Source organism: Centruroides sculpturatus, unplaced genomic scaffold (genome assembly GCF_000671375.1).
Source record: "Centruroides sculpturatus isolate CEXI.00-Female unplaced genomic scaffold, Cexi_2.0 scaffold15, whole genome shotgun sequence".
In the NCBI taxonomy this organism is placed as follows: Eukaryota; Metazoa; Arthropoda; class Arachnida; order Scorpiones; family Buthidae; genus Centruroides; species Centruroides sculpturatus.
In genome coordinates this window covers 1,400,021-1,472,109 of record NW_019384585.1, presented here as the reverse complement: position 1 = coordinate 1,472,109, position 72,089 = coordinate 1,400,021, and the positions used below count along the sequence as shown (strand labels likewise).

The following is a 72,089-nucleotide window of genomic DNA, read 5'->3' as shown; positions in this document are numbered from 1 at the left end:
AAAAAAATTATGAATAAGCCGATTCTATGAAAATGGTCTAGCCACGTTTAAGTATGTTACTATTTTTATGAATAATTGACTGCCACGGGAAATGTATTATAACACTATGATTCTTTTTGCAATGATTGAATGATTGATAGGTTAAATAAGTCAATTAAATATAAAGAAAGTGAACAAAGAGATAGAAAAAAATCTGAAGTGAATAAACCACATTTTTTTCTATCACGCTCATTGCCACTGATATTTTTTAAATTTACCTATTTAATCTATATAAAAAAAACTGTACATAGAATTTGATAATGATTATAATTAAATACAGCCAATTTTAATTAATGATTTTCTGATTATTCCCTATAAAGAAAAAAAAAATGCTAATAAATATAACATGCAATTATTTCATTTAAAATGCTCTAAATAGGCTCTATATCCTGTGGTGCAATTACTTTACACGTAAAACAATTTTCTAAGAAAAATTTATAGAAAAAAAATCAGGGGTAATTAAAATTTTTAATTTAAAAAAAATAAATCTTCATTATTAAATTAAAATTTTCACATATGACGAGAAAAAAACATCAATATTCAATTTGCATAAGTATATTATTGCTATTAATTACATTTAACTATAAATCAATATGAATAAAAGAAGAAGAATTATCCAATTAATTCATTATTAACTTATAGAAGAGGCACATTATTTATTTTTGCTATTCCTTTTATAAAATATTAGTTTAGTCAATTTTGACCTTAATAACACGTCAATAACATTAAAATACAACGTATATTTCCTGATCGTTGAATAATCGAATATTGATATATCAATAATATATTATGAAGTAATCGAAGTTTATAGTTAAAGCAAAAGTTAAAAATAGAAATGAAAAAGTATCCCAGATATTTCGATCTGTTTTAATTAATCTGCAAGTTAGGAGAAGGAAAGGTTTTTCTGATAATTTGAATCGTCACATAAATTAATTTAGATTTAATTATTAAAATTAATGATGTTATTCGCGTTAATATGAAAGTCAAGGCTATTAGTGGGTAGATATTGGACCCTTTGAACACAGTTTTTCCAGTCAAAGGTTAGCAACTGTGTATCAAACATGAAACGAAATCAACACGATACGTTTTTATTTTTCATTTAACGTCAAAATAGTTTTCTAAGATTTCTGTTTAATTTAATTACTGATTTAACTCTTTACTCATTGCGTAACGTAAAGGAAAACTTTTTTTCTTTTTCAATTTCATGCTTAGAGTCTATCACATTTTAAATTTGGAAATTAATTACACAAAATTTTCAAGCTGCTAAAAATACAAGAAAAATTACTTGGATAATTTAAATAAATACGTTTATAATATAATATTATTTAAAAGAAAATGATAAACTATAATAGAAAGAAAGCATTAATATTTTGGATTAAAATATTAATTGCTGTTTCGTCCAACAGATGGCAATATGTTACTTTAATACTTAAGATCGATGTTATTTTAATATAGGATCATCTTTAAACTAATTTTTTATTCGTGTTAGAAATATTTAAACTCATTCAAAAATCATGTAACAATTCTTTGCATTGTTATTTCTAATTTAAATATGAGGAAAAATAACTAGGAAGCATCCGTAAATATTTAAGTATAGCATTTCAACAATGCTTATTTCTTTTTATAAAGTATTTACATATAAAACTATTAGAACTTTAAAATACATTTCCTTTATATATTAACATATAGGAATAGGATTTATAAAAGTGTTAAAGTGTTAAATAAATTTTAAAACCAATATTCTATGCATTATGCACTAGCTCACTATTTGATATATATAATGCTTATTATAATTGTATATTAATATGATAATGTTATAATTTCATTATAGCATTATATTATTAGTATACATTTATAATTATACAATTATAAATCCATTATAATTCATTCAAAATTGAATTATAACTTCATGTTTAATGTCATCTAGGTTAACATTATTTAAAGCATTACTCAATTTGTTATATTTATTTAATGTGCCACTAAAAGATATATTGAAAAGAATTATAATTATAATTACAACCAATTTTTAAAATTCTACTTGTTGAACATGCAAAACTTATCTAAAATTATATTTATGTATAAATTGATGATTAAATATTGAAAGTTGTAATAGTTTGTTCAGAATTTACATCAAAAGTATTTAATATATGTCAAATTAATAGTAAAAATATGTTTTTGTAATAAATGTATTAAAAATTATACATATGTGTGTATTTCATATACATGTAAATACTGTATATGCATATATTAATTAATATTATAATATGTATATAGAACTATATTTTATGTATATCTATTTATATATTGTATACATAAATTTCAAAATTTATTATTAATAATATTTTTTTAAAATAATGGCAAGTTATACATAAATTTTACAGTATACAAAATATATTCAGTTTTAATTTTTTTTTTTCTTTTTAAATATTAAGTGCATAGAAAACAATAGATAACTGAATTTTATAGGATTAAATATATCAGTTTCATACATTAACCGGATAATTATATAATAAATAAGTTATCAAACGTATTAATAAATTTAATAAATGCAAAATTTTAATACTGAAATTGATCTACAGATGGCAGCAACGACAGATATCCTTATTTTATATTATTGGCTAGCTCATGCGTTAAACTCTTTTGTTTAATTTCCATCACATCCGTTTCGAGAGGATAATAATTAATGATATTTTTCCTTTGGTTAATTAATAATGCATCAGATGTTTGGAGGCAGAGAATTGTGGCAAACACCTGGCAGATACAGTCAGGTAAAGAGAATAGGAACATCTGGAAAAGCGTTAGAAAGCCTTACATAAATAGTAAAATGGTAAACAAAGGAAAAAAAATCTCAAAAGACACTTTGTCAGTTGTTTTATTTCTCACTAAACATTACATGTATCTCAAGCACAATTATGAATATCCTTAGGATAAAGTTTTGATTAATGCGGGTACTGCAGATGCATTAAAAATGTATTTTTATCTTTAGAAATTTAGAAATGAAAAACCTCATAGGTTCAATTAGAAAAGAGAAAAGATTCTGGGATTTATGTATCACCAACAAATATCATGTGGTTGTGCGTTCATATATAAATATATATATATATATTTTATTTATTTATTTATTTATTATATATATATATATATATTGTTATCTCACACTCTCTCTAATCGCATTCATCAGAATTATGATATACATTACTTACATATATACGTTAAACGCATACATACACATACATACATACATACATACTCTCACATAAACATACATTTCTTGGAATAATGGCTGCTGGCAGTGTACAAGTCTAAATCAATACATTTACTCGATGTATTAACAACAATTCTATTGTTTAGAACAATCGACTTCTAAAATTACATGATTGGTGAATAAATTTCTGGTGTAGCAAAATGTTTTCTTAAAGCTACTTAAAACGTGATATACACTGCTTTACAAAAGTACAAAACTCGAGTCTTTTTAACACGACTTTAGCTAAATATAATAATCAAGATACAGTTAAAATTATCACAGTCGTCCATCATTCTCCATGACAGTTTACAAACTGAACATTTGTATAATTTTAAATGAAGCAATATGAGATCATACCTTTCCACTGCATTTTGTGATTTTAAATAAATCACAAAAAAATATTCACTAACCAAGATATCATACGAAAGTCTATCTTGTTTTCATTTGTTTGTTTAAAAAATATACAGACCGAACCGTTTCTCTGTTGGAATACAAACACGCCATATAACTAAACGTGCAATAAGTTACATTCTACAACTACAGTCCCGTGCATTCTTTGGTGGTAATCCACTTGTACAGTTCCTTTCTGGGAACCGTACAATTGCGGAAATAGTCAGCTAACACAGCTTTTAATGTAAAATCGAGACGAAATAGTCTTTTATAGGTCTACGGCATAAAGCCGAATCTCTTTCGTATAATGAGATGGTGATTTGCGTTTTCAGTTCCAGTGGCACTTCCTATATAGAAGATAAAATCTAATCAATCTTTATCAGAAATAAATTAGTCAACTTTGATCGACGATGGTAACACAGATTGTTGACAATCTTTCCGTCGATCGATCCTTAAGGTAAGAGCAATTTCATTGCTATTGGCCATTACTTTACGAACATCCACACCTATCAACTACCATTCCAGGTAGCATGCCATAAATTATGTTATACTCTTCGTCGAAATAAAGCATAGAAATAGGTGACATTTTTCGGGGGGCACAACACGGTCCCGCCGAACCTTGAGGGTTAGCTTGTTGCACCAGGTGAGTATGTGGATACTTTTGTAAAAACACGTAAGGACATTCTCCACTGCAATAGTTAGCTTCGTAACGTTTGGGAGCTATAATCCAATCCCATCCGAATTCTTCGAAGTCTACTGTCAGCGGATAACGACAGCATCGCACTTCGTTCGAATTCTCTTCACAATTCAACCCTATCATACGTTTTGTGCGGCGACGGCGCTGCTTGTCTATTTTCATTTCGATAAATGGTCTCTGCAAGGAAATACGTAAACTTATTATTCAAACCACTTTAATATATGTTCTGTTTATTCTAAATCTTAGTCAAAAAGTAACAGAACAAATTTAGGAATATTTCATTTTGCTGAAAATCATCATTAATTAAAGATAAACTTTTTCAAGATCAACCAAAACTGTTCCTAGAATAAACTAATTATCACTTAAGATAATGTTCTTACCCATGCTTCTTCACCTTCTTTCGGTTCCGTAACAGCTAATTCACGTCCTTCACTGTCGTACGAACGAATAGCAAAACCTAAATTGTCCTTCGGATGTCTCAGCCATCTAGATACAATTTTTCTCACGTCGATTGTTGCCCAGCCTCCATGTGTCAACTTTGTGTCCACTTTCTTTGCTTTAACCTACAAAAAATAAAAAAACTAATTAAATTAAGTTATTTTAATCATTTTGTAATTGAGCAATTCCTTATAAATTTTATAAAAGAGAACGATATTTTGTCAAATTTATAAAGTCAACCTTACTACTGTTTATATAATTATTGAATTTATATCTTTTAACTCATCACCTTCTGATATAAAAAGCCAATCATTATTGGAACGAAATCTTATCTTTAAAACATTTTTTAAGTTTTAGAAAACCATTCAATAACTTCACAACACAAACATAATTCAATATTACAATTTATATATAGAAAATAATAAGATAAAAATTCTTAAAACAATCATTTTTATTATAATTTTAAAAATTTGTATCCGTAAATAAATTGGCGATAAGAAAATTAGGATTTCTAATAATATTGTGGACTCATGTCTGGCAATTACGAATGCAGACACGCAATACGTGACAAAAGTTAATATCGAGTAAAGTAGTACAAGGCATGCTTCAGACGGGCGGGCACCACTTCGTGATTATGTAATTGTGGATCGTTACAGATACACACGCATTGAATGCTATCATCAATTGGATTATTTAAAGACCTGTGTTTCTGTCGAAAGTAAATTGATATTCTAGCCAGTTAATATTTTAAACGCGATTTCAGATACGACAGGGCCAAAGTTAAATGTACATAATATTTATTTATAAAAATACGTTCTTTTAAATTGTAGTTAATATTACTTTGTACTAAATCCGTTAAATGCATACTTAATTACTGAATTAATAGAAAATATTCTTTCTAAATGTCTACAATTTAATAATAATAAAATGTTTTACAAATATGTTTAGTATAAACAATTTATCAATATGGATTATCTGTGTATATCTTGGGTGCAAAGTAAGGGCAAAGACTACATCGATAAATGCGACTTGTATGAAGTAGGAAAAGCTATATATATATATATATAGGAAAATTGAATGTGTGATAATTTTGTCAAAAGCCTGGGATTAAATGATATCCGTAGGGCCAGTGAACTTACATGTAATAAAGATGGTGAAGTCTCGCCTCTCATCACCTGATAAACCACTATCCAGGCAATAGAATCGAGCGAGGACGGGGTCGGACGTATATACAACCATAAGTGGGCTCCTGTCACGTGCGAGTTGATCACGTTAGCCGAGAACTTAAAGTACTGATAGCGATAGTCGGCCGGAAAATTCCATTTAATCGAAGCTGAAAAATAAAGCAACAATTTATATTAGGTTCATAAATATTCATATTTATATTAACAGATATGAAATTTATTGGCTTCCCAACAGCTAAGTATTTATTATTAGCTTTCGCACAATAATTTTTATCGTTGAAGGTTACTGATAAACAATCTGGTTTTCGACCGCGAGATGACCCTAATTCATTTCGTTGGCTTTTCGTGTTCTTGATATAGGCTATGTCGGTTGATGCCCTTCTCCAAAATATCTGTCCAAATTAAATATATGTTTATAGAAGAATATCTAATCATTTATTTTAGCACAGTAGCCGTAAAATTGTAAATTAACACATATTATTCCCACATTTTGACACAGTCTTAGGTGCAGGAAGTTTACTACCTGATTTGTCTATCTGACGATCAAAAAGTGAAAGGTACTTGGAGACAACAATACGTGTACAAAACATAGTGACTGTGATCAAAGAAACCCTTCTACTAAAGTGACCTTTCCCACACCCTCTACACGCAGTAGGCAAGAAAGTGCTCCACTTTCAGGGGTAAACATCTATACAGAATAAGAGTAAGTCTTTCTTTCCCCAATGGCATTCGGCTTTTGTCTGCTGACCGTAGGGTGCGCAACCTATGCCGGGAGAGCGGGGTCAACCAGCCACAAGTGCGTCCTACTACCGGATGGAGTAAGGTTTTTCCGTACACCAAGGTTTATAGTATGTACACCACCCATCAGTTAACTACTGACAGACGTTTTGTTCAGCTATGAGAAAAGTGTGGCGGGAACAGCATTCGTTCTTTACCCTTTCATACCATTTCCTCCGCTCAAAGAATCACTTTTCCTCTCTATCGTTTCATTGAGTTATATCAGCTTATACTAGAAAGGACTCATAAAAAACGCCAATGACGTCGAGGAAGTTCTTTTCTTATGCGAATAAGTTCTACTAAATAAAATTCGTGATAACGATCAAAATTACTCTCACTAATTAAACATAATTTTAAAAAATTGTAAAAATCATATCTTGCAATGCTGTAAGCTTGTTATAATCACAATACTTTCTTTCAATTTTAGTGATTGAATATTACTCTGAAAGAAAATCTCTCCCTATGCATTAATAACTAATGTCCCAGAAAAAAAAATATTGATTGACGCTGTATCCAAAGACCGCATATTATTACTGATTTTATATGGTGTAATCCCCAGGGTGCAAAAGTGGCCCCCCATCCCTCACAACTTACTCATATGGTATAAATAAAAAAAAAAAGGAAAGTGGCCATTTAACAATCGAGAAAAATGCACAGTTGAATCTGTTTTTAAAAAATAAAAGGGATGGCAATTTTTATTGTTCTAAACACTGGGTTTATAGTTGTTTGCGAAATCATATTTTTGATTTAATTTCCATTCATCAAGATCCATGTGTCATCTTCTCGCGAGTTTGTCACACAAAGACCACTTTCCGCTTTATGGCTGGCAGAGTAAAGCAGCAGCTGGGAGATGTGAGGCCTCTGCGTACGGGAAACGTTGCCAACCATCTAGGGAATTTGCGGAATGGATGGGGGTGGGATAGATACTATTCGTGTGAATGATCTACGGTGAATGTGACATCGAAAGTTGCATCAACCTGTCCGTTTTTAAAATGCTTTAAAATGTTTGTCATTTTTTTCTCCAATATTACGAATTTTCCTCATCACGTAAAACATACGAAAAAGTATAATATTGCTTTTAATGATTTATAAATCTATTTATTAACGTAGTACTACGTATTCAATAATTTTCATTTAATAAAAACATATTATTATTAATTTTCATAATCTGAAAAGCTTTAATTGTAAAAATGATTACTCTAATAACTTATAGAAGAGAATAAAATCAATTAACACTTACGACTTTGACCGAAACTAATAAGTTTTTCAGCAGTGACATGATAATCATCTACTTCCTCCTCAAACTGAGGTCCAGGCATGAAAGGTTCTCCGGGAGCATCTTTTTGCATATCGTACTGATCGAGTAATTGGTGAAGAGGTGGAATTTTCGGCACTGCCTTTCCGGAGATGTTGGGAGGATGACGAAGACCGAGTTTACTAAGGATCTCAGATTTAATTGCGTCTATCCTTAGTGCTTTCATGTCATCGTGCATTAAACAACGTGAACAATTGCGTGTCATTTGTACTTCCTGGTCTTCTGTTCTGTTGTCGTGTTCTTCCGATTTGAAAGTATTAACCACGTCGTCTAATTTCCAAGAACCATTGTTATGTCTGTCCCATTCGTCAACAAAGTCTTTGATGGCATCTTCTAATCGTTCCCCATATAATGCTCCATCAACAGTAATTCGTCCGCTGGTGTGCATGCACGCTAACATTGAAACCAAAGTAATTAAGCAAACATAAGTTGTCCAAGTAGGGGCCATGCTGGCTGCGGTTATGCAGCTGACGGATGGCGGGGTACTGCTGGGTGAAAGCGACAAGTGTAGCACTGCTACTCTTCCCCGTTTTTATAACGGTGTTCGCTGCATTTTTGGAAAAGGCACGCCTTTCGTCGATTGGCATAGAACACTCGACCTACCAGGGACTTGGATGTCGTCCCAGCTGGCCAGCAGACCAATGAGTGAGTTGCTGGGTGCAGGAAACCCTAGCAAACGGTTCGCTGGTCGGCAATGCATCGAGTTGGGTCCTAATATGACACGAGCATTTTAAGTGTACAGTTATTTTATCAGTTTGATTATATGTGTAATAAGGATTGATCGTTCCCGCCTTACAATCTCTTCAAAAATCACCCTTTAATAAACGAATGATGAAAACAATTCTAAATTCTCCCTTTTAAAAGATAAATTAGTTAATCGTGTCTCGAAGCGAAGGCCGTTTCTATTGGGTTAATTTTTCTATTCAATATAAACTTTGACCAATTATTCTTACGTTTAAAAGTGAATCAAATATGGTTAATAAAGGGTTAAGGAAAGACGTCAAAGGTGCTGTAATATATTAAGACTTTAATATCAAGTTCACAAAGTTTAATAATAAGGAAGTGTATTTCACTCAAAAACCGATTTAAAATTCTAACATTTCTTTAGTTGAATACGCAGGGCAAAATTCATTAACTCAATTTCATGTAAATCGGTTAAAACGCAAATATCTATGCTAATTTATTATATTTATAAATAATGAGATTACTTTTTACCGTACTCATAGTAAATCTCTCAAGATCGGTGCACAAATAACTTCAGTAGAAGATAATAGCTATTATAGGTCTTATGTAAGTGGAACAATCTGTCACTACAGTCATCGCGCACCGATTTGAATTCATTAAGAAAGCTTATATTTAAAAAAAACTGCATTAAAAGTTAGTTGCACAAAATTTAAAAAACATCACCCGAAAAATGTTCTATTCTGTATTTCACATAAAACAATGAGAATGAGATTACGAAATAAACTGTAATCACCAATTACTGAGCATAGGTATGATTATCATATGATTGTCGTGTATTGTATTTTGACAGAATTTAATAATCTCGGAGGCTTCGATACAGATTGAAAAGAGAGACTATGAGTGTTTATAGATAGAGAAAGATCCAAGAGTGACGGCATACCTTACTACTGAGCAGATACTCGATGAATTAATAATGTTATGAGAAGTTCATAGCAACATTTGTTATTCATCCTATACTTTGTAGCCCTGACCCAAAACACTGTTGCTAGGCGGTGCTGACTGTTACATTCCGGTCGCCTCACCCTTACTTGACCTACCATCCGGATGGAGTCCAATGACGAAGAAACGATATTTTGGAAATATATTTTGATTCGGATAGGAACTCTGATAATGGAAAAATAAAGCCCCAGAAAGAGTAAGTAAACTATACTTTTGTCATATCTAACCGTAGTAACGACGCAGGCTAAGTTGCGGAAGTGACTTGGAAGTTGATAGAGGTATTTATTGATAAAAATTTTTCTGAAACGCGCCTCCTTTTTTCTCAAAAGTACAAACATTATCCTAAAGGATGGAGTGCATATTTTCATCAAAATGTATTTGACATGGAATTCCACCTGCGTAACACATACTTCCCGTTTAGAGGAACTTATAACGCCTACCTGAATACTTCTCTTGAGATGCATCCAAATTCGCTGCCTAATTTTGGTTATGGTGATTCAAAGACGATCTATACATAGTATCTACTTTGGTCTAAGCGTTCTATCAACAACATAAACAATGTCAACGTGACTTTAATATATGAAGACGCACATTTTAGAGAGTACTGACCGGCGTCCTGCTCCAGCGTTTATTGACATTGCTCCATCGCTTTGTGCAGTCGTAACACATCCAGTACTTGTTGCTATCGAAATCTTAATAAAATTAATTAATAGAGTATTTAAAGAGCGTTTTTCTTTCTTCAACAACGACTACTTTTAAAACTACGCAAATATAATACACTTATCTAAATATATTCAATTCGTAATTATTATTATTTCGTTGGAGATTGTAATACTTTAAGAAGTTCCCAATAAAACTTCACCTTTGTTACTACACAAATAATTTGATATATAAATCATAATTCAACCAATTCTTGTTAGATTTACTAATAAAGCTGGCCTATAGTTTAAATTTGCTGCATTCTTTAGTTTTACGTCATCTAATATCGCAATATAATCGAACCGATTCTTTCTAGAAAGTTTTCTTAAAGTTATCATCAACTATATGAAGGACTTTGCCAGGTCAAATGAATATTAATGCTTCGTTATCAAAAATTTCCGTTTATTTATGAAAAATATAATCATAAGCTAATAAAACAAAATGAACCTTCGACACTAAATTCGAACCAACGTTTTAAATTAAGCTTACAACCAATTGTTCTTTTATACTTATAAGAAACTGCCATTAGAACAGGAAAATGATTGTATTTATTATCGCGTAAATATAAAAAATAAATAGACTTCATAAGGTATATTTGATTAGCCCGTTGCGTCATTCTATTCATTGTTTAAAAATAGCAAGATTAATATATATTACAGAAACAATGAATCTGCAACGTAGACTACTATTTAGTATTTAATTTCATTTTCTGAACAATGAAAACAACAATTGAAAGATAAGAAAGTACAGAAAAAGTTTCTTTCGAGATCCAATCATTATTTAATCATCTGAATAACTTAGCTTTAATCAAATCAAAAATTAACTACTTTTAATAACTTACAGTACGTTTTCAATATAACTCAATATGATGTAAAATACTTAAATAAAATGAAGAATTTGAACAATAATTCATTATTATTGTTCAAATTCTTCATTATATTTAAGTATTTTACATCATAAATGTTGATTTCAAAGTAATTAAATTAATAAAAGTAATTCTAGTCTTCATGATTAACAATATTCAATAACAGTTTTTATTACAATATATATATATAATTGAAATAATACCATTTAACTATCTTATAAAACTATATAAATAAAAACAAAACTTTCTTTTCCGAGTTTAGATATTTTCAATGATTCAGCGAGAAATGAAATAAAGCAAAATAATTAAGAAAAATTTTTAGATTTCTCTTCTGGAATTGCTTTCTTGGATTATAGGTATCTATTTTTAGTAGCTCATTACCAAATTTAGTCACTAGTTAAACAAAATTTAATATTATGGCTATTAAAATTTTTGAAAGTATTGCTAAGGTTTTAAAAATATCTACTTCAAATTTATATTCTCTAAATTAGAAGTGAATATCTTATAATTGTTATCCTTATTGAAAGTTTAGCAGTATAAATTTGCGTCTCATTATTATTTCTATTCATTTTAGCTATGAAAAAACTTCTGTAATTAAAAACAATTTTATAACAATTATACAATTGACATTACGACCTTCCAAAATAAATAGACTCGGATACAAAGAATAAGCGAAAAGATATATAACACAAGCATAACTTACATTAATATATATATATTAATGTAAGTTATATTACTGATTCAATAGCAACACAAAAATTAATAATGATATTAACAAGATAATCAATACCTGTAGCATTCTTACTAACTTATGAAATTATAATATGAATTTCGGAAATACATTCATTTTTCATTTTATTCTCAATTTTTTTACTAGTGATGTTTAATATTATTAAATTAATTGGTTGTAGTTTTATTATATTTATAAATTTTTATTATTTTCTTTGTTAATTTTATAACTTCATAGTTAAACCTACAAAAAAATGATATTATCGAAACAAATTCTACAAAAAAGTAACATTTAAACGAAATAAAAAAAATTACAATAGTGAAATTAAAATAATCATTATATATGAAGATTAAAAATGATGTATTTTACAATTAAAGATTGAAAAATAAAGTAAAAAATAAACTTTATAAAAAAAATTAGATTTAAAAAATTTAATGAATAAACCTGGCGAAAAATATAACTAAATAAAATCAATTTTATTTTAGATATTAAAAAATAAATTAGAAAAATAGAATGAGTACTTTTATAAAATATATTTGTACATAACTTTAGGGTGATCAATTTATTATAACATAAATGTTGATATAATTTTGTCTTTTAGCGAAACTTTTTATTTAAAACATAATGTAATATAATTATTTAATTCTTTAGTTTTATTTTTATTAACCGAACACTAACAATTTCTAAACCTTTCAACTACTACATATTTTCCTTTTGAATTTTGTCATTTTATAGGCCTAAATTTATTAAAAAGATACAACATATAAAACCGTAAGTGTACAAAAAAATTTTAAATGCCAATTTTAATTTTTTTAATTAATAATTATTAATAATTTTTAAAGAAAACGACGTAGGAGTCATAAAAATATTCAAGTGATAAGTGATAAAAAATTATTTTACACACAAACTTGTTATTTAAAAATAATAAAGCTTAGTATAGCTAATTAAAAGACAAATCATTTTGTAAATTGCACCTTTTAGTAATCTTTTAACTTCGATTTTTATTTAAAAAAAACTAATAATATAGGGCCTATACTATTAGTTTGATGAAATAGCTATTAATATTAATATTAATTTTACTACTATTTTCTTATGTACTAATATACCAGATTATAAATTGGCCGTAAAAAAGCATTAATGAAATTAAAGTTTTTAAAATATTAAATGAAACATAATCCAATTTAGAGTAAATCTCATTTGAATTATTAGAAAAATTTCTCTAATTTAAGAAAAAATTCTATTAAACAATTATTAATTTTAATTCAAAAGTTAAGCACAAAAAATATAGGCCTAGATACAAGAATATTGTGTCATGTTATTTCTTTATCAATAAAAGTTAATTGTTACTTGCAGGTCATATTCAAACAATATTGATTTACATGGAATCTTTAATTCATTTATTCATTTCTTTACTTCATTAATAATAAAATATTAATCTTCTTTTAAAATCATAATTTAGCCATCAAAAGGTAATATTCAGCTGTACATATAATTTATAATTTTGACATATTTATATTTTTTAAAATAATAAAAGTTTTAACAGTATATATATGATATCGAAAACGAGTCATGACTTTATATTCTATAATAATTAGGCCTAAACGCAAAATTAGAAAACACTTAGTTTAATATTTATATTAATACTTTCGAAAATTTATAAAGTGTATGAAAGTATTAATACAGTAAAAGTAAAATTTATTGCTTTAACGCATGTAGATTTTACTTTAATAATGTTAATTCCATATGTTCAAGTAGTTTATCTTTAATCTAAATAAATTTTTTACTACAGAATATGAGAAAAAGGTATTAAAAAATCTTTGACCTATATAATTAAACTATATCATATAAATAATGAAAAACGAATTAAATAATATTAAACCTATATATCTAAATATTGATCAGTTAAATATCTAAATTCGTTACAATTTTCCTAAATTTTTAAATAACTTTTATAATATAATAATAGTTGTATAGCTTAAATATATTTTCAATTAACCTTTGAGTAAGGACATTATATTATCTTCATAATGAAATTAAAGATAGTGTCGAGACATTCTAGAATAGTGTTTTTCATTGAGTTTATCCTAATGTTTCGTGGAAAATATTAGAAAAAATATATATATAATATCTATACATATACTGTACTTTAATGCAAAATATAAAAAAAAACGTATAAAAAATTAATAATAAATTATAAATTCAACATAAGGAATTTAAAAATTAGGTTGACATTATGATATGAAAGTATTTTATCGTAATTTACGTAGAAACAATTGGTTATTAGTTCATCTCTGTTGTCTGTTTCGATAGATTACTTTAGAGAATAATTAATTTTTTAAAAAATGGAAATACTTAGTAGAATAGCGTTGATGAGTTTGCAACATTCCGTAAATTGGACAGTTACATATTGTATTTCAGTGTCAGAAATTTCTCTCCAACGGTGAGTCTGTTTTGGGACATTTACAGTGTTTATTTCAATGACTAATTTTTATAAAGTTTTGGCGAATATCGACATATATGCTAGAAAGTATTTCACCTGTTTTTCGCACATTTAGTCTTCTGTAATCTGTAACTTGTAATCTGTTTTAAATTTTATATAGTACAATCAGAAAATTATACCAAGGAAAACAATCGATGAGGTATTTATATAAATTTTTTTTTTGTTCAAAAACTATATTTATAAAGTCAGTAATAACTCCTTTACGACAATATCAATACAAACATAAATTTTGAAACATTCAGATACATCAATACAGATGAATCAAATAAGTTAAAATAAGATAATATGAGGCAATATAATTTTAAACTTTTAGAATATTATTACTGAACTTGTAATATAAAACAGAAAGATATCAGAAATATTATAGCATCATATTCGATGGAAAATCTAAATTCATTTCATATTAACATGCAAAAAAATAAATATATAAAATCAAATAAATAACAAAATCATATAAAATATAAAACAATCACTAAATCGATGCTGAACCCGACATTACACTTAATTTAATTTTCAGATATTAAGCAATTAGTATTTTTTTAAACCGTTAAGGTAAAAAAAAACTTTCAAATTAGAAATAGAGAGTAAGGCAAATTCTCTACGACTGTAGAAGCAATGCTAGTTTTGAACTTATAGACGAAAATTGCCGATAACTTTTCATATTCTGCGGCAAAAACAACGTTGATGCAGTTTAAGCATCCTAACAAGTTGTTTCCAAGCATTAAGATTGTCACCCTCTTTTATGTCAGATGTGATTGTAAATAATAATTGTTCTTTTAGGATTAGGTTTAATTTCATATATGCCAAATAAAGACCAGAAAGTGAAACACGGTTTGTCGAAGTGCATCAGTTGCACTTGCGTTTTATCGAAGAATATAAAAGTAAACCATGGATAATTTCCATTCCTAAGTTTGAAACGAGAACTGTGCTTAAATTAGTCTCCCTTTATAATTTTATACTTTGTATTATTCTCTCTTCAAGAGTTAAACATTTAATAATTTTTCGACTCTCGAAAATTAGGCCAAGGTCATTGCAGGATTCGGTACCATCGATAAAGTTCAATGTGCGCCTCAATATGAAAAGAAATTGATTGTATTTAAATATATATATGGGAATGCTTGTATATATCTAGCATATAAAACACAATATATTCTTAAACATAATATATAAAAAGATTACAAAAATTACAATTATACAAAAATTTGTTATGACATTTCATAACTTTAGAAATAGATGCAGTAAGCTAATTCTACAGTATATATAAATAACGTTGTTTTAAGAATTATTTATTAATAATAGCAAACTGAGTGATCTTTTAAATGAAAACTCATTTAAAAGATCATTCAAGAACAATATTTAAAAAATAATATAATAAACCAAATAAGAATATNTGTAAGTTATTTATATATAACTTATGTATGTTGTACATGTAAGGCTTATTTAAACTTATTAAAAACAATATTTATGACTTTCAATTTGAAAAGCTTTCCGAAAATTATTTTATTCTTACCAAATCGTGCAAATAAAAAAAAACAGTAAATAAATAAGCTTATACTAAAAGCTAACTTTAATAGAGGAACAGATATTTTCTTTTTGATAACGTGATATATAAGTTATAAATTTTATTGAAATATTATAGAAAAATACGATTTATGTCGTCACGATTTGTAGATACGTTATGTCTACGAATTTAAAAAAAGAAAAAAAAAATTATGAATAAGCCGATTCTATGAAAATGGTCTAGCCACGTTTAAGTATGTTACTATTTTTATGAATAATTGACTGCCACGGGAAATGTATTATAACACTATGATTCTTTTTGCAATGATTGAATGATTGATAGGTTAAATAAGTCAATTAAATATAAAGAAAGTGAACAAAGAGATAGAAAAAAATCTGAAGTGAATAAACCACATTTTTTTCTATCACGCTCATTGCCACTGATATTTTTTAAATTTACCTATTTAATCTATATAAAAAAAACTGTACATAGAATTTGATAATGATTATAATTAAATACAGCCAATTTTAATTAATGATTTTCTGATTATTCCCTATAAAGAAAAAAAAAATGCTAATAAATATAACATGCAATTATTTCATTTAAAATGCTCTAAATAGGCTCTATATCCTGTGGTGCAATTACTTTACACGTAAAACAATTTTCTAAGAAAAATTTATAGAAAAAAAATCAGGGGTAATTAAAATTTTTAATTTAAAAAAAATAAATCTTCATTATTAAATTAAAATTTTCACATATGACGAGAAAAAAACATCAATATTCAATTTGCATAAGTATATTATTGCTATTAATTACATTTAACTATAAATCAATATGAATAAAAGAAGAAGAATTATCCAATTAATTCATTATTAACTTATAGAAGAGGCACATTATTTATTTTTGCTATTCCTTTTATAAAATATTAGTTTAGTCAATTTTGACCTTAATAACACGTCAATAACATTAAAATACAACGTATATTTCCTGATCGTTGAATAATCGAATATTGATATATCAATAATATATTATGAAGTAATCGAAGTTTATAGTTAAAGCAAAAGTTAAAAATAGAAATGAAAAAGTATCCCAGATATTTCGATCTGTTTTAATTAATCTGCAAGTTAGGAGAAGGAAAGGTTTTTCTGATAATTTGAATCGTCACATAAATTAATTTAGATTTAATTATTAAAATTAATGATGTTATTCGCGTTAATATGAAAGTCAAGGCTATTAGTGGGTAGATATTGGACCCTTTGAACACAGTTTTTCCAGTCAAAGGTTAGCAACTGTGTATCAAACATGAAACGAAATCAACACGATACGTTTTTATTTTTCATTTAACGTCAAAATAGTTTTCTAAGATTTCTGTTTAATTTAATTACTGATTTAACTCTTTACTCATTGCGTAACGTAAAGGAAAACTTTTTTTCTTTTTCAATTTCATGCTTAGAGTCTATCACATTTTAAATTTGGAAATTAATTACACAAAATTTTCAAGCTGCTAAAAATACAAGAAAAATTACTTGGATAATTTAAATAAATACGTTTATAATATAATATTATTTAAAAGAAAATGATAAACTATAATAGAAAGAAAGCATTAATATTTTGGATTAAAATATTAATTGCTGTTTCGTCCAACAGATGGCAATATGTTACTTTAATACTTAAGATCGATGTTATTTTAATATAGGATCATCTTTAAACTAATTTTTTATTCGTGTTAGAAATATTTAAACTCATTCAAAAATCATGTAACAATTCTTTGCATTGTTATTTCTAATTTAAATATGAGGAAAAATAACTAGGAAGCATCCGTAAATATTTAAGTATAGCATTTCAACAATGCTTATTTCTTTTTATAAAGTATTTACATATAAAACTATTAGAACTTTAAAATACATTTCCTTTATATATTAACATATAGGAATAGGATTTATAAAAGTGTTAAAGTGTTAAATAAATTTTAAAACCAATATTCTATGCATTATGCACTAGCTCACTATTTGATATATATAATGCTTATTATAATTGTATATTAATATGATAATGTTATAATTTCATTATAGCATTATATTATTAGTATACATTTATAATTATACAATTATAAATCCATTATAATTCATTCAAAATTGAATTATAACTTCATGTTTAATGTCATCTAGGTTAACATTATTTAAAGCATTACTCAATTTGTTATATTTATTTAATGTGCCACTAAAAGATATATTGAAAAGAATTATAATTATAATTACAACCAATTTTTAAAATTCTACTTGTTGAACATGCAAAACTTATCTAAAATTATATTTATGTATAAATTGATGATTAAATATTGAAAGTTGTAATAGTTTGTTCAGAATTTACATCAAAAGTATTTAATATATGTCAAATTAATAGTAAAAATATGTTTTTGTAATAAATGTATTAAAAATTATACATATGTGTGTATTTCATATACATGTAAATACTGTATATGCATATATTAATTAATATTATAATATGTATATAGAACTATATTTTATGTATATCTATTTATATATTGTATACATAAATTTCAAAATTTATTATTAATAATATTTTTTTAAAATAATGGCAAGTTATACATAAATTTTACAGTATACAAAATATATTCAGTTTTAATTTTTTTTTTTCTTTTTAAATATTAAGTGCATAGAAAACAATAGATAACTGAATTTTATAGGATTAAATATATCAGTTTCATACATTAACCGGATAATTATATAATAAATAAGTTATCAAACGTATTAATAAATTTAATAAATGCAAAATTTTAATACTGAAATTGATCTACAGATGGCAGCAACGACAGATATCCTTATTTTATATTATTGGCTAGCTCATGCGTTAAACTCTTTTGTTTAATTTCCATCACATCCGTTTCGAGAGGATAATAATTAATGATATTTTTCCTTTGGTTAATTAATAATGCATCAGATGTTTGGAGGCAGAGAATTGTGGCAAACACCTGGCAGATACAGTCAGGTAAAGAGAATAGGAACATCTGGAAAAGCGTTAGAAAGCCTTACATAAATAGTAAAATGGTAAACAAAGGAAAAAAAATCTCAAAAGACACTTTGTCAGTTGTTTTATTTCTCACTAAACATTACATGTATCTCAAGCACAATTATGAATATCCTTAGGATAAAGTTTTGATTAATGCGGGTACTGCAGATGCATTAAAAATGTATTTTTATCTTTAGAAATTTAGAAATGAAAAACCTCATAGGTTCAATTAGAAAAGAGAAAAGATTCTGGGATTTATGTATCACCAACAAATATCATGTGGTTGTGCGTTCATATATAAATATATATATATATATTTTATTTATTTATTTATTTATTATATATATATATATATATTGTTAGCCAATGAATCATTACCACAATTTTAAAATTTTCACCGTTGATAATATTACTGTCCTTACCTTCTACTAATATTTTGCCTTTATTCAAAAGACATGGGTCATCATAGACATACCAAAGTGTACAATATCTTTTAAATCTATGATTTTATTAAATGCAGTAACNCTCTCACATAAACATACATTTCTTGGAATAATGGCTGCTGGCAGTGTACAAGTCTAAATCAATACATTTACTCGATGTATTAACAACAATTCTATTGTTTAGAACAATCGACTTCTAAAATTACATGATTGGTGAATAAATTTCTGGTGTAGCAAAATGTTTTCTTAAAGCTACTTAAAACGTGATATACACTGCTTTACAAAAGTACAAAACTCGAGTCTTTTTAACACGACTTTAGCTAAATATAATAATCAAGATACAGTTAAAATTATCACAGTCGTCCATCATTCTCCATGACAGTTTACAAACTGAACATTTGTATAATTTTAAATGAAGCAATATGAGATCATACCTTTCCACTGCATTTTGTGATTTTAAATAAATCACAAAAAAATATTCACTAACCAAGATATCATACGAAAGTCTATCTTGTTTTCATTTGTTTGTTTAAAAAATATACAGACCGAACCGTTTCTCTGTTGGAATACAAACACGCCATATAACTAAACGTGCAATAAGTTACATTCTACAACTACAGTCCCGTGCATTCTTTGGTGGTAATCCACTTGTACAGTTCCTTTCTGGGAACCGTACAATTGCGGAAATAGTCAGCTAACACAGCTTTTAATGTAAAATCGAGACGAAATAGTCTTTTATAGGTCTACGGCATAAAGCCGAATCTCTTTCGTATAATGAGATGGTGATTTGCGTTTTCAGTTCCAGTGGCACTTCCTATATAGAAGATAAAATCTAATCAATCTTTATCAGAAATAAATTAGTCAACTTTGATCGACGATGGTAACACAGATTGTTGACAATCTTTCCGTCGATCGATCCTTAAGGTAAGAGCAATTTCATTGCTATTGGCCATTACTTTACGAACATCCACACCTATCAACTACCATTCCAGGTAGCATGCCATAAATTATGTTATACTCTTCGTCGAAATAAAGCATAGAAATAGGTGACATTTTTCGGGGGGCACAACACGGTCCCGCCGAACCTTGAGGGTTAGCTTGTTGCACCAGGTGAGTATGTGGATACTTTTGTAAAAACACGTAAGGACATTCTCCACTGCAATAGTTAGCTTCGTAACGTTTGGGAGCTATAATCCAATCCCATCCGAATTCTTCGAAGTCTACTGTCAGCGGATAACGACAGCATCGCACTTCGTTCGAATTCTCTTCACAATTCAACCCTATCATACGTTTTGTGCGGCGACGGCGCTGCTTGTCTATTTTCATTTCGATAAATGGTCTCTGCAAGGAAATACGTAAACTTATTATTCAAACCACTTTAATATATGTTCTGTTTATTCTAAATCTTAGTCAAAAAGTAACAGAACAAATTTAGGAATATTTCATTTTGCTGAAAATCATCATTAATTAAAGATAAACTTTTTCAAGATCAACCAAAACTGTTCCTAGAATAAACTAATTATCACTTAAGATAATGTTCTTACCCATGCTTCTTCACCTTCTTTCGGTTCCGTAACAGCTAATTCACGTCCTTCACTGTCGTACGAACGAATAGCAAAACCTAAATTGTCCTTCGGATGTCTCAGCCATCTAGATACAATTTTTCTCACGTCGATTGTTGCCCAGCCTCCATGTGTCAACTTTGTGTCCACTTTCTTTGCTTTAACCTACAAAAAATAAAAAAACTAATTAAATTAAGTTATTTTAATCATTTTGTAATTGAGCAATTCCTTATAAATTTTATAAAAGAGAACGATATTTTGTCAAATTTATAAAGTCAACCTTACTACTGTTTATATAATTATTGAATTTATATCTTTTAACTCATCACCTTCTGATATAAAAAGCCAATCATTATTGGAACGAAATCTTATCTTTAAAACATTTTTTAAGTTTTAGAAAACCATTCAATAACTTCACAACACAAACATAATTCAATATTACAATTTATATATAGAAAATAATAAGATAAAAATTCTTAAAACAATCATTTTTATTATAATTTTAAAAATTTGTATCCGTAAATAAATTGGCGATAAGAAAATTAGGATTTCTAATAATATTGTGGACTCATGTCTGGCAATTACGAATGCAGACACGCAATACGTGACAAAAGTTAATATCGAGTAAAGTAGTACAAGGCATGCTTCAGACGGGCGGGCACCACTTCGTGATTATGTAATTGTGGATCGTTACAGATACACACGCATTGAATGCTATCATCAATTGGATTATTTAAAGACCTGTGTTTCTGTCGAAAGTAAATTGATATTCTAGCCAGTTAATATTTTAAACGCGATTTCAGATACGACAGGGCCAAAGTTAAATGTACATAATATTTATTTATAAAAATACGTTCTTTTAAATTGTAGTTAATATTACTTTGTACTAAATCCGTTAAATGCATACTTAATTACTGAATTAATAGAAAATATTCTTTCTAAATGTCTACAATTTAATAATAATAAAATGTTTTACAAATATGTTTAGTATAAACAATTTATCAATATGGATTATCTGTGTATATCTTGGGTGCAAAGTAAGGGCAAAGACTACATCGATAAATGCGACTTGTATGAAGTAGGAAAAGCTATATATATATATATATAGGAAAATTGAATGTGTGATAATTTTGTCAAAAGCCTGGGATTAAATGATATCCGTAGGGCCAGTGAACTTACATGTAATAAAGATGGTGAAGTCTCGCCTCTCATCACCTGATAAACCACTATCCAGGCAATAGAATCGAGCGAGGACGGGGTCGGACGTATATACAACCATAAGTGGGCTCCTGTCACGTGCGAGTTGATCACGTTAGCCGAGAACTTAAAGTACTGATAGCGATAGTCGGCCGGAAAATTCCATTTAATCGAAGCTGAAAAATAAAGCAACAATTTATATTAGGTTCATAAATATTCATATTTATATTAACAGATATGAAATTTATTGGCTTCCCAACAGCTAAGTATTTATTATTAGCTTTCGCACAATAATTTTTATCGTTGAAGGTTACTGATAAACAATCTGGTTTTCGACCGCGAGATGACCCTAATTCATTTCGTTGGCTTTTCGTGTTCTTGATATAGGCTATGTCGGTTGATGCCCTTCTCCAAAATATCTGTCCAAATTAAATATATGTTTATAGAAGAATATCTAATCATTTATTTTAGCACAGTAGCCGTAAAATTGTAAATTAACACATATTATTCCCACATTTTGACACAGTCTTAGGTGCAGGAAGTTTACTACCTGATTTGTCTATCTGACGATCAAAAAGTGAAAGGTACTTGGAGACAACAATACGTGTACAAAACATAGTGACTGTGATCAAAGAAACCCTTCTACTAAAGTGACCTTTCCCACACCCTCTACACGCAGTAGGCAAGAAAGTGCTCCACTTTCAGGGGTAAACATCTATACAGAATAAGAGTAAGTCTTTCTTTCCCCAATGGCATTCGGCTTTTGTCTGCTGACCGTAGGGTGCGCAACCTATGCCGGGAGAGCGGGGTCAACCAGCCACAAGTGCGTCCTACTACCGGATGGAGTAAGGTTTTTCCGTACACCAAGGTTTATAGTATGTACACCACCCATCAGTTAACTACTGACAGACGTTTTGTTCAGCTATGAGAAAAGTGTGGCGGGAACAGCATTCGTTCTTTACCCTTTCATACCATTTCCTCCGCTCAAAGAATCACTTTTCCTCTCTATCGTTTCATTGAGTTATATCAGCTTATACTAGAAAGGACTCATAAAAAACGCCAATGACGTCGAGGAAGTTCTTTTCTTATGCGAATAAGTTCTACTAAATAAAATTCGTGATAACGATCAAAATTACTCTCACTAATTAAACATAATTTTAAAAAATTGTAAAAATCATATCTTGCAATGCTGTAAGCTTGTTATAATCACAATACTTTCTTTCAATTTTAGTGATTGAATATTACTCTGAAAGAAAATCTCTCCCTATGCATTAATAACTAATGTCCCAGAAAAAAAAATATTGATTGACGCTGTATCCAAAGACCGCATATTATTACTGATTTTATATGGTGTAATCCCCAGGGTGCAAAAGTGGCCCCCCATCCCTCACAACTTACTCATATGGTATAAATAAAAAAAAAGGAAAGTGGCCATTTAACAATCGAGAAAAATGCACAGTTGAATCTGTTTTTAAAAAATAAAAGGGATGGCAATTTTTATTGTTCTAAACACTGGGTTTATAGTTGTTTGCGAAATCATATTTTTGATTTAATTTCCATTCATCAAGATCCATGTGTCATCTTCTCGCGAGTTTGTCACACAAAGACCACTTTCCGCTTTATGGCTGGCAGAGTAAAGCAGCAGCTGGGAGATGTGAGGCCTCTGCGTACGGGAAACGTTGCCAACCATCTAGGGAATTTGCGGAATGGATGGGGGTGGGATAGATACTATTCGTGTGAATGATCTACGGTGAATGTGACATCGAAAGTTGCATCAACCTGTCCGTTTTTAAAATGCTTTAAAATGTTTGTCATTTTTTTCTCCAATATTACGAATTTTCCTCATCACGTAAAACATACGAAAAAGTATAATATTGCTTTTAATGATTTATAAATCTATTTATTAACGTAGTACTACGTATTCAATAATTTTCATTTAATAAAAACATATTATTATTAATTTTCATAATCTGAAAAGCTTTAATTGTAAAAATGATTACTCTAATAACTTATAGAAGAGAATAAAATCAATTAACACTTACGACTTTGACCGAAACTAATAAGTTTTTCAGCAGTGACATGATAATCATCTACTTCCTCCTCAAACTGAGGTCCAGGCATGAAAGGTTCTCCGGGAGCATCTTTTTGCATATCGTACTGATCGAGTAATTGGTGAAGAGGTGGAATTTTCGGCACTGCCTTTCCGGAGATGTTGGGAGGATGACGAAGACCGAGTTTACTAAGGATCTCAGATTTAATTGCGTCTATCCTTAGTGCTTTCATGTCATCGTGCATTAAACAACGTGAACAATTGCGTGTCATTTGTACTTCCTGGTCTTCTGTTCTGTTGTCGTGTTCTTCCGATTTGAAAGTATTAACCACGTCGTCTAATTTCCAAGAACCATTGTTATGTCTGTCCCATTCGTCAACAAAGTCTTTGATGGCATCTTCTAATCGTTCCCCATATAATGCTCCATCAACAGTAATTCGTCCGCTGGTGTGCATGCACGCTAACATTGAAACCAAAGTAATTAAGCAAACATAAGTTGTCCAAGTAGGGGCCATGCTGGCTGCGGTTATGCAGCTGACGGATGGCGGGGTACTGCTGGGTGAAAGCGACAAGTGTAGCACTGCTACTCTTCCCCGTTTTTATAACGGTGTTCGCTGCATTTTTGGAAAAGGCACGCCTTTCGTCGATTGGCATAGAACACTCGACCTACCAGGGACTTGGATGTCGTCCCAGCTGGCCAGCAGACCAATGAGTGAGTTGCTGGGTGCAGGAAACCCTAGCAAACGGTTCGCTGGTCGGCAATGCATCGAGTTGGGTCCTAATATGACACGAGCATTTTAAGTGTACAGTTATTTTATCAGTTTGATTATATGTGTAATAAGGATTGATCGTTCCCGCCTTACAATCTCTTCAAAAATCACCCTTTAATAAACGAATGATGAAAACAATTCTAAATTCTCCCTTTTAAAAGATAAATTAGTTAATCGTGTCTCGAAGCGAAGGCCGTTTCTATTGGGTTAATTTTTCTATTCAATATAAACTTTGACCAATTATTCTTACGTTTAAAAGTGAATCAAATATGGTTAATAAAGGGTTAAGGAAAGACGTCAAAGGTGCTGTAATATATTAAGACTTTAATATCAAGTTCACAAAGTTTAATAATAAGGAAGTGTATTTCACTCAAAAACCGATTTAAAATTCTAACATTTCTTTAGTTGAATACGCAGGGCAAAATTCATTAACTCAATTTCATGTAAATCGGTTAAAACGCAAATATCTATGCTAATTTATTATATTTATAAATAATGAGATTACTTTTTACCGTACTCATAGTAAATCTCTCAAGATTGGTGCACAAATAACTTCAGTAGAAGATAATAGCTATTATAGGTCTTATGTAAGTGGAACAATCTGTCACTACAGTCATCGCGCACCGATTTGAATTCATTAAGAAAGCTTATATTTAAAAAAAACTGCATTAAAAGTTAGTTGCACAAAATTTAAAAAACATCACCCGAAAAATGTTCTATTCTGTATTTCACATAAAACAATGAGAATGAGATTACGAAATAAACTGTAATCACCAATTACTGAGCATAGGTATGATTATCATATGATTGTCGTGTATTGTATTTTGACAGAATTTAATAATCTCGGAGGCTTCGATACAGATTGAAAAGAGAGACTATGAGTGTTTATAGATAGAGAAAGATCCAAGAGTGACGGCATACCTTACTACTGAGCAGATACTCGATGAATTAATAATGTTATGAGAAGTTCATAGCAACATTTGTTATTCATCCTATACTTTGTAGCCCTGACCCAAAACACTGTTGCTAGGCGGTGCTGACTGTTACATTCCGGTCGCCTCACCCTTACTTGACCTACCATCCGGATGGAGTCCAATGACGAAGAAACGATATTTTGGAAATATATTTTGATTCGGATAGGAACTCTGATAATGGAAAAATAAAGCCCCAGAAAGAGTAAGTAAACTATACTTTTGTCATATCTAACCGTAGTAACGACGCAGGCTAAGTTGCGGAAGTGACTTGGAAGTTGATAGAGGTATTTATTGATAAAAATTTTTCTGAAACGCGCCTCCTTTTTTCTCAAAAGTACAAACATTATCCTAAAGGATGGAGTGCATATTTTCATCAAAATGTATTTGACATGGAATTCCACCTGCGTAACACATACTTCCCGTTTAGAGGAACTTATAACGCCTACCTGAATACTTCTCTTGAGATGCATCCAAATTCGCTGCCTAATTTTGGTTATGGTGATTCAAAGACGATCTATACATAGTATCTACTTTGGTCTAAGCGTTCTATCAACAACATAAACAATGTCAACGTGACTTTAATATATGAAGACGCACATTTTAGAGAGTACTGACCGGCGTCCTGCTCCAGCGTTTATTGACATTGCTCCATCGCTTTGTGCAGTCGTAACACATCCAGTACTTGTTGCTATCGAAATCTTAATAAAATTAATTAATAGAGTATTTAAAGAGCGTTTTTCTTTCTTCAACAACGACTACTTTTAAAACTACGCAAATATAATACACTTATCTAAATATATTCAATTCGTAATTATTATTATTTCGTTGGAGATTGTAATACTTTAAGAAGTTCCCAATAAAACTTCACCTTTGTTACTACACAAATAATTTGATATATAAATCATAATTCAACCAATTCTTGTTAGATTTACTAATAAAGCTGGCCTATAGTTTAAATTTGCTGCATTCTTTAGTTTTACGTCATCTAATATCGCAATATAATCGAACCGATTCTTTCTAGAAAGTTTTCTTAAAGTTATCATCAACTATATGAAGGACTTTGCCAGGTCAAATGAATATTAATGCTTCGTTATCAAAAATTTCCGTTTATTTATGAAAAATATAATCATAAGCTAATAAAACAAAATGAACCTTCGACACTAAATTCGAACCAACGTTTTAAATTAAGCTTACAACCAATTGTTCTTTTATACTTATAAGAAACTGCCATTAGAACAGGAAAATGATTGTATTTATTATCGCGTAAATATAAAAAATAAATAGACTTCATAAGGTATATTTGATTAGCCCGTTGCGTCATTCTATTCATTGTTTAAAAATAGCAAGATTAATATATATTACAGAAACAATGAATCTGCAACGTAGACTACTATTTAGTATTTAATTTCATTTTCTGAACAATGAAAACAACAATTGAAAGATAAGAAAGTACAGAAAAAGTTTCTTTCGAGATCCAATCATTATTTAATCATCTGAATAACTTAGCTTTAATCAAATCAAAAATNACATTTAACTATAAATCAATATGAATAAAAGAAGAAGAATTATCCAATTAATTCATTATTAACTTATAGAAGAGGCACATTATTTATTTTTGCTATTCCTTTTATAAAATATTAGTTTAGTCAATTTTGACCTTAATAACACGTCAATAACATTAAAATACAACGTATATTTCCTGATCGTTGAATAATCGAATATTGATATATCAATAATATATTATGAAGTAATCGAAGTTTATAGTTAAAGCAAAAGTTAAAAATAGAAATGAAAAAGTATCCCAGATATTTCGATCTGTTTTAATTAATCTGCAAGTTAGGAGAAGGAAAGGTTTTTCTGATAATTTGAATCGTCACATAAATTAATTTAGATTTAATTATTAAAATTAATGATGTTATTCGCGTTAATATGAAAGTCAAGGCTATTAGTGGGTAGATATTGGACCCTTTGAACACAGTTTTTCCAGTCAAAGGTTAGCAACTGTGTATCAAACATGAAACGAAATCAACACGATACGTTTTTATTTTTCATTTAACGTCAAAATAGTTTTCTAAGATTTCTGTTTAATTTAATTACTGATTTAACTCTTTACTCATTGCGTAACGTAAAGGAAAACTTTTTTTCTTTTTCAATTTCATGCTTAGAGTCTATCACATTTTAAATTTGGAAATTAATTACACAAAATTTTCAAGCTGCTAAAAATACAAGAAAAATTACTTGGATAATTTAAATAAATACGTTTATAATATAATATTATTTAAAAGAAAATGATAAACTATAATAGAAAGAAAGCATTAATATTTTGGATTAAAATATTAATTGCTGTTTCGTCCAACAGATGGCAATATGTTACTTTAATACTTAAGATCGATGTTATTTTAATATAGGATCATCTTTAAACTAATTTTTTATTCGTGTTAGAAATATTTAAACTCATTCAAAAATCATGTAACAATTCTTTGCATTGTTATTTCTAATTTAAATATGAGGAAAAATAACTAGGAAGCATCCGTAAATATTTAAGTATAGCATTTCAACAATGCTTATTTCTTTTTATAAAGTATTTACATATAAAACTATTAGAACTTTAAAATACATTTCCTTTATATATTAACATATAGGAATAGGATTTATAAAAGTGTTAAAGTGTTAAATAAATTTTAAAACCAATATTCTATGCATTATGCACTAGCTCACTATTTGATATATATAATGCTTATTATAATTGTATATTAATATGATAATGTTATAATTTCATTATAGCATTATATTATTAGTATACATTTATAATTATACAATTATAAATCCATTATAATTCATTCAAAATTGAATTATAACTTCATGTTTAATGTCATCTAGGTTAACATTATTTAAAGCATTACTCAATTTGTTATATTTATTTAATGTGCCACTAAAAGATATATTGAAAAGAATTATAATTATAATTACAACCAATTTTTAAAATTCTACTTGTTGAACATGCAAAACTTATCTAAAATTATATTTATGTATAAATTGATGATTAAATATTGAAAGTTGTAATAGTTTGTTCAGAATTTACATCAAAAGTATTTAATATATGTCAAATTAATAGTAAAAATATGTTTTTGTAATAAATGTATTAAAAATTATACATATGTGTGTATTTCATATACATGTAAATACTGTATATGCATATATTAATTAATATTATAATATGTATATAGAACTATATTTTATGTATATCTATTTATATATTGTATACATAAATTTCAAAATTTATTATTAATAATATTTTTTTAAAATAATGGCAAGTTATACATAAATTTTACAGTATACAAAATATATTCAGTTTTAATTTTTTTTTTTCTTTTTAAATATTAAGTGCATAGAAAACAATAGATAACTGAATTTTATAGGATTAAATATATCAGTTTCATACATTAACCGGATAATTATATAATAAATAAGTTATCAAACGTATTAATAAATTTAATAAATGCAAAATTTTAATACTGAAATTGATCTACAGATGGCAGCAACGACAGATATCCTTATTTTATATTATTGGCTAGCTCATGCGTTAAACTCTTTTGTTTAATTTCCATCACATCCGTTTCGAGAGGATAATAATTAATGATATTTTTCCTTTGGTTAATTAATAATGCATCAGATGTTTGGAGGCAGAGAATTGTGGCAAACACCTGGCAGATACAGTCAGGTAAAGAGAATAGGAACATCTGGAAAAGCGTTAGAAAGCCTTACATAAATAGTAAAATGGTAAACAAAGGAAAAAAAATCTCAAAAGACACTTTGTCAGTTGTTTTATTTCTCACTAAACATTACATGTATCTCAAGCACAATTATGAATATCCTTAGGATAAAGTTTTGATTAATGCGGGTACTGCAGATGCATTAAAAATGTATTTTTATCTTTAGAAATTTAGAAATGAAAAACCTCATAGGTTCAATTAGAAAAGAGAAAAGATTCTGGGATTTATGTATCACCAACAAATATCATGTGGTTGTGCGTTCATATATAAATATATATATATATATTTTATTTATTTATTTATTTATTATATATATATATATATATTGTTAGCCAATGAATCATTACCACAATTTTAAAATTTTCACCGTTGATAATATTACTGTCCTTACCTTCTACTAATATTTTGCCTTTATTCAAAAGACATGGGTCATCATAGACATACCAAAGTGTACAATATCTTTTAAATCTATGATTTTATTAAATGCAGTAACAAAAACTTGTATAATGTAAGATCCATTTACTTCAACCAATGAAAAGAGTAGCATTTTTTTCCAGTTGATAATGTCAGAAAGTCTAACAAACTCAAACTTTCTTAATGAGAAAAAGTACTTCTGTTAATACAATTTGAACTAGCCTCTTCAACCATATAGTCCAAACAACAAGCTTGGAAAGTAATTATTACACATCTGCACTCCACAGTAAGTACAGTACATTAAACCAGTTTCTCCATTTCCCACTCACATTTTCAATTAGATTTGTATCAGAGCATATAAATGTAGTAACTTAAAATAGGTTCTGTTTTTCTTAAACTGTTTGCAGTCAAGGATATTTGATTATTAAGTGTAGGATTAATTTCACATAAACTTTACTCAATCTTTAAATATGCTTAAAATTAGCTGTTTTGTTTCCTTTCCTTGTCATTCTAGATGAATGTAAATTTAATTAATAAAAATAAATGAAAACACCAGTAATTAATTTAAAAATATTTTACTGCCAGAACTTAATTCACTAAAAACATATTTTTGAGCACTTTTCCAGACAAAATGTTTTTCACTTTATAAGCATGTGTTAGGTCCGTCACAAATTCCAAATTGGAATGTTAACCTGTGCAATGATATTCCAAATAAAAGTTTGGAATTTGTGACAGACAGAGGCAGGCTTTTGAAGTAAGCTGNCCTTTTCTCAAATTTGGGTCTATAATCCTTTGAGTCACAACTTCAGCTTTATTTAGTATTCCTTCGTCAAGTATTTGAAAGTATTTCCTTTTCACTCAAAAATAAAATATGTATAAAAGTTTACGGCTTTGTGAAACTTCTTTTTTGAGTTTATGTCGTTGAAATAAATAAATAAACAAAAAATAAAACAATTTGTCGGTTTTGTTTACACGTTTATTGGACCGCATTGGAACTTGCTTTGGGCCGCGGGTTGGACACCCTTGCTCTAAGTAATAATTTTTTAACATTGCAAATAACTCAGTAAATACCATCTTTGTACATTTAATGATCATATTTTTATCAAAAGTCTATTTACAATAAGTTTAACACTTGCGTATTAATATGATGGAACGGGTATTTATAGTATCTAATAAAGTTATATAACTTATTGGATTTAATTGTCAAATCTTTTTTAAATAACAAATATGAATATAGATTTATAATTTCCAGTTAACACACACACACACACACACATATAGGCTATACATTTCGATGAACAAATTAATATACAAATTTAAATAATATAAATAGCAAATAATCATGTAATACTAAAATACAAATTTATGGCTCGGTGGAAATCGAGTAAAAGTAAAAAGTAATTTAACATTATGTCTACGAAGAATTTTTTCAAACAGTTATTTGAACCCTTTAACCTAATAAAAATTGAAAATGGAAACTGGTTAATAAAGTAAAAACAATTAATAGATGTTTTTGACATAGGCGAAGACGTGCGCCTGGAAAGAAGGTAAAGGTGAATTCAATGTTAAAAATAATAAAAGTTTTTTAGATTATAGGAGAGAAATTGAATTAACATCAATTGATTTCATTATAAGTATATTTATTAAGAAGTTATAATGAATTAGAAAAGTTCATTGAAAGAGAAACGTATTATCAGACATTTCTTGAGCTTCAACATTAAACATATCAGTAAGAGAATTATTGAAAGTATTAAAGCTTTTGAAATTATATTATTTTGAGTGTTTTTGGAAACTATCTAAAACATTCTACAACTTTCCAGAACTTTTCAAACTCCAAATTTTTTACTTTCCACTTCAAGACGTACATCCTCACCTATGTCAAAAAATCTAGTAATCGTCTTTATTTCATTGACCAATTTTCATTTTATTATCTAGATTGGAAGAGGTTCAAATAAATGTTCGAAAATCTATCGAATCAAAAGTTCTATTAATTTAGTAGGTCTACTATACACACTTCAAATTGCTCTATTATTCAGCTCGATTTGGTCAAATCGCTCTCACAATGTTATAAAAATCCTTATGAAATGACGTTCTTTACAATGAAGTTAAAAATAAATTCAAACTTAAATTATAAACAAAACTTATTTTAATAAATTACNTCAATTTTATTTTAGATATTAAAAAATAAATTAGAAAAATAGAATGAGTACTTTTATAAAATATATTTGTACATAACTTTAGGGTGATCAATTTATTATAACATAAATGTTGATATAATTTTGTCTTTTAGCGAAACTTTTTATTTAAAACATAATGTAATATAATTATTTAATTCTTTAGTTTTATTTTTATTAACCGAACACTAACAATTTCTAAACCTTTCAACTACTACATATTTTCCTTTTGAATTTTGTCATTTTATAGGCCTAAATTTATTAAAAAGATACAACATATAAAACCGTAAGTGTACAAAAAAATTTTAAATGCCAATTTTAATTTTTTTAATTAATAATTATTAATAATTTTTAAAGAAAACGACGTAGGAGTCATAAAAATATTCAAGTGATAAGTGATAAAAAATTATTTTACACACAAACTTGTTATTTAAAAATAATAAAGCTTAGTATAGCTAATTAAAAGACAAATCATTTTGTAAATTGCACCTTTTAGTAATCTTTTAACTTCGATTTTTATTTAAAAAAAACTAATAATATAGGGCCTATACTATTAGTTTGATGAAATAGCTATTAATATTAATATTAATTTTACTACTATTTTCTTATGTACTAATATACCAGATTATAAATTGGCCGTAAAAAAGCATTAATGAAATTAAAGTTTTTAAAATATTAAATGAAACATAATCCAATTTAGAGTAAATCTCATTTGAATTATTAGAAAAATTTCTCTAATTTAAGAAAAAATTCTATTAAACAATTATTAATTTTAATTCAAAAGTTAAGCACAAAAAATATAGGCCTAGATACAAGAATATTGTGTCATGTTATTTCTTTATCAATAAAAGTTAATTGTTACTTGCAGGTCATATTCAAACAATATTGATTTACATGGAATCTTTAATTCATTTATTCATTTCTTTACTTCATTAATAATAAAATATTAATCTTCTTTTAAAATCATAATTTAGCCATCAAAAGGTAATATTCAGCTGTACATATAATTTATAATTTTGACATATTTATATTTTTTAAAATAATAAAAGTTTTAACAGTATATATATGATATCGAAAACGAGTCATGACTTTATATTCTATAATAATTAGGCCTAAACGCAAAATTAGAAAACACTTAGTTTAATATTTATATTAATACTTTCGAAAATTTATAAAGTGTATGAAAGTATTAATACAGTAAAAGTAAAATTTATTGCTTTAACGCATGTAGATTTTACTTTAATAATGTTAATTCCATATGTTCAAGTAGTTTATCTTTAATCTAAATAAATTTTTTACTACAGAATATGAGAAAAAGGTATTAAAAAATCTTTGACCTATATAATTAAATAAATTTTGTTATAATTCATAAATTTCTACTGAAAAACTAAATATCAGAATTTCGCCAACTCTGTAATTTAATCTAAGATATAGGGTAATGGCACCATTAGTCGACCGTTTAAAGCTGTTTTTGACTTTGATATTTTTTATTACGATGTGTAGTAACGCAAAAAGCAAAATTTATATATGAGAATAAAGTTTGTTCTATACTTGTAATGAAAAAGAAATCATTTTTTATTTGACCTTTCTCTAAATTATGAAGAAAAATTAATTAATCACATGGGTTATTCACACAGTAATTGACCATGAAATCCCCAAGTCCAACCACTGATGATTCAATTGTTGACCACATAAGCCAACTGCAGTGTTTATTTATATAAATTCAGTTGGATAAGTAGGAAATCTTACACGTGAACATTTATATGAATTATGATTTATTACCACAGAAACATCACATATGAGTTGCACTGTTGCAGCAACATTAAGGGTTCCTGCTATTGGTGAGAAATGATACCACCTGCTGCAATAATCACAACCATTTTTTAGTTTATCCATTTCTGTATCACTATCTGAATCCTCAGCACAATTTGCACACTTTGCTTCTCAGTGATCCCAACTTCATTTGTATTTAATGATGCAAGAACTTTTCTGCGTTTTCCCCCCTCTGTCACTCCATTTCCTGGAAGATCTTTCAGCGTTTTTCTTCAGACTTTCCATTTTCCTCCTTTTTTTTTCTTCTGTTTTGCTTTTGTTCTTTCCTTTTGTAATATGAGCTCTCTCCAAGAATTGGATGCAATGGACGTTATTTCCGTTCACGTTTCTTTTTTCTACCAATTGATCGTGGACAATACAAATAATGAAAAAAAGCCAGGAGACACGTTTTCATGTGATGATATATATGGAATTGCTGGAGATAGATTTGAATCAGACTTGATTATTTCAGAATTTTCAGAACTTGATACAGCTCTGATAGACGCGTTTTGGACTCTAATAGTAGAAAGAGTATCAGAGAATGTTTCTTTCGTATACTGATTTATTTTGCGTTTTTGGAGTTTGCTTTTTACTGGTGGAAATTTTATGCTTTGACACCTGCATTAAGAATTATACAACTGCTAATTTTGTTATTTTCGGGATTTTATGGATGATTTTGATTGGCTTTATATTTAAATATTAAATACCCTGGAATAACAGGCATTGGAAAGCCGGCGTGCATCAGTGGTTGATCACTGGTTATTCTGCGCCAGTAGTCAACTAGCTTAGTCGCACGACCGTTTATGGCAGTCGACAACTGAGTTTTCCTTCATCGAGAGCCTCGTATATGTAGCAACTGTGAAAGGAAGACTGGCATGTGCATTTTCAATCATTGACACGTCACAAAAAAGTCACGAACTCCAGTACTCGACCACCGGGGGTCGAACATGCGAATTTAAGGAATCAGTAAACCCAGTAGTCGACCACCTCATTATTTACCGATTAGATCAGAATTGACTCAAATTATTAGCTTTGGAGGTGCTTTGATAGTTTACTATCCACAAAAACAAGTAAGCGTGCTCAATAATAGCCATTTTGTAGAAAATGTGCACCTGAAACATAGATTCTTAGACTTTGTTGTCATTTAAAGACTTGACATCACCTTACGACACCACCAGAAGAGGTTTGCGCAATAATTTTTTCCATCCCCGTGAGTGAAGCAATGTTATTCTTACATGCCATTGAGAATCATCTTATTATGCTTCCTGTAAAGATAGCTCGCCTAAACCTGTTCAGATGGACTAATTATGCACGGATTTCGGCTTAGATGGTCGACTACCGAAAACATTCGGCAATAGGAGCCCTTACCCTACTTTATTTTAATACAAATTAAATATTTTTTTGATATAAAAATGAAACTTATTTATATTTATTGTGGAAACTATTTTTCCTTTAATTTTAGATAATTTTTTAAGGTTTTTTTTTACTTTAATTTATTAGCTATCTTGAGAAAAAACTCGAAACTTTCTATAAACGAACTAATAATCGAAATATGTCTGTAGGAAAACGTTCCTCGTATATATTAAATTACTAAGAGATCATGTAAGAATTATTTAAAATGTCATAATAATAAACTTGTTTTATAAATTAATTAGATTTTTATTGCAGGCTACTTATATCAGATATGTTTAATAAAGATTTGACAATAATATCGAAACATTGTTATTAGAATGAAATGAAATTTAATAATTTCATCACCGTTTCTAATTTTTCCTCAAAACCTTTTTGAATATATAGCGCATCATAAGTAGGGTTTGAGTCATTGAGTAACACTCCTAAAAAATACAGTGCTCGTTTAATCAGACCAAATCCTAAAATGCATATTTTATATTTTGTCTTGAATTGTAGAATCCATATTAATTTCTGTATCTATATTTTTAAAATTATGCCTAACCTTTAGTTTTTTCAAATTAATTTTAAAAATTACTTCTATATTTATTTACAGTTTTTAAATAATCACTTCATAAACTATTATTACTATTGTATTAATATCTTTATTGTTTACAGATAATTTTATGTCTAAATAAAAATATGATTATTACAGAATTTTATTTTGTTTTAAAATATTTTTATATTTTAGTGAAGTAAAACAATTATATAACATTTGATAAGTAAATAAATATGCTTATAAATACGTAATGCTCAATTAAAAGTCTACCTTAAAACTTAGTTTTATTTAACGGTCACTTTACCGTAATCATTAATAAATTATATAAGTTTTTAGTTTAATATTTCACATATTACAATAGAAATAATATGTCATTTCTTAGAATCATGAAGTATATCGATTTTATATTTACAGTATATATTAAATACTTTAGTGATAAATTATAAATCTAAATATAATTTTTTAATCGTGGAAGAAAATAGGGAACAATTATTTTATAAAGAATTTTTTAGCTAATATAAACATGAAAAAAATTATCCTAACATTCTTGCTATATATTAAAACTGAACAGAAGGAAAATCCTTTAAGTTTGATAATTCAATTAAAAGAAGCAATTTCAAAACTAATTTTTAGATAAGACAATAAATTTCTACTCTGTGTACTGTCATTAACAAAATATATTATTAAATATAACTGACTCTACAAGTGAAAATTGTTATAAGAATTTTTATAAATTTATAAAACTTTAAAAATTTTCCATTCAACGAAATGAATTCATTTTAATTCCTTATATCAAAATTATTTTATTTCTTTTGTAATGCTTATTTCAAAATGTTAGTTTTAATTTACATGGTTGAGATTATTTAAATGATTTATAGTCATGTATTAATAAAACATGAAAATAAATCATGTAAATGTAAGTTTGTTAAACTTGTCACTAACATTTTATGAAACAAGTTTAGTATATGATAATTAATTATTATATATTTGTAAATTTAAAAATTAATATATTTTTTAGTTTTATTAACGGCTCTTATTATCCGCCTATAATACTGGACTTACACCAGTAATTGAAATATCGCCTGTTTAAGAAATCATCTTTTATTGACTCATTTTTATTCGGGGAATGCATTTCGGACCCTGTCAGCCTACAGGGACAAGATTATTATTGACTTGCTAAATTATTGACCTGAATATAATATAAAAAAAGAATTTAAAAAATGCATACGCTCATGCTAGCGACCTTGGACATTGTCACTTTGACCCCACTGTATCTCGAAAACGAAATCACGGACCGGATTTTTATTACATTTTTAATTTCCTCGTATCATTAACTAAAATGACAATCAAATCGGTATATTAAAATCGGCCGATCAAGTTTTGAGAATGAATTCAATTCTGTAAACCACACAGAAAACATTTCGTTAACGTCCCGCTTCAATAAAGAAATGTTATTAATTAATACAGTATTTTCTATTCTAATCGTCATTTATATAAACATATATATTTCTTTAAATCAGTCATTGTCTTTTTAAGTTGTTTTAAATTATAGAGATAAACTTCTCGGTTCGAACTTCATTATCAACTCTTGTATAATAAAAAAGAAAGAAACGTATATTTACCAGTTTGTTTATAAATATCAACATTTATTTTAATACTTGTCAAATCTGTAAAAAAAATCTGTAATTTACAAAGGGCTATATTTAGACATTATGATTAGGGGGTTGATTTTTCCGACTGATATCAAATCAAACTTAAATAAGCACGTTCTTACTTTGCTTGGTTCGAAATACTTGATTACAAATTTAACGACTTTAACCATTATGCACTTAAAAATATATTATGTTTGTTTATCATTTTTTTTTATTTTTCATACTATGACTTCCGACTTATTCAGCTTAATTTGCTGACATTGAGAGAGACGACTTCCCAAAACCTCTCAGTAACTTCACCCCTGAATTTAGTCTCTGTATCTTATAAATAATATTAATACCTTTATTGAAAAAATATATATGTATTATTTTACTTTGTGTTTGCTAAAAACTGAATACGAGACCTATTGTATTTTAAATGTTCATTTTAATTGCATGTACAACACTTGAATTTATCAATTAGGCCTACTCAAATCTCTATTCTGGATAGATTATATTATCAGCTTTAATTTTGCTTATTACAAAGTCTTTACTAGTAATAAAATCGGACATCGGTAAGGAACGGAGGACGATATTTCGATATGAACTTCTAGTTAAAAAGTAAGTATAACGACTATCTTACGATTACAGGAGATATTCTCATGCTCAGCTGTCTTGTCATTTAAAAAATAATAACAAAATATTAAACAATAATTATGATTCTTTAACAGAAAAATTATTTCATTTAAAGATCTCTTAAATCAAGAACAAATTGTTCGTAATATTTTTAGAAAAATAATCGGTTTTTAATTAAAAGAGAAGTTTCAATTAAGGGATATCGAAGATTATTTTAATTATAACATTTTATTTTTTTAAATTTAAAATCTTATTTCGAACGAAACTCAAAAGTTTTATCCATTGTCGGATATTATTAGATATTTCCGATCTCATTAATCAAGAATATACCGGAATAATTTAGTAAAGCGAAATACGAAATAAATTAAGGCTTATATTCTAAATCTTTCTATGCATTAAAGACAATTTTTTGACAATTGAGATTATTAAAAAATAAATTAATAAATATTAAATTAAAGCCTGTTAATTTCTGAATAACTTCATATTTTATCTTAAGATTTTACGCAGAAATTTTTAAATAAAAAATTTTTCAAGTATTTTATAGCGTTAACAAAAATAATAAAACTGTTTTTCTAGCTTTTAGATTATATTCTATATTGAAGTAGCATGGCTGATTACGTAGTACGCATAAGAAAAGCAACGATTGATTATTATTATTATTTTATATTTAAAATCTTAATTTAGAAATTGTTAAACTGTTCGCATTTTATATTTAAATAATTTAATATTCTGTTCCGTACTCGATAACTTAATTAAAAACTAAATAAATAAATCAATCTGATCAAAAGTATTAATCTATTATATAGTGCACAGTAGGCTTATATTAATTTATTCTAAATTTATCCTTTAAAATCAAATGAAATACAACCATGTCAAAGAATATTGTCATTCGCGTCTATCTAGTTTTTCAATTTTAAACACCAGATTTTTCATTGTCTTTAATATAATGTACATAATTTAACGAATTTATATATTTGTATGTTCATTTACAAATAAATAAATACAAGAAATAACCAATCAAAAAAGTTTAAAACGACAATAAGAAAAAACCCCTCAGTCATATTCTTATAAGGTAAATAGAAAAGACAGAAGCAAAAATTTAACGAAATTGAAGTACTGTATTGGTGTTGTAAACGGTTTCTTGCGAAAGTGATAAAAAGTATATATATATATATATATATACATATAATTTATTTATTTTATACAGGCGATGTCGCTAAGACAATAATTATCACTCCCCCGATATAACGAATAAACATGAACAAATAAAAACAATTTATATATACCATTTTAATATAAGAGATTAAAATAAATTATTTAAAATTAATGACTTCAATTTAGTAAGAAGTGACAATTATATTTAATTGATGTTTTTAAATATAAACTTTCACTTATCTACAATTTATAAATACAAGCAGATAACTAAACTCGATAATACCTATATATAGTTTGAGTAAATCGTATTTCTTATCACTATCTGGACTTATTGCTCTTGATTAAATCAATATAAATAGGACTATCTGTTTTGCTGTAATCTAGAAATAACTTATATAAACGATCATCTACCGTTTGTTTTCGAAAGACTTTTATCACTAATACTATAAGTTTTATAAATTCATTATTATATATAATTTAAATGAAAGAATTAAATTAATTTTATTCAATTAACATTTCTTCTTAAATAAAAAAAACGATGTAAGAAAAATTATATCGATTGACAAGTTTTCTTTAATGATAGCTTCATTTAAATTTTTCTTCTGTTCGATTTGAATATCTGCACGTACCGCATTTTTTAAGTTTCGTAATTGTTAGTTACACTTCAATGTCAACTACTACACGTCCTTCACTTCAAAAAATTATTATTTCTCTAAGTATGAATGCAAATTGACATTTATACACCTATCTGATGATTAAATCATGCGTAATACTCAAAACTGAAAAAAGTTCGAAGAATATTACTATATTATTTATTTATTTATTTATCTTTCTTGAATTGAAAATAATTTCTAAAATTTAATTAAACAAAATTTAATCTGACTACGTTTTCGAATCTTAATTTGTAATTATATATTTTGAAATTAACATATGATATGTTGATTCTCTACAAAAAGTTTTTTGAATGTATAATTTTTAAACTGTAAATTTTACGTTTAAAATCAAATAGTAAGTTTTTTTCCATTAATATTGATAACGTTTTAAAATAATATCATATTTATAATATTAATGACGTGTTTCAGTAAAATATTTTTTTTTTTTTTGACAATACTGTAACTAATTCGATAGAAAGTAGAAGGTAAGCCCGGCATTTCCCGGGTAAAAAATAAGAACAAACATTAAGATTAGGTCATTTCGTATTTCTCATCCTTCTATTATATTATATTATCGAATTTGATTTATAAGGTAGCCGATCTTACCCGTTTTCACAGGATGCAAGAATTAGGTGTTAGGTCCCCCCTCTTCCAGGTCTAATTAGAGATTTTTAAATGGGTCTAAAAATACGTTCGATTTCCCGCAAAAACGCTAAAAAAATCTCATCTAAAATAGTACGGTAGAAGCTGAGTTCTTCAGGGTAATCCTTAACTCTCTCTCTCTCCCCCGCGGCGGAGAATTTCGAAAAATCCTTTCTTACTGCATATTCTCATGACGTACTTTAACTGTGTTCCAAATTTCAACTTTCAATTCCTAACCCGTTTAGGCTCTGCGCTTATTATTATTATCAACCCATCTTGATTATATTATAAGATACAATAATTTCTGTTATAAAATTGTTGAATTAATTTTTATTTATTTAATAATAGCATAACTAAATTGCTTTATTAAATGCTAAAATAAAATAACTGTAAATTAATTTAATTATAGAATGTCATTTCGAATTTCTAATATTTGTATATAGGAAACAATACAGTTTTACATTCTGATATTTTATTTCTATGTCAATAATAAAATTTTATTAAAATTAAGACATTAGTTTCATAAAATCTTTTTAAAATTAAACATTTTGTACTAATTAATGTCGGTGTTTTATTATTATTTAAATGAACCTAAGAAACTTACTAAACTTTGGAATCTTACTCTTGACCAATTTCTATTTATAAGCTCTTCAAAAAAATATTTTTCAGAAATAAATATTATATTTTCATGGCTTAATTATATTTTAAAGCAATTTATATAAAATAAATGTTATATCGATAAAATTTATATTTCTATTAGGAAATAACATAAAGTTAAGTTTTATTTCAGTAAGTCGACCCCCCTATAACACTGTTGATTATTCCGTTTTATATGAATTCCATGTTGTACGAGTCACTTAGATTTTACAAATACGTATGCCGGGCTGTGAATGGCTCACGTATTTGTAAAATCTAAGTGACTCGTACAACATGGAATTCATATAAAACGGAATAATCAACAGTGTTATAGGGGGGTCGACTTACTGAAATAAAACTTAACTTTATGTTATTTCCTAATAGAAATATAAATTTTATCGATATAACATTTATTTTATATAAATTGCTTTAAAATATAATTAAGCCATGAAAATATAATATTTATTTCTGAAAAATATTTTTTTGAAGAGCTTATAAATAGAAATTGGTCAAGAGTAAGATTCCAAAGTTTAGTAAGTTTCTTAGGTTCATTTAAATAATAATAAAACACCGACATTAATTAGTACAAAATGTTTAATTTTAAAAAGATTTTATGAAACTAATGTCTTAATTTTAATAAAATTTTATTATTGACATAGAAATAAAATATCAGAATGTAAAACTGTATTGTTTCCTATATACAAATATTAGAAATTCGAAATGACATTCTATAATTAAATTAATTTACAGTTATTTTATTTTAGCATTTAATAAAGCAATTTAGTTATGCTATTATTAAATAAATAAAAATTAATTCAACAATTTTATAACAGAAATTATTGTATCTTATAATATAATCAAGATGGGTTGATAATAATAATAAGCGCAGAGCCTAAACGGGTTAGGAATTGAAAGTTGAAATTTGGAACACAGTTAAAGTACGTCATGAGAATATGCAGTAAGAAAGGATTTTTCGAAATTCTCCGCCGCGGGGGAGAGAGAGAGAGTTAAGGATTACCCTGAAGAACTCAGCTTCTACCGTACTATTTTAGATGAGATTTTTTTAGCGTTTTTGCGGGAAATCGAACGTATTTTTAGACCCATTTAAAAATCTCTAATTAGACCTGGAAGAGGGGGGACCTAACACCTAATTCTTGCATCCTGTGAAAACGGGTAAGATCGGCTACCTTATAAATCAAATTCGATAATATAATATAATAGAAGGATGAGAAATACGAAATGACCTAATCTTAATGTTTGTTCTTATTTTTTACCCGGGAAATGCCGGGCTTACCTTCTACTTTCTATCGAATTAGTTACAGTATTGTCAAAAAAAAAAAAAATATTTTACTGAAACACGTCATTAATATTATAAATATGATATTATTTTAAAACGTTATCAATATTAATGGAAAAAAACTTACTATTTGATTTTAAACGTAAAATTTACAGTTTAAAAATTATACATTCAAAAAACTTTTTGTAGAGAATCAACATATCATATGTTAATTTCAAAATATATAATTACAAATTAAGATTCGAAAACGTAGTCAGATTAAATTTTGTTTAATTAAATTTTAGAAATTATTTTCAATTCAAGAAAGATAAATAAATAAATAAATAATATAGTAATATTCTTCGAACTTTTTTCAGTTTTGAGTATTACGCATGATTTAATCATCAGATAGGTGTATAAATGTCAATTTGCATTCATACTTAGAGAAATAATAATTTTTTGAAGTGAAGGACGTGTAGTAGTTGACATTGAAGTGTAACTAACAATTACGAAACTTAAAAAATGCGGTACGTGCAGATATTCAAATCGAACAGAAGAAAAATTTAAATGAAGCTATCATTAAAGAAAACTTGTCAATCGATATAATTTTTCTTACATCGTTTTTTTTATTTTTANATATATATTAAATTAAGAAAGGAGTGAGATAATTTATAAATAAAGTAATAAAAATCAATATTAGTACAATTATATTAATTAATAGAGGAATTTCGAAGAAGAAATTTTTTTTTGTAATTCATAACATATTAATAGTCATTTTGCTTAAAACTATACAAAAGAATTTAAAAACAAAACATCATTTTCATATGGCAATGCCCCTATAGAATTTCTCGTGCAAGGCAATGCCCTTTTGTCTCTATGTTTTCACTTATTAATGTAAACTTAAAAATTTTGCCTACATTTAGTATAGTTTTTATACATTTAAAACTATTATATACTCTTCATGCTCTTGTTTAATGATACTAAATTTAAAACTGATTATAACGTCTTTAATTATGATTAAAAATGATTTTTAAAAATCTTCTTGTGATGTTTTGATGCCAAAAAACTAATTAAATTTTCTTTGTATGCTAATGTTTAACTCGTGGAAACAAGAAACAATTATGCCCCAAAAATGTTTATAATTTAAATTTATTAATTATATTTACATTAAAATTTTATAATTTAATCTATTTCATCCTAACTTTTAGATTAAATAAATATATAACTGATCACGTTATAAATATGAAAGATACAGTACACTTTATTCTACGATAAGTGAAGATGAAAAATAACTCTAAATAAATATTTTTCTTTCTATAAAATTATTAACCATTGTAAATTAATTTGTAAAAATAATGGTAAATTTTAGGTCATATAATTAAACGTAGTTAAATAAATATCTTTCTAAATAAACGAATTCATTTCGGTTTATAATAGAAATGTTAAACTTCATAAGATATTTTTACAGCATAAAACACTTTCTAATCAAATGGACTTCAATATTTATAGTAAATGATATGAAAATGATGTTATTTTTCTATCTGCGATAAACGATATCAAACTTTTTCTCCATTTAAATATCGCAACTTAAAAACATAGCTTAATCAATTCACTAACATTTACTTTAAACTTATTCTTTTTAGTTAAGCTTAAAATTAGTTTTGCTATTTTAAACTTAACTAATTTTATCTAGTTATATGTATATATATATATTTTAGTTTTGGCGATTTCAAATACAATTGTGAATAGACTAAGCGATGGAAAATATTAAATTAATTACTAAATTTATTATTAAAATAAAAATTAGTAAACTAAAATAAAATAGTTTTATCTGAATACAAAAATGCAATGAAGTAAATATATTGACCGAAATGCCTTTCGACTGAAATATTAATATAAAAATACTTTCAGAAATTTTTCAACTAGGAGTGACTATCAATCTTCAAGCAATTAGGATTTCTCGTGTGTTTTTGGCACTTAAGCTACGCTGTAAATCAAAAGTATATATTTTAAAAGGTATGTGTGTATATTATAAAACTTCTTAAAATGTTTATAAAAAAACAATTGCATAAAAATAAGATTACTTCTCATATTTTAAAATATATTTCATTACTTAAAATTTAATAGGTCTCGAAATTATACAGACATATGTATAAATAAAATTTTAGAATTTATTACTACTTTAATTCTGAAGTTTCCTTTTTATATTTCCAACAAACAGTTCTTGCTTAATGTAAACCAACGTTATATAATTTAAATTATTTAATTATAAATTTAATTTCATTCAAAATTATAAATTTTATTAATAAATAAAATGGCCAGGACAACAATAAAATATATTCACAAAATGTCTTCCTATTTTGTTCTTTTTTAACACTTCAGGAACACAACACAACAGTCTTTATGGAGGAGTCAACCTTTTTTATTAAGGCAACTCATCCCTCTCGATATGCAAAAACGTTTAAAGATTCCAGGACGACCGCACGATAAATTAATCTGTGAATATTTTTTATACTTCATTGCTGTCCTGGCCATTTTATTAATTAATAGACTATATTTCATGATTGTGCCGTCGCCCAGGAATTTTTAAACGTTTTTGCATATCCAGGCGGATGAATAGCCTCAAATAAAAGGTCGACTCCGCCTTAAAGACAGTTGTGTTCCTGAGGTGTTGAAAAGGACAAAATATGAAGACATTTATTTATTGTTTCTTCCAATTTCGTGAATATTTTTTATATTATAATTAAAATATAACATCATTAATAATTGTTATGAAACGAAGAATATCTAAAATTTAAATGTGCAAAAATATCTGACAAAAATAATGAAAACGATTAAATGTTGACAAAATTTATCACTAGTTTTATCTAATATTGAAATAATATAAATAGATTGATACTGATTCTTTTATTAATCTGTTTTATTATCCTTAATTCAAGAAAAACAAGTGGCAATAATGACTTTTATCTAATAAGGCTTCAATAGCTACATGTTTAATTTTTATTTCAGTATGTTGCCCGCAATCGACATTATCATTACTGTTTTGATGCGTATAAAAATATGACAACTGATTAAACAATTATCAAAACTTTATATAATAAATTGAAAATTCATAGAATATAATGAGGAAAGAAAGAAAGAGGGGAAAAAACTTTCAGGGCAGAATGGCGACAGAAGATTTATAGACTTCGATGTAACAGTTTAAACTAACAGAAGAAAAGTTAAATGCATATCGAATTTCGCTGTTTCACATGCTCGGTTAATTAATCAAATTATCTCCATGACATTATCAAGGTTGATTTTAAATACGAGAAACATTATTCCATTTCCTTTAATTTGTTGGGTCATTGTTCTCTTTAAGATTTCGAAACAATATTTATTTATAACATAATAAATGAGAAAAAAGATTTTTCCTAGCAAATAATTAATTTTTAATTATTATAATAAATAAAATTTTAAATTTAATATAGGCAAAATTTTACGGTGTTTAATATCCGAGGCCGAAAATTCAGATTGAGGTCATTTACCTTGATGAAATAAGCATTTCAAAAAAAGAAAAGAATCCAGTTATGCATATAAAAATTCAACACGAATACTGCTTCTCACGCATATTGCAAATCTCTCATTTTAATTCACTACAATATCCTCTAATTATATAATTTTTCGCATGTTTTGCTTAAAATCCATGAATGATTAAACATTTTATTCAGATCTTTAACAATTTTTTTAGTTTCAATTGTCTTATCAAAATAAAGAACTGTTAAAAAACTGAATTAAATTTCTGTTATCGATCATACGAATCTTGTACCTGCGTATATTTGGGACCTGCAGTTAGTACGGTAGCAAAGCAGAATCTCTATAACTCGAAGTGAATAGAACGAGCTCGTAATAAAGATGTCATAGAATGCCAACAGCTGGCAGGGGATATTGCCAGGGCTACAGAGTGCTTATCAGGCACCCATCTCGGCCCCTTCGAGGTCAAACCCGTAACTCAGCCCCTGACAGCCCACAAATCACCGGGCTCGGTGGCAAATGACTCCGGGGCTGCAAACCCACGTACGAGGTCCCCTTCTGCGAGATCTGCTCTCCAGCACGTGACATTTTCAGTTCTAATTAACCGCCAGTTGATGTTTAGCTTTATCACCTGTTTTGTACCAGTTTTATAGCACGAAATTAGATTGGAGTTAATAACTACAGCTCCCCCGCTAGGCTCTCTTAAATGAAGTATGAGAAAAATCCATTATGTATTGTGTATAATAAATCTAGATCTATCAATCCAGAAAACTTCTAACAAGTGACACAATGTGGACCCCTTTAAGTAATCATTAAATTCTATCTGTGAAGAAAATTACTTCCCTGGACCTATCACTTACGAGAGAATGCCGTTTAGCTTGACACCGATAAATACTTGGTAAGACCTTGATAAGTTCATTGGCTCACCGTTGCATCGGATCAACACCTTGGGCAAGATTCATCAAGAACTACACTAAGCCTGGATCTGTTCAACTATTCAATATCCGAGGTACAAATTAAGGAGACTATGACCCACTTTTCCAAATTTGCATAATGAGATAAAAAGTGTAACTTATGCTTAATTCATTTAAAATACAGTAACAATAGATAACTTGTAAAGAAGTTTTAAAAATTCATTTGAAAAATACATCGTTTTGATATGTTTAATTAGAAAATACAATAAGAACTGAATATTATAAAGAAATTTATGAATTCGATTATTTAAAATAATGAATTATTTCGAAAGATTTATTATAATTACGTTAAGCTATGTTTTAATATTAAAAACTGTTATTTTACTTGTTTTACCAATGAGTATTTTGGAAAATTACATAATTTTTGTATTGATTAAACATACACGAGAGAGAAAGAGAGAGAGGAGAGAAACTAATCGTGTGTGCATTCCACCCTGAATCACTACAGCATGTGATGTGTGAATAACATCCCCCACTTGCTGGAAGCACTTATATAATGTTTAATAGCTTGTCACATGATTTCCCTCCTTGTGTCTCTTGGAACAAAAGATAGCGAACACGTCACAAAGTTGACGTCATACGTAAGCGGCAAGTAATATCAGGTAAGAAATTCTAAATTACAAAACACGAATGCGTAGAAGATTCCAGTGAAATGCATGTTATTTCCCGTTCATTTTGATTAATTACATTCCAAGAAAAGCACTTGACGTAACTGTCAGGTGGTGAGGACCACAGAATAGCGAAAAATCGGTCGAAAACCGCGTTCCATGTTATTTATTCATGCATGACTCTCTGCAAATCTTTATTTTTGGATGTTCTTCCAGGACATTCACTGGGACAAAAATATGTTTCGTTGTGTCATCCTTACAAGATGGAATGTGATGTTTGTATACAAACTGTTTATCTGTAATTAGTTTTATATAATTGAAATCAACTGTATGTGCAGTTTTCGTAATACAAAAAATCTAGAATAGACTTACCAATAAAATATTTAATTTTTCTTTTCAGTTTAAAAAGGTGAATGAATTTACATTCTGTCCTTGATGACAAATCAGCAACGGTTAAATAAACCAGCTGCGAAAATAGAAAGTTTCCCGTACTGGTCATTGGCCGATATCCGTTCTATATTAGAACGCATGAATGTTTCTCCTCAAGACACACGTGTAAGGTGGATAAACCCTCCTAAGATCACCAATTGAACTAATTGTCAGACTCTTTTTCCAATAAATCCAACTTTTAAATCTCTAAAGTTCCTGACTATTGAGTATATAGCATGATACCATACAATTTTTTTATGTGAAAAGGGAGGGGAAGAAACGATCGATCTTCTTGATCAATTACAACTGACCCAACTTCCGGGGAAACGAATTCGAAACAGATACCACCGGAAATTAGTCTTCTTTCACGAATATCATAAGCTGACTTGGCTTAATATCAGATTTCGACAAACGAGATAAGAATTTAAAAAAACGAAAGAAAAAACGCAAAATATCTAATAGTTAATTAATTCAATACATTAGTTCTAATATAAGTTTTAATGACTTAGTTCACTGTAAAAGGTCAGCTGCATATTCTTTTACTTCTAAAAAGCATATAATTATTTAATTAAAATTTATCACGGATTTAATTATTCATACAAATATTGTTAATTAATGATTAAAGTTTAACTAATAATATATAAAATTTACTAGATAAACGTTCATGCATGTATAACAAATATACATCATGAATATAATTTATTTATTTAGATCTAAGCTTACGTAAAAAGGAAAGAAATTGATTTAAAAATGCTCGATAACCTTTTAGATTTTAAAACTCTGATACTACGTCAAAAGAGAAAGCATTGCCTTAGAAAATTTTCAGGGTTAAAACAAAGTAATGACTTCGTCAAGTAACGGTTGTTTCGGATGACCTTGATGCGATAGTTTCCCGCAGTCAGGTTATGTAACTCGTCGTCACTCTCCATTTATGACGTCACATGACCTATCGTACTTGACATTCAAGGACAAGCAGAAGACTATGTCAAAGATATCATCTTATTTTTATCTCGACAAAGGTGGAAAGAATCTTGCAATGCCACTGCATTATTCTAGTTCTTATCCTAAGCGAAAGAGCAATTAACATATTCGGAGATAAGATATTTCCCAACTGGAATCGAATTAACGACAAGTATGATTATTATGCTATCAATTTCTGTCAAAAAAAGTGCGATTTAAATAACAAAAAATAGTTGAACTATAATAATATATATCAAAACGTAACAAGATATATGTAAAACGTTTGAGGGAGAATTAATTAATATCAATTATATTCGTATAACTTTATAATTTGTTTGAGCAACACTAACCTAAATAATACATAATTTAATATTTTGTTGTTATTTAAGAAAACTAATTATCCTAAATAAAAAAGTTTATGATAAACGTTCATAATAGAAAACGTTTCATAAACGTTCTAAATGAAAAAAAAGTAGACAGACACAATAAATTTATTACATTATTATCTAGTTTATTATGTAATATCTGTTGACATATTTAATGCATTTTTAAATTTATTGTCTAAATTAATTATAAAAATTAATTTCGAAAAAGTATTTTTTAAATTATATTTCGAGAAAAGTTTAATTTACGATTCCATTTACACACACACATATAGTATGTCACACATAAGCAAGTTTTGATTTATTATATTCTGTTATACGTTTTTATTAAATGTTTAAACCGGCATCAAGAAAAGATTAAAATAAATATTTCCCGGCTGTTAGTTTTATGTTTATTTATTTTAATGAATAATACACAGAAAGATATAATGTTAAAAAGGTGTCTTTTTTAAGACAATAGAAGTACGATTTATAAATTTATTTTAAAATAAATTTATATTTTTGGATAAAAGATTTATAAATGTCAATCATAAAACGATTATGTCATCATTAAAAACATAAGATCATCTTAAAAACTAAATATTTTGATTAAAATTTTACAAAAAGTAACAAATTAAATAAACAGAGTTAGATAATTGACAACTAATTAATATAAACGAAGCAGAAACCTCTTCGGACCTTACTTTGTAGGCTTCCAGAAAGGTAACGTAGGAAGGGTTGATAAATAGAAAATTTTTGAAAAGTATAAACTATCATAATCCATATGTTTGCTAAATAAAATGGAAAATTATTTATTGAAATATTACAATAAGATAAACGAATCAAACAAAAACCTGAAAGGAACAATTAATTCAAGATTATCTCGTTCATATAAATAGATTCTCTCTATGTAATTTTGAAAATTATACATGGGCATTTTACTATTAATGACAATTTAAGCTATATTATATATAACTTATCGAATAATTTAATTTAATTAAAACCAATCCTACATAATCTGTACCAAAATCTTTATTATGTCATAATGGAAAAGAAGCCATCACTTACATCACTCTTATATCACTTTAATTTGCCGCCCAGTTTAAAATGTCCATGAATACAATTTGTCCTTGGTGACATATCAGTAATAGTTGGACTATAAATCTCCATTATAATCACAAAGATATTTTTAAAAATTCTCAAAGAATATTGTCGTTAAATATTTCATTTTTAAAATTTAAGCTGTAAAACAACACGTTTTTAATAGGGAATATTCTTCTTTCACATTGAAATGAAGAATCGAATTGAAATAGATATGTGTCTAAGAAATAATTGTAAGTTTAATATGACGATTTATAAATCACCTGAAGAATTGATAATATTTATTATGTGCTAAATTTAAAATCTAATATTTATCCTATACTTCGAAAAATGCTCTCATTTTAATATATAATTAATGCAAAGCAAATAGAAGACTATATCAGAATACTTCAGTTATCATAATCAGTTCTGCAAATTAAGATGGTTTTATACGTATTTTTGTTAAATTAAAAGCAAAATTAATAGGCCCTACTTCAAACTTCACTTGATCAAATTTAGAAAAGCCCATGGTTTATAATAAAAACCTATATTATATATTTATTCATTAGTTATTTTGTATTAATTAACTTAATTAAAAAAAATGTAACTGAATTTATAAAATATAACTAATTTTATATTTTGTACTACTTCATTTCAAGTTTTATCGAAAACTTTCAGCTCGATTTCTCTCGGATAAATAACAGATAGCCTGTCAATGACACTTCTCTGCAATACTTACAAATACTTCAAAGTTGATTGACTCCATCAATCAATTTTGAAAAGTTATTTTTAATTATCTTATCAAAATAAATTGAATTATCTTATAATCTATTTCTAAAAACACGTTATGTTAGAGAAAAATTACATTTTGTATTTTAATCATTATAATTGTTTTAAATGATGAAAATGGCCAGGACGTACTGTACAATACAATGGAAAAGTATAAAGAAGATATTTGTACTGAAATTCATTAGTAAATACACAAATATTTTAATACATTTGGTTTTGAAAAATTAGGTCGTTAATAAAAGCTATTTTCAAACTTGTATTAAAGTAATATTAATACACTATACGTATACGAATGATCTTTGAAAACTATTATATCTTTCAAGAGTATTCTTTCTATTCATGAAAATATGTCTAAAATTTCTAATAAAAGACCAGAAACATTTACGATTTAGTAAAATTGAGAAGATATAAAATTAAACAACATATATTTTTTACTTCATATTTTAGCTAGTATTTTTAAAACAAAATTTTGACTTCCAACATTAGTTTAAAACAAAATTATAGAAGCGGTTTATTTATTTATTTTGAAAATTATATAAGTTCACAAAATCTATTATTATATAAATATCATTTCCGAGTTAGCACTTGCGTTATTCTATTCTAAGAAAAATATTTTATTGATAAATAATTTTCACACACAATTATAACGAGATTTTATTGTTTAATTTATTAATTACATCTATAAATTATAACTATAAATTATATTTTTGATTATATTTTCACTTATAAATGTTAAGTAATTAATATTAAAAATCTGATGACATTTAATTTATAACGAATACTTACTATAAACGTCTGCAGACAAACTTTTGGCAAATCTATCGTTACTCGATCCGTACAATTTCATAATGAAATATTTACTTTAAAAAAGTTACATTTCTTGTTAAGAAATTGATTAAAATAGCGGGTCACATCACATTTACATAGTTGGTTCGCATTTCAAAAGTAGGTCAGAAGCTGTCATATGCGTAAAATGTAAGCCAAGGAACTTTTCTGACCCTGAGTTTCATAAAATAAAATAAAAAATTATACTTCTCTTTGTAATATACTCTTCAGTTGCTATTTCAATACCAGTTCGGATTTCGTTCAAAACTGCTTCTTTATTTAATAAATTTTTAAATAACCGCAAAAACTAGTATACCAGAATTATTTATTTAGACAATATGATAAAACGTTTATTTAAATTTATATTAATCGTAATATTTTTCAATCGATAGCGCGTACGTTAATTTAGCCACGTGACATATCCCTTACAGGCCTCCCAATTTTTCCCCATTTCTCAACGTGCCCTCGAGAACTATGATTGCAGCTGTTGTTGCAACGTCAATTCAATATTCCATTATACACTAACGGATCCACTCTTGATATAGAATCATATTAAAAACACCTGTGCAAATCATGCTACCTCTACCAAGTCTTTTTTATTCCATACTTTTCAAACATTATTTATACAACAGATAATTCCCAATAAAAAATTTAAATAGTTTATTTAAGAAAGAAGTTTTTATTTTTATTAAAATATTATATAAATAAATTTTCAATTCATTTTTATAAACATTCTTAAATTAATTACAAAGTTGTGCATAAATATGCTAGAATCAAATATATAAACATGTTATTACATTTATCAATTTTCATTACTTTATTAAACAGTTTATAAAACCGCAATTTTGAGAAATATTTTTAAAAATCGTGTTAAACTTGCTATAAAATAATGCTGGAGAGATGGCCTCTCTACGACAGAACAAGAAATAGCAATTACATATCATCAACGAATCTAGCTATTAAACTAGTAACTTATCTGATGACCTCATTCTCGCATTTAATAATTTTATCTATTTAAATATAACCTAACTATATGCAAAAAATATATTTCTGGATTCCATCAGATACAATATGTAATAAGAACGTCTAAGATATAGAAAATGTCATTAATACGACATAAGACAAAAGTTAAATACAATTAAAACTTATTTGTTACAGTTAATCTAACTCATATTTAAATCTATTGAGTGAGAAATTAATATTAATTTTACATATGTTTTACTCAGATATCTAAATAAAATGAATAAGTTTCTTTTTCCTTTTTAAGGAATTATCTGGAAAATAAGTTTAAAAGATAAAATTAATAATTAATTAATTTATTATGACAATTAATTTGTGAATTTTATTACCAATGCAGAAAATATCCAAAAAAGCAACATAATCAGACATTTTTTATGATTAATCATTACCATTCATTTCGAGAGTGTTAAATAGGATTAAATGCTCTAAAAATAGACATTTTAGTAAACATTAAAAAAATTCAAAGAAAAATTACCATACTTAACTGGTGATTCTTTATTTCAAGTTTTTAGACCCCTTTTTTTCTAAAGAATAGTTAACTCATTAATTATTTTCACCTTATTAATTTAACTAAAGTCATTTCAATTAATAAGAGATCATTGAGCGCTTTACTAGAAGCACTGAAGTTCAAAGACGTTTTAAAATTATGAAAAGCATTTCAGTATATCCGATTCACTAAAATTAATCAAAAATATAATAAAACACTGTACTTTATCCATAAATTTTACTAAGGAAAATTAGTTTAAATCTCATATTTTATTTTATTAAAATAAAGTAATTTAAATATTTTTATCTTGTTTTAAATTATTTTTATTGCTTTACATTAAATTTCATCGTTCCCCATTATCAAGACTCGATAATTTTCTTGTTTAGATATATAAATATATAAAAAATATGAATATATGTTTTAATATTCTAATAAATAATTATCAAAGCAACTATAATAATCTTGTTATATAAGAAAAATTGTACTATTTATCCAATTACATAAGAAAAAGTTCTGTTTCATTTCGAAGGTAACATTTCGCGCCCTCTGTTGACATAATATGACATAATATGTATAAATGCTTTATATTTTTTGTACCATAGTTCTCATTTATAGATCAATATAATAAATTTCGATAATTATTTGGTTATAAATAGATATTTATTATAATTTTTAGACACTTTTATGGACTTATAAGTAGAAATAACGAATTTTCTTTATTAATTTTGTAATTTTTGAAAAATATTTTTTGGTATGATATTGAAAAAAATATTTTTTGAAACGGAACAAAAAAATTCTTCGATTTTAAATCTATTTAAAATAATAATTAAATTAATATAGAAGTCAAACGTTCCTGTATTTATTAACAATAACGCTCAATAAATCATAATTATTAAATTCAAGAGTGAATAATATAAGAATTGAGAGAAAAAAAGGCAAATTGGAAATTAATTTTTATATTTTGTTTTAAAACTAAGTTTAAAAAATTATCTTAATAAAAACTCAACATATATATATAAACATTTGAACTAGGCATAAAAACGATTTTAAAATATTTTATCTTAACATAGAGAAATGCATCTCAAATTTAATAATTTCTTGAAATTATTCAGAATATTATATTTGACTAATTTTTAAAATAGAAAAGATATTTTATGATTCTATCAATAAATTGTTGAATCGTTCAATAATAACTTAGTTTTAATAAAAAGTTCTGACATTGACTTGGCATTAACAGGGAGATTTTATTTAACTCAATTTTATCTTGATTTATTTAGAATTTTAATAAGGATATATCTAACTGTAGAATGATTGTAACATTTTTATAATATAAAATTCTACAAACTACAAATAGCTTTATTAAAAAATATTCTAACATCCTTCATAAAAGTTATAATCGATAAGCAATATCAAACTAAATGTTTTACTAAAAAAGTATTAAATTTTATTAATCGAAACATTTAAATGCATAAAATATATTACCTGAAAATACATATTAAAGAAATAATAAAGAAATACAAAAGAATATTTTGCTTAATTGATTTATTTTTATATATTTCTATCAAATTTATTAAAGTCTACATCCATAAAATATACAAAACAACAAAATTATTTGTCAATTTTTGTATTTCATTTGGTGATTTTGTCATTATTAATTTTTTTTTATTTATCAGAATTATAAAATATAATTGTAAGTATTTGTTTTCTACATTTATTTCAATAACCGTTACTGTGTTAAAAATGTTTAAAAGTAGACTATGTAATTGCTTTTAATAAAAATGATTATTTTCAATAGTAAACAGGTTCTATTTATCTTTTGTAGAACGCATTTTTATTACGCGCAACACAAAGCGTTCTTTTAAATACAGTAATTACTTTGTGTTAATGAAAAAGCAAAAATCCTTGAACTGAATGCCATATTGCAATGATCATAGGTTAAAAGCATCACGAGCATAAAATTAAACATTTAATTCTAATGCATAATATACAGGGTAAAGATTTATTTTGTTAATTACACGAAACAATGATTTATTGCTGTTAAAACTTAATTTATATTATAATATTGCATAAATATAAATATTTTGTATTAAAATATAGGGCCTACTCTAGTTAAAAGTACTATTCTATTATTCTATATTTTAATATAATTTCTATTATTCATTTACAACAGCAATCTTTTATTTTATCATTTATTCTTCATATAAAATTTATGCAACTATCATTACACAGATTGTTATTAAAGTGAAAAGCAGTTTAAAAAATACTGTATAAACAGATTTCCCGTAAGATAACATATATTTATGAATTTTCATCAAATAACAAACTATCTGAAATTACAAATATTAAAAATCATTTAAATTTTTATGTAGAAGTTTTGCTTATATTGATACAATACAAGTTAAAGTATTAAAGTAATATTAATCTACGTTAAAATAAAAACCCTTAAGGCCTATATCACTAATATTGCAAAGTTTTGAGACTAATATTGTATATTAATAAGAAAATACAATATTAGAAGATAAATAAATTTGGGAATAAATAATAAATATTTATATAAAAAGTATTACTTTACATCATATTTAAAGTATATACATACATACTTATCTGTTTAATTTTCAATTTTTTTTTATACTGTATTAATTTATTTATTAAAATAAATCCCATAAAACAATATTTATAAAAAAAGAATATTATATTCAATAATATTAAAATATGAACGAAATAAAATATAGATTTTATAATTTATTTGTGCGGTATTTCTCTTTAATAATCAAATTTAAAATTAGAGTAAATGAGGGTTACATGGTAAACACGTGTAATTACTGTATATAAACTAAATATTAGTGCCTCGTATTAATATATTGTGTTAGTTGAAAGCCATTTTTGCTATATGTGCTGTTTACGCGCAATTGCTGTAAAATAAGTGAAAAAATCGAACGTTTGTTTCTGACTTACAGAATGTTTTACACATGTTTATGCTTACTGTAACCTCGATAATCTTAACTCTCACTTACCCTATATCTTATTCCGAAATCAATAAAACGAGTAATATGAGGTCTGTATCATTTAAGTTCGATTGGATGAAAAAATCTCTTAAAAACAGATATTAATTCCTCCGTCCAAAAACAATCCCTATATAGTTACAGAGAATTAATATTACTGAAATTAAAATCGATTAATAATAAATGAATGATTTGTTTTTTATTTTTTATTTTATGTTATTTTAAAATATTTATAGTTATAAATCAAGATATTTTATTACATTAAATAATCTTTTATAATTTTTTTTTATTTTATTAAACATTTTTATACATATTTGACTACAGAAGTACAATTATCATTATGATATAATTAATTTTACGATTATATTCCATTTTATCTTTAGAAATCTAAAGAATAAACTTACACAAACTTTAAGCTGTATATATATAGTTTATTTCGTCATTAATATACGATAATTTTATTATCTTTTATTTATCGTATCAATTTATTACGAATCCTTCAAAATTTCAACTCATCCTTACAAATAAACGCAAACTTCAAACGTATTAGTAAATCTAAGATAACCAACAGGATTTTAATGCTATTTAAATGTCAACAAGTATATCGAATATAGATTAAAACAACCTTATAATTACGCCAAATATCATTTTTAAAATTAATGGACTAGAAGATACTAAATGATTAACTGATCACTTGTTACATAAAGTATTTTTAGAGTCATTTAATGAGCATTTTTTGAATGTGAAAAATTACTTATGATTATATTGCTAATTAATATGAACCGCAAGTCAAGTCATTATTATTTGTAATAAGCGATTAGAAAAATCTAAAATCTTTTTATATTAAATTAATTAATATTAAAATTTATAGTTTGTAGATCATTTACATTAAAAAGTATATTTTCCCATGACATAAGTTCATATATATAGGTGTACAGTATACAGTAATTGAACAGCCTTAATTTTGCCTATGGTCATTATTAGCAGCCAAAATCCGCAAATGACTAGGACATCTATTCTAAGATGAAAGATAAGAAAAAAAGCGATCAAATCATCCTTGGTAAAAGTATGAAAGTCCAGATCGGTTTCATATCCGAATCCTTCAGAGCAGTAAGCTGATACTACTCTGCCCGGCTATTTGGGGCTCGAGTCTTAACTATAATACTTTTGATAATACCGAAGATTCGGTATCCACTAGCAGCGAAAACTTATGTCAAACCCACACGTAAATTTATTGGATGCGGTAAAGATGGAAGGTTCGTTATCCAATAGCACGGAAGGTTTACGTGCTATTGGATAACGAACCTTCGGTATTATAGAAAATACTGTAGTTTAGACTCGAGCTACTCGTCAGTATTATAAATTCAAAACTTTTCAAATTAATGTATTTAAATATTTTTAAAAACTTCATCTAATGCAAATCATAAGAATTTTAGATCATAAAGTTTAAACAGTACAACGCTAAGTTAATGTCTAATCCAATTGAAAGAGAAAAATCATTAAAATTTAAAAAATAAATAGATAATATCAAGATTTATTAACATATAGTCGGCCCCCTTATAACACTGTTGATTATTCCGTTTTATATGAATTCCATGTTGTACGAGTCACTTAGATTTTACAAATACGTGAGCCATTCACAGCCCGGCACACGTATTTGTAAAATCTAAGTGACTCGTACAACATGAAATTCATATAAAACGAAATAATTAATAGTGTTGTAGGGGTTCGACTGTATTGTAAGCGTATTTACTGAAATTTTTTGATATTTGAATCTTTAATAATTAGTTAATCTAAGTACTGATACTGATCACATTTCTAAAAAGTTAAGCAAATTTTACGTAAAAGCCTAATAATTAAATATATTAATTAAAATACAGATTAAAAGTTGCATTGGAAAAAAAATGCATTATTAATCAATGCATGCACTAATTTAATAAACAAAGATAGCTTAATAACTAATAAAATGAAATATTTATTAACAATAAACTACAGTATTAATACATTTAACAAAGGAAATGGAAATTTATCAGTTGGCATTCCCACACCATTTAGCAAACTCTTTTCATTTAAACAATTATATCATAAATTAGAGAAAATAATAATGCTTTGTTTAGATAACGTTTCAGCCTACATTTATGGTAATTAAATAAATTAAATAAAAATTAATATTTCAGCACTTTCATTATACATTTAATTATGATTGTAACTAATATATATTATAAGTTATAATTGCACAATTCTTAGATATTTAAAAATGTTTAATATCGATTTATAATCACTTGAATTTGAATAAATTTAAGAAAATACATTAATATATTAAATATATGTTAACACTGAAGTTAAATCATATTAATTATAGTAATGATTTGAACATGGAAAATATACATATACGTGTTATCAATAGTATCCTATTGATAATTTTACATTATCAATAGGAGTTTTTGTATTAAAATGACATCGTCACAATGCCGGGTTGCATTTTATAATCATATTTTTAATTTATTTAATTTAAAATATATGCTCTCCACCTCAAATTAATAGTCTTGCCCCTTTACATCATACTTTTCCTATTGGCAAAAGAGTCGTGCCGGTCATCTATTAAGTGCTTTCAGGAGAAAATTTTTGAATTGAACATGACTTCCGGTTTGTATTGGAAGTTCATATATAATTAATCGGGCCTCCTCCTGCCCACAAGATTTCCACATTTGCTCTCGTCTTTCATCTATATAACTCCGTTTTTGAGGTTAAGGAAGGACGGACGACAATGGGAATTTATAGGTCTACAATTTTTCAAATTGCAGCCCAATAAAAAATTTCAAATTACAGTAGTATTTCTTTTTCTAATGACATTTCATTTTGTATCTTTTTTATAGGCATAGAATACTTAGTAACTTGAGATAATGTTCAAAAATTTTTTAAATCAGCGTACAGTCAGTTTTATACAGGCTATGACATTATAATGTGTATCACTATTTATTTTATCTACCAAAATTATAAGTAAAAATTAAGAATTAATCTATCATTTTATTTAGTTTATTCCCTCTTTTTTCAATTGTTAAATAAAATAACTAATCTAATATATTAGATAAATATATTGAAATAACTAATAATAAATGTAATGAAAAGAGCATACACCTAATTTCAATTAAATAAAAATATTTTAATACAGTATAAAAATTAAGTCGAATAAAAACTGCATATTATTTAACCTTAGGCCTGAATTACTTTTAACTACAAATGATAGCTATGTATGTCAATTTGATCTGTAGTTACACTATTAACAGGATCAGAATTAAAAAAAAAAAGTCATATTATGTTGACAGACATCAAATTTTGAATAAATGTACTGTACAATGTATAATTTATGTCGAAATCAAATAAAACTCTGTTATAAATTTTAAAAATTAATGTACTAACTAAATAGATAATATTGCTAATACACTAGTAGCACTTAAAGCACGAACACCAGTGTATACATCACATCATTATCTAAAGAAAAAAATATAAAATTAGACAAAAAAGAAATATTTTATTTCAGATTTATGAGTATTGCATGTTCCAATCTTATCGAAAATGAAGAATCGTTCTTTTTTTTGTTTCTTTTAAATTTTGATATCTTTCTTTAAATGAAGATGTAGTTTGTATACTAGAGTTTACACTTTGGATGTTACTTGTTTATAACAACTGTTTATATTTATCTAATTCAAAAATAATAGTACTAGTATTCATTTCATATAGAACGTTTTAGTCTTCTTTAAAGACAGCTGCTCAACTAAATAATATTAAAAGTTTCCGACAATAAATATTTAATAAACACATGTTAAATATTTACTTGATTAATAAACGTGCAGAATATTCTTGTGTTTTAACGCTATTGATAATAATTAATTATACTCAACGTCAAAACAAAAGTCTTTTGATAACAGATTGAAGTATTTCAGAAGAATTCATAAATGTTTATTATTAATAATTTACGGTAAGTAGGCTTGTAGTTTAATAAATTGTTAACCTTATATAAAGAATGTGTCTATATTTTCAAAAGGTAATTAAAATTTCCTTCAAAAAGAATAATAATTTTACTGATTTTGTTTCTCCTTATCAACTTAACTTCCTTACAGAAAAAAGAAATTGGCAGAACCTATCTATAATACTAAACTTACATCTATGGAAAGTAAAAGCCAACTTAATAATCTAAAAATATTTTATCGGTTGACTAAATGATTAAATGAATAATTCAATTAGTTTCAACGGAAAGAATTGTAATGATTTTTTATCGATATATCATTAAAATTATATAAACGTTTTGCTTAGTAACTTGCTTAAAATATCAATTTGATGATTAAAAACACTGTTTTCTTTTTTGCATATTATAGAAATCACGACGTATTACAATATTTTGTTCTGTAAATCAATAAATTATTAATAATTATTCACTGACGTACAATAAATTATATAAAAAATTCGACTAATATAATTATAGTTATTCTGTTCAAACATTTGCAGATAGCCTATATAAAATATTTTTTCCGATATATTTTAAGATAAGAATAAATTAAGTCACGCATAAAATAAATGGAAAATTCGATATATAAATCTAATATCAATTTGATGTAGAATTAGCAAATTCTAGATAAATTCTACATCAGTTTGATAATTTCAATACACAGTATGTTATGAGATTCAGATAAAAAATTGTTGTCTTTTGTCAAAATTGTTCACATCTTTTCTAAACTGGATTGTTATTATTTTCAGAAAATATTAAATAAATATATGGTAAGTTATTCTGTAATGAAATTCCTAATACTATCAAATATACCAATGAAATTCGATAGTTTTCAAAACAGAAATATATGTTTTGCTCAAGCGTAATTAATTATAAATTTGTAATAAATTGAGCGTAATTGTAATAAGATCTGTTTTATATTAAAGAGTTAAAATCGAAAAAAAATTTGCTCGTTTACTTTTAATTGGAATTTTTATTCGTTATTCTTTCGGGGCAGCAATGCCATCGCCATTGTAATTTTGCAATAAATAAATAAAATGTTATTAAAACACATTAAAGTAATGAGCTCAACTAGTTAAAATTCATTATTAATTTATAACACTTCACTTTAAATGAATATATAGTCAAACCTGTCTATAACGGAACCTGTATATAGCGGAATACTGTCATTAACGGAAAATTTCTTCGGTTCCTTGAATTTTCTGCAAAAACTAATGTAAATTAAACTGTATATAGCGGGACCTGTCCAACGCGGAAATGGAAAGATAATTCGTTCTGTATAACAGAAAAATTGGTATATTTATCCAATTTAACACAGATTTAACAAGAAGTTTACAAGCCTAGCATGTTTAAATCATTAAAAAAAAAAGTCAAAAAATACACATACCCAATACAGAATAGCAAAATATGACTACCATATTACAATAATTTTATTGGAATTCGAACGGAAAGTTTTTGCGTATTTTCATTAAGAGCTGTTTTTACTTAACATAAATATGTAATTTAATTACAAATTGTAAAATTCAACACATTATTATTGATGTGAGATTGTATTCTTTGCTTTGAAGCTGATGTTAAAGTTTTTACACCATATTTCGTTTGAATAAAATCAAGTCAAAATGTTGCAGATACTGTATAATGTCTACTCTTTTAAGTTTCGTAAAGGATATACGCTATAAAAAACAGTAAAAAGTACTGGTACTATGTATGGGGAAGATGTTTCTAAACTCGGAATGTATCAAATGTGGTTTTGAGAGTTTCGTTCTGGATATTTTGAACTAAATGAGACAAAACGTACTGGCCCCCAAAAGCTTTAAAAAGAAATTGTTAAAGATTGAGAAATAACAACTCGTGAATTTGCAAATTATTGATTACTCAATTTAAAAAATCTATAGATTATAAGTTTATAAGAAAATATTTAATGAAAAAATTAAAATTTACAGTTTATTCTAAAAATATATTAAAATAAAAAATATACTGTATATGATAAGAAGCATTTTAATAATATTATTATTAAGTAAATCTATTTAAAATAAATATTTTAATAATTTAATTTCAATATAATTTAGTTTTCAGGAATTTCAGGACAACTTAAAAGTTGTTAAACTCCCATTTAAGAAATTACATTAAAGAAATACATAGCTGATAGAGAAAAACAAATTCAAACTCTTTACATTCAAATTTCAGAGAAATTTCAGAAATACTGGAGAATTAAAGCTTGAATTTAAAAATTTTATGTAAAATAACGAAATTCACAAGAAAGTGAATTCTTAATGAATGTTAAATGATTATGGAAATGTATTATTATTCATTACTTTAAAGCATAGGTCCTATAACTTTAAACCAATCTTTATTAATACTACTTTTGTAAACCAAAAGTAGTATAATAAATTTTACTGCTATCATGCAGAAGGAAATAATTCAAATTTCTAATCATTGCAAATATATTAAAACTGATCTAACTTTTAAAATTGTGATGTAACATTCATTATGCATATCGGTTATAATGAATTATTACATCGAAAGTTAAAAAATTAATATATTTTTCAATTTTCTTGCGAATCAATTAAAAATCTAATAAACGAATAAAAACATTTTTTATTCTTTTCTCGTAAATGTTAAACAATGAATTTGCATTGTTTTCTCTAATCTGTAGCTCCTTTGCCTTCTTGATCTCACATTCGTATTATATAAAGAAATAATAAAATGTCGAAGTGTAAGATAAAAACTTTTGTGAATAAAGCTAATAAAGTTGTTAAAACCAGTACTGTATATACCAAAATAATGTGAATTTATAATTTTAACTTAAACATAAAAATAATGTGAATTATAAAATATTTAGCTATAAATTTATTTACATTTCATTATTATTAGAAACTAAGTATAAATATTAAACTTTAAATCTTCAAACTAAAATAAATTTAAAATGATATTAAAGTCACTTTTTCCCCCTTTGAAACGTAGAGAGGAATTCTATTGTGTAACTATAGAACTGTACTAGCAATCTTATTCACGAATGGCATAGCTTCAGTAACATTGCTTGGTTTTATTTATAATAGGTTACTTAATCTGACACCAGTTCGTCTTCTTTCTTTTTTCAGTATTCCATAATCTCACAATGAGATATCATTACAGTAGGATAAGCAATAGAGTAGGATAATGAATCTCTACTTTTCATGACCTAGAAATACAATTATATACAATAGCTACAGTAGACAAACAGATATTTAGTAAAGACAAATAAAATTCTTAAATTTAACCAAGTTCTAATTTGTTATTTTTAGTTAATAAAGATATAGTTATTAAAACTAATTTTATTTCTAATAATCCTTAAATATCCTATAAGATAAACAGTATCAGATTTCAGGATTGTTAAACGCTTTTAAGTAATAGATACCGAACATGTCTAGTAAATTTAATAACGATATGCTTTGAAGTAGATAATATGAATAAGACAGAAAAAGCATCATCCTATAAGAAACAATAGTTCAAAAATATACGACTTATCTATTATATTATATGAACAAATATCAATACTGTACTTACAATTAATTAGGTTAATTAAAAATGTGAACTATATAAATTATGATTCAAATAATAATTACTTGTCGAATGTTAATGAATAATACAATAATACATGTAAGACAATAGCATGAACAAAACTCAAATTATAAGATTGGTTGAAATTAGAAATTAATTTTAGTCAAAACAAAGTACTGTAAGTTACTGTGTTTTTTGACATTTGAGCCCAATACAGTGGCGTGTTATTACTTTATTTAGCCCTGGAAAATTTGAATTAGTGGTCCCATGTACTGTGTTCACTTCAGACATTTATCTTCGAAGAAAATTTTAGAGGATCCCTCGGTATCCTCTCGGAAAAACAAAATTAGATAAATGCTTAGCAAGCATTAGGTGGTATTTGATATGTTTTAGTCTTTTTGCTGAGAAAGCAGTGAATAGATAAATGACATTTATGAACAATTAAAATATGTAATCCACAAGAAAAAAAATTATATATATATATACCGTATATATTATAGTGTTATAGTGTTAGTGGAGTGTTTACCACATTGCATATATATCGGTGTCTAGTGCTATGCCAGACCAAAGTCAAGGCATAATTACAGGAAAAAAATGTTATGTGCTGTTCGTTTATACACATTATCTATATTTAAGAATTTCCTGACTACACGACATGTGTTTAGTATGGCAGCTTCCCATAGTATGATGTATAGACTGTTGTGAAGCCCTAGTGTTTCGAGATTTTTGTGTAGTGTGTGTGATATGACGCCTGTGCAAAAAAGAACTGTTGGCATAATAAGTAACTTACTCTTATTATCATTACTTGTATTATTCTATTTTATTCTAACGAATAAAAACATTTTTGTACTTCTTCAGTTCTTCAGAAACATTTATATTATCATCATAAAATTTATACAAGATATATAAAAATATAGATATATAAAATATATTTAAACTTTTATACCATCAAAGAGAATTATTAATAATGTTGCCAAAAAATAAAAAAAATTCTTGCTAATAAAATTATTCCAAGATAACTTATATAAAAGAAAAAAACACAGAAAGAAAATTGGGAATATTTTAACAAAGAAATAAAAAAAGTTTCCGATTCATCATTTTTATGGCAACTACTTATTACTGATTATACATTTTATATTATTTGTAACTTTATAATAATTAAGTAATTAAAATTTATAAATTTGTTTACAATTTTGTACATTAAATTATAAAATAAAAATTTTAGACTTAATGGATTTACAGAATATTCGATAAATTAATTTACATGCGCTGGAGAAAAATGTGATGATAAAGAATAATGTAAGTTAATAGGCTATATGTATCAAATTGTCATAGAAAGTACAATTTTAAATGATTTTGGAATTTCTTTTATTTGTTAAGTTACATATAGAGGAGAAGGTGGTATTATGGAACCCCAATTACATTTTAGTGAATTGTAAACAAGGTATCATAACTACCCCCACATTTTTTGTGCAAAATGTACTTGTAACTATTAAACTAAATGTTCCTAATTGGATTTTTCGCTAGTGTAACTGTAAGTATGGTTTTTGACGGCTTTTGTACAAAAAGTTAGAAAATAGGCTTAGAGAAAATCAGATGGTAATATGGAACCTTACTGTATATTTTCAAAAAATGCTTTAATGTAGCCAAAAACAAATAGCAAAGTACAAAGAATGTTAAATAATTACAAAATCATTTACTCCAATGCATTTTAACGCAAAAATGATTTAATAATAATAATAATAAAGAAATGTACAAAGAAGAAGCTAATCATTTACAAAAATCACAAATATCACAAATGTAATGCTCCGTTTCAACATCAGCACAATCTTTATGTGTCCACATAGCGCACATTAGGCATTTCACCCACACCTCCCCATGACTATCATATGCAAACAACCCATCACAAAACAGACAAGCAGTGTCATCCTTAAAACCAGGTGTCTCCTCGTCAGGCAAGTCAAAAGGAGAGATATCAATAGAGTCATCATCACTTCAATATTGGCACAAGAACAGTGTGTCCATTTTTCACAACTGCTACATTTATTGTTATTTTTCAAATAAATAAACATAAAAGTTTGAACTTACTTGTAGACTATTTACTTTACCAGACGATACTGTCACTTCGCGCATGCTCAGTTTCGCTATTTAGTAAGCAGACGATATTTTTTTCATGAAAAAAATGTTTATTTCGATTGTTATCTTACATTTTATTTCTTGTTAACATAGTATTTAAATTAAAAAAAATGTTTTCATAAATAAAATAAAACGTAAAAATATTATTTTATGGTTTGAATTTGTTGGTAATACTGAACACCAGGGAAGTTGGGTTCCATATTAAAAGCACCAATGGGGTCCATATTTCATGCATCTCCATCTTGGGTTAGCAAAAATTTATGTAAGCAAAAATAAAAATAATTTTTAAACAAGAAATTATTTAATTGTGGCATCGTCACAATGCCGGACTGCAATTTTTAATCATATTTTTAATTTATTTAATTTAAAATATATGCTCTCCACCTAAAATTAGTAGTGTCTTGCCCCTATACATCATACTTTTCCTGTTTGCGATAGAGTAGTGCCGGTCATTTAGCTAACTTCTTTCTGGGAAAAATTTTTGAATTATAACAAACTAACTATGAACAAACCAATATGAAATTAAATAATAATTTAAATTTTCATTTGAAAATGAAATAAATGCAGCTGCTATATTTGAAAATTATTAGACCCAAGAACAGTTGATGGCAGGAATTACAAAAAGATAAACACAATTCTATAAATAGATGAATATACACGTATATTAAACGAGCTATTTATTGCCGGGCTTCAAGTTTTTATCACAATGCTCTCAACTTTAGTAGTGTCTTGCCCCTGTATATCATATTTTTCCTGTTAACAATAGTCATGACGGTCATCTATATAACTCCATTCAGGAGAAATTTTTAAATTGAAATAATGTGACGTCCGTTCCAAACCGAAAGTTCGCATATCGAGATCTTCTGCCCCTAAGTTTTCTATATCTGGTCTCGACTTTCATCTAATTAACCCCGTTCTCGAGATTATGGAAGAACAGACAGACAAACATATGGACGCCAGTGGAAACTTTTAGATCTGCAATTTTTGAAAATTGCAGCCCAATGAGAAATAAGATTTTTCTGTATATAATATTTTACACAAAACTCGAAGTTACTGATGATTATTTTATAAACAAATCCATTTATTATCCTTATTCGATCACCTAAATAAACCAGTAACTTAAATAAAACATACAAAACTAAATGGAAAATATAAAAATTCAAATATTATGTTACTATTATTTTAAAAATTAAAACGCGGTTCAGAACAAGTCTTTAAACTATCCAAAAACATTATTCTTAAGGAAATGCACAAAATGTATCACTACAAGGCTTTTGAAAATTTGTATATGCTTATAACATATTAATAATAATTTATTAGTTTTATGTTGTTAGTTTATTATTAACAGTTTATTAGTTATATGTTGATAATCTTATACATCTATTTTTAAAATTACTTCTTTATGAAATAATTACTGTTTAATAACATGACGCCACACTTTTGGGGTATCCAGTGTACGAATTTCAACTTAATAAATTACTATTTATATATCAATACGTTCTATAAAATATAAACCATTAATGTTTGTTATAAAGAATCTTTTTATATGATTTTAAAACAAATCAAATCGCGAAATAAAAGCTCCTCCAGATCAAATATATCATTAATAGTACGAAGACGGAAAGATCGTCTGAGTAAATTAACAGGAAAAAAGGAACGTAACATGAAGAATTCCTGGTTATTCTATTTGAGCATCTGAGATCGAAAAGTTCCATATTTAAAAGGCCATTAATATGCAGTATTTAAAAAGTAAAGTACCATGCCAAAGTAAATAATACGAAGGTTAAAATCGGGGTAGCCCAGTCTGACCCTGGCTATCACGAAATTGGTAAATAGGCAAGTTTGTTAAAAAAAAAAAAAAAAAAATAGGTAAAGCTTATTTAATTCGGATAGGAAAAGTAAAGAGGGTCAGCCATAGATCATACAGACAACACAATAATCAACAATATAGATTGGAAATAGGCAAAAATATGGCTTTCAAGATAGAACGAGAAGTAATTAGGCAACATTGAGGCCACAAAATATCTCTACTTATAGCTAATTTTTTAGAAAAAAGATTAATGTTATTATTAAACGATAACTTTTCGTCAAGCATAATGCCTAAATCATTAATCATATAGACGAGGTTAATACATATGAACAAAGGAGGTTATGTCGCGTTACGTAAAAGGGAATAACACATTATAATTATTTTATTAATACTAACACTAAGGTTATAATAATTTTATTCGGGAAATAAGTTTATTTAAATCAGATTGTAGAACAGTGGAATCTGAGTTTATAAGCTTAATGTCATTAGTATATGTAACTGTATTTGAACAAATATTAGGAATAATAAAATTCAAGTTAGTTATAAAAACAAGTTATTTAATATAGAATCTTGCATGATCCTTCTCAGTGAAGAAAAGTCTTTAAAAACGAAATCACCAAGTTTAATTTTAAAAGTACGAAATAAAAAGTAATTATTTTACCATAAAATGATAGCGGAGTGTAGCCTATATCGAATGAATTAAAGAATATATCCAGTAATAACGAAAAAATAACAGAACCAAAGGCTTGGCTGACATCTATATATAGGACATACGTAGGTTTTTTTATTTTCAAAATTATTAATTATATTAGAAAGAGCAGAGATCAAATTAGTAATGCTGGATTTATGATGAACGTCGTAATGTTGTAAAGAATTTATTTAAACGACTGTATGATAATAAAAAACTTAACAACTATAAATTAAGAAAATATAAAAAATAAAATCCAGTATTTGTTTCTATATCTTTGAGTATAGCACTTCTTTTGCTTAACACTACACTTATTATTACAAATGATTTTCAAATATTATATCCTAATGTAATGTCAGTTTTATGCAGATATGATATACTAATAAGTTGGTAAATTAAATAAACACATACATACACTAAATGTATTAAAAACTATTTAGAAAAGTTCTATTTGGATATTAGTATTTATTATTATTATTATTATTATTCAGTGGTTATTTGAGCCTGTCCCTTAACTACTGCGACAATCTTCTTCCATTTTTCTCTGTCTTGTGCCTCTTGAATCCACACAGGCAGTACATAGATTCCTCTCCCGTCCGAATATAAGTATTTAACAGAAATAATTTTAATAAAGCTGAATTTATTTGATTGCAACAAAAGAAAAAAAATTGTTATATTGATTGAAAATACATTATTTTACGATGGAATATAGTTAAACTGTATGTATAAATATTAAAACTGAAAATTTAAATTGGATAACTGGAATGAGCGTGCTTATAAAAACACATACAGATAATGTAATCACTTCTAAAAACATAACGTTTTTAATCCGTAGTTTCCAATTCGCGTAAATTATTACAATATATCAAATAATGTAATAATTAAATTATTTTATTATTTGATACATTTAATAGTTTAATTGAAAAATATAATTCGTGATCATTTTTCAAAACCAAAAACTGGCAGTTCGAACCTTCATCTTTCTAACGTGTTTTATATATTTGTTATCATAAAAGATTTTTAATACTCAGGAAAACATTTTATTTAAATAGTAAAAATAAGTCTAATGGATCATGACTATCTTATAGGCCTAACATTTTGCTATAACATCAAAGCCATCGTTTAAAGATAAATTGCTGAAGTATTAAAGAAAAATTATTCAAAATAAGTCAGACGATGCTGTATCTTTTGGAATAGCGTTACAACATTATGTCAAAAGAAACTTAATTGCATTATATGTAAATTATGGTTCGAAAAGTTAATCCTAGTTTTTGAAATTGTAAAATACATTAACATTACACATATTATTATTCCATTTTCTAGAAACCAGCATCACTTATTTATATAATGATATTAAAAGTATATTACATTTATTTCTTTAATGGATTATAATAAATATTTAAGGACATGAAATATTTTATTATTTTTATAAAGTAAATTGGATATCCTTATCAGTAATAGATGTATAATATTCTCAATTAATTTCGTCTTTTTCTCGTACAATAAAAATGCTAAAGACTTGTTCTCTCTTATTTGTATCTCACAAAATTTAAATGTCATTTAACGAAAATATATAAAACCAATTGCAATTATAGTACTTTCTTCAGAAATTTGGTGCCTTCGTTGCTACGCGAGTTACGTAAAATGAGAAACACACAATGAATGCTTAATTTGTTCGTATCTAAAATTATCTCCTATTATATATCGATTCGTACGAGAACGGTGGGTCAGTGGCCCTGACCTTGTGCGACCTTGTACTCTTCATAAATCAAGAAAAGGTGTGGATGGAATGACAACGTCAACGAAAATCTCTTTTTCAGCATTCCTCAACAATTTTCATTGCAACATTCTACATAAGAAAGCTGCTTTTTTTGCAACTTGCAGTTTAATTTTAGATAATTACATAAAAAAGAAAATGCAAAATAAAAGAATCTTTATAAGCAACCAACCGCAAAAATTTATGAATTACTAACGTTATCTATTTGAATATTCTTTCAACACATTAAGTGATTTTTATCGCTAAGCATGTCAGCTTGTGGCCTCACTTTCCCTTCCAAGTATCAAAGACATCGCTTGTCCAACCTTTAAGAGGGAAGAAAGGTTATTCCTTTTATATCGATAAGGCAAAGAAACGAGTGGAAAGTTCAATCAAAAATTTGCTTTAAAACAATCATTTGCATTAAAAAAAATTAGAAAAATATAACATTTTCAAAAGAATTCTTAAATGTAAAGTTTTATTCAGATTAACTTATAAACTTCATGGATAAAATTGAGCACTATATTATTAGATAAAAACATTAAAAATTGACAATATTTGTACAAAAACTAGATAAAACATTTTACATTGCATTTAGGGGAGATCGGGGCAAGATCGGCATGTTAAGCTTTACTTAAATTTTGTGTAATAAATACTGCTGTAAACTGAAAAAAAGCTTTGCATATTGTCTATTGGAATGTTACCTTACTATAGAACTGGTTAAAATCAGTTTGGAAATAAAAATAATTAAAATAATTACAACTTTACAAGAAGAGAGAAATTGACGAAGTTGCCCCGGGTATTGGGGCAAGATCGGCAACTTCTCTCTTTTTGTAAAGTTGTAATTATTTTAATTATTTTTATTAAAGTTGCCCCTGGTATAGGGGCAACAGTAATGGGGCAAGATAGGCACGTATATAAAATTATGTTATTAACAATGTATAAGTTGGAATTCACTATTAAAACAAAGAAATACAAATCCAACACCCATTTAATATTATTACAACGAAATGCAATTTCAAAGACATATATACGTGAATAAAAAATGCAAACATGTTTTCATTTATCATCTGTTTGATTTTTATCGTTTGCTTCTAATGTGGCTTTATGTTGCCGATCTTACCCCGCTAGTCATCATTTCGAAACATTAAGTACAACCCTGAGAACAGAATGCCAAGCCACGATCTGGCCACGTGAATAAGTTGAAGTTACATCCTCCTAACAGGAAAAGTAACTTTCGTTATCATGGAATTATAACAAAACCTG

The 72,089-nt window shown here is 26.7% G+C and overlaps 2 protein-coding genes and 1 long non-coding RNA gene across 4 annotated transcripts; 1 reads left to right on the top strand and 2 right to left on the bottom strand.

Moving 5' to 3' along the window:
- Positions 1-3,720: 3,720 nt before the first annotated feature.
- On the bottom strand, positions 3,721-9,551 carry LOC111624578 (growth/differentiation factor 8-like). The gene is made up of 4 exons (XM_023367473.1): positions 8,010-9,551; positions 5,948-6,141; positions 4,751-4,933; positions 3,721-4,547 (listed from the first exon to the last, which is right to left on the bottom strand). Exons 1-4 carry the CDS (start codon positions 8,530-8,532, stop codon positions 4,164-4,166), a joined length of 1,284 nt encoding a protein of 427 aa, XP_023223241.1. The 5' UTR covers positions 8,533-9,551; the 3' UTR covers positions 3,721-4,163.
- Positions 9,552-20,049: 10,498 nt separating this feature from the next.
- LOC111624577 (growth/differentiation factor 8-like) lies at positions 20,050-25,539 on the bottom strand. Its single transcript, XM_023367472.1, has 4 exons — positions 24,337-25,539; positions 22,277-22,470; positions 21,080-21,262; positions 20,050-20,876 (listed from the first exon to the last, which is right to left on the bottom strand). Exons 1-4 carry the CDS (start codon positions 24,857-24,859, stop codon positions 20,493-20,495), a joined length of 1,284 nt encoding a protein of 427 aa, XP_023223240.1. The 5' UTR covers positions 24,860-25,539; the 3' UTR covers positions 20,050-20,492.
- Positions 25,540-25,682: 143 nt separating this feature from the next.
- Positions 25,683-48,553, top strand: LOC111624579. 2 transcript variants are annotated; one of them, XR_002756602.1, is made up of 4 exons: positions 25,683-26,290; positions 44,750-44,854; positions 48,150-48,231; positions 48,334-48,553. It is a non-coding gene; the product is annotated as an uncharacterized LOC111624579 (long non-coding RNA). The 2 variants fall into 2 exon arrangements; XR_002756603.1 differs by lacking the exon at positions 48,150-48,231.
- Positions 48,554-72,089: the final 23,536 nt, after the last annotated feature.

Bases quoted from the DNA above. Each gene is read 5' to 3' on its own strand.
- LOC111624578 (XM_023367473.1), bottom strand. From the start codon at position 8,532: ATGGCCCCTACTTGGACAACTTATGTTTGCTTAATTACTTTGGTTTCA. The intron at 6,142-8,009 runs GTAAGTGTTAAT...TTTATTTTTCAG, and splicing joins TATTAGTTTCGGTCAAAGTC to CTTCGATTAAATGGAATTTT. The intron at 4,934-5,947 runs GTAAGTTCACTG...TATTTTTTGTAG, and splicing joins CTTCACCATCTTTATTACAT to GTTAAAGCAAAGAAAGTGGA.
- LOC111624577 (XM_023367472.1), bottom strand. From the start codon at position 24,859: ATGGCCCCTACTTGGACAACTTATGTTTGCTTAATTACTTTGGTTTCA. The intron at 22,471-24,336 runs GTAAGTGTTAAT...TTTATTTTTCAG, and splicing joins TATTAGTTTCGGTCAAAGTC to CTTCGATTAAATGGAATTTT. The intron at 21,263-22,276 runs GTAAGTTCACTG...TATTTTTTGTAG, and splicing joins CTTCACCATCTTTATTACAT to GTTAAAGCAAAGAAAGTGGA.